Raw genomic sequence first — 67,662 nt, forward strand, 5'->3', positions numbered from 1 at the left:
TCACTAACCTGTGTGACTTTGGGCAAGTTTCTCTGAGCCTCAGTTTCTCTCATCCATATTAGATGGCAAACTACTAGAGGGCAAGGACTAGGTCTTTTTTTCTGTCTCTCTCTCTCTCAGGAAACTTCTCTGCCAGCACATGCTGGTGCTCCTTGTCAAGCAGAGTTGAGAAAACGGAAATTTTCCATACCAGTGGAGGACACCAACCAATTTTTCCAAACATTATGAATGAGGCTTAAAAAAGGTTCCAAGCAGTAGCATGTGACCAAAAAACAGCATGAAAGGGGGGAAAGGACCTCTCTGTGCAAAAGTATTTAGAGCTGTCCTGTTTATTGCAGCAGAAAATAAAACCCCAAGCCGACCAACCAACAAGACCCAACCAGCAACTGGCTCTGCATCTAACAATTGGAGAATGGCAATGGATTATGGTTTATTCATGTGATAGGATGTTATGCAGTGTTTCTGTTGTTCAGTCCTTTCAGTTGTGTCTGACTCACCATGGCCCCATTTGGGGTTTTCTTGGCAAAGGTTCTGGAATGGTTTGCCATTTTCTTCTCCTGTTCATTTGACAGATGAGGAAACGTAGGCAAACAGGGTGAAGTGACTTGCCCAGGGTCATGCAGCTTGTAAGTGTCTGAAGTTGGATTTGAATTTAGGAAGAAGAGTCTCCCCGCCTCCAGGCCCCTGCTGTGTCCACCACATCACCTAGTTGCCCCATGACAAATACTCGAATCCAGGACTTCAATCCCCAGAAATCCTTGCTCCACTTCCCCAGAATGCCCTCTAATCTCACTGAATTCTCACCTGGGCCAAGAGCGAGATGGGGTATTTAAGCCTGGTTGTGAATAGGCTCGGGTTCTTTTTACTTCCACTTTGGAGCACAGGTGGCTCTCCACCTAGCAGGCAAGATGTGAGTGGTTGTGTCTAGGCCTCTCTCTCTCTGGCCTAGACACGTGCTTTTCTTACTTGTATATTCTTAGGTTCTCAATCTTAAATAAACCTCTAAAAAAATAATACTCCTTGCAGAGAGAAACTAATTTCTACCTGCCTCAGTCTCCCCTAAATTTTAATCTTTACACCCATGGTGTGATTAAAAGTCTTTAAATATGAAACATACAAGGAAACAAAATCCTATTGAATATCTATCTAGTATTTTCATTTGCAATGTGTTGTGAAAATACATTATCTCATTTTGTTTCTCACAACCACCCTGAGAGGTAGTTGCTATTATTATCCCCATTTTATAGATGAGAAAACCAAGGTCAACTAAGAATAAGTGACATAGCTGGTAAATATCTGAATCTGGATTTGAACTCAGATCTTCCTGATTCCAGGTAATTTGTGGGGAGTTAAAGGAAGCCGGGTAGGACGATAGTCAGAGCAGAAAATGGAGAATGTTTTAAGCATGGTGGGACAAGTTCCTCGAAGGCAGAAAATGCTTTGCTTTTTGTATTTGTGTACCCAGTGTTAACAGAGTCTGGCATTCTACGTGCCTCATAAATTCTTTTTCATTCATCTGGTCATTCGATGCAAGTATAGAATTTTCTGTCTGTCCCTATTAAATTTAATTACTTAGTTCTGGCCCCATTTTTCTGGCTCCTTACCTTCAGATCCAACAGTAGCTACCCTTCCCAGCTTCGTGCCATCTCCAATTTGGACAAATACAACTTCTCTCTCTTCTTCCAAGTCATTGGTTTTTAAAAAAGGTGGAGCAGCCCAGGCCCAAGGCTCGGCGCTCTCCATTCCACTCCAATTTGCCACTGACCCATTAACGATGGTCTGGGAGCCATGCACCAAGCCCCAAATCCGTGTCATTGTTTGATCATCTGGTCCACACCTCTCCATCTCTAGCTTCCTGACAGAGACTCCATCAAATACTTTGCTGAAATCTGGATTTTTTTTTTTTTATAATGACAACATCCCCTGATCTGCCAGCCTGCTTCCCTGGCCAGAAGGAAATGAGGCAAGCCTGCCATGACTCACCTTGTTCTGGCCCAAATGTGATGATGATTGATGGGATGGGTCAGAGAGGAGACTCGAGGTGGGGGGAGAGAATTTAGCTTCTGGTAGCAGAGAGAAGTGTGTGTTACAGGCGGAGGGGCATTTGAAAAGATTATGTCTTTCTTTTTATCTTTAAACCCTGACCTTCTGTCTTAGAATCAATGCTAAGTATGGGTTCCAAGGCAGAAGGGAATAAGGGCTAGGCAAAGGGGATGTCCAGGTCACATAGCTAAGAAGTGTCTGAGGTCATATTTGAACCCAGGATCTCCTGATTTCAGGCCTGGCTTTCTTCCACTGAGTCACCCAGCTGCCCCTAAAGATCATTTTTTACATGATTTCATCTGACCCTCATGACATCCTGATGAGAGATCTGATCCAGCTTGGTTTGTACCCCAAAGAGATAATAAGGAAAAAGACTTGTACAAGAATATTCATAGCTGCGCTCTTTGTGGTGGCCAAAAATTGGAAAATGTGGGGATTCCCTTCAATTGGGGAAAGGCTGAACAAATTGTGGTATCTGTTGGTGATGGAATACTATTGTGCTAAAAGGAATAATAAAGTGGAGGAGTTCCATGGAGACTGGAACAACCTCCAGGAAGTGATGCAGAGCGAGAGGAGCAGAACCAGGAGAACATTGTACACAGAGACTGATACACTGTGGCACAATTGAATGTAATGGACTTCTCTACTATCAGCAATGCAATGATCCAGGACAATTCTGAGGGACTTATGGGAAAGATGCTCTCCACATCCAGAGAAAGAACTGTGGGAGCAGAAACACAGAAGAAAAACAACTGCTTGATCACATGGATCAATGGGGGCATGGTTGGGGATGTAGACTCTAAATGATCACCTTAGTGCAGATATCAATAATATAGAAATAGGTCTGAATCAATGACACATATAAAACCCAGTGGAATTGCATGGTTGGCTGTGGGAGGGGGATGGGAAGAGGGGAGGGAAAGAGCATGAATCATGTAATCTTGGAAAAATATTCTAAATTAATTAATTAAATTTTAAAAAATTACATCTGAGAGGGCAGGTGGGTAGCTCAGTGGATTGAGAGTCAGGCCCAGAGAGGGGAAGTCCTAGGTTCAAATTTGACTTCAAGACATTTCCTTGCTATGTGACCCTGGCAAGTCACTTGACTCCCATTGCCTAGCCCTTACCTCTCTTCTGCCTTGGAACCAATACACAGTATTGATTCTAAGATGGAAGGTAAGGGTTTAAGAAAAAAAAAAGTTACATCTGAACTCAGGTCTTCCTGGCTCCATGTCCAACATTCTCTAATATGCCAGGCTGTGTCCTCTAAAGCCTGTGAGAGACATGATGAAAGAAGTGACACAGAACCATGGAATGTGGGCAGGTTTAGAGATGAGGACATGTCTGTCACACTTAAATCTCAGAACCTCAGTTTCCTCATCTCTAAAATGAAGGAACTGTGCTCAGTGATCATTCTCCATTTCCTTCTCCAGCTTCTTTTTTTCAGATGAAGAAAATGAGGCAAACAGGGATAAGTGACTTGCCCAGGGTCATACAGCTAAGAAGTGTCTGGGGTCAGATCTGAATTCAGGTCCTCCTAACTCCTTTCCTAGTGCTCTCTCCACTGCCCACCTAGGTGACCCTACCTGGCACCCAGTCAGTGCTCAATAAATGTTTATTTTTGCTGGTGATAATGACGGGCATGAGTGCTGTGGAAAAAAAGAGTTAGCAAGAAAAGTGGCTTATTGCCAGGCTCGAACGAGCCAGTGAACATATAAAGTCATCTACAAATGGGAATACGCCATTCTTGCTGGTCTCACTCAGTTATTATGTGGCATCCTCTGGGAGGTAGATGGTCATGGGCTGGGTGGAAGGGTGGGGGAAGGGGAGCATAATCCTGCACCCTCCCAGGGATCCTGGGAAGGGAAAACTGAATGGTCTCCATGGGAGACTGATCTCTCTCAGGTCACAGTGTCCCCATTTCCTGGTGGGGCTCTCAGAGATGACTTCCCTGATTAGTCTCTGCTTTGCCTGTGGGGCCAAGACTGGGCCAAGGCCCCGGGGAGGTTAATGAGTTGCTAACCAAGTAGGCAATGAAGCCTGTTCCCTTCAATGGCCTGGAACCCACCCACCCCATGTGTGTCTCCCCTTAAGAGGGATCTTGTGGGTGCTGCAAGTACACAGCCTGGTTCCAGGGGCAGGTTGGCAACCCCAGTACTTTCTAGTCTCCAAGCTGCTGCCTCCTCAAGCATTCTTTCATTGTCCCCAGCTAGAAATAACTATTGCCTTCTAGGATTTTTGTTCAGTTGTTTTTTTCAACCATGTCTGACTCTTCTTGACACCATTTGGGGTTTTCTTGGCAAAGATACCACAGTGGTTTGCCATTTCCTTCACCAGTTCATTTTACAGATGAGGAAACTGAGGCAAACAGGATTAATGACCTGCCTAGGATCACACAGCTAGTAAGTGTCTAAGGCTGGCTTTGAACTCAGGAAGGTAAGCCTTCTTGGCTCTAGTCCCAAACACTATCTGCTGTGCCATCTAGCTGCCCCCTTCTAGGATGTCATTCTGTTCAATTGTGCCATGGCAAGAACTCTGCCTCTGGAGTCCAGAGACCTGGATTTCAATCCTGCTGTCATCTGAGAGGATTGGATTAGATCAACTCTGACGTTCCTTTCATCTCTAAATCTGTGGCCCTATGAGCCTTCCTGTCCTCAGTTTCCTTGTCTGTAACATGAGAGTTGGGCCAGAGGAGTTCTGTGGTGCCTTCTGTCTCTGCAAATAGGTTCATGTTCCTTCATTACACTCTACTTTGATTTGGGGGGATGAGAAAGGGGAACCACACCCCATTTTTGTAGCCCTTCAAGATCTCCAAAGGACTCTCCTTTTTGTTTTGTTTTTATGTCTCCAGTATGATACCTGGAATTTTTTTGTTTTAACCAAATTTGCTGTGTCAGGACAGAGGGAACTCCCATTGATGAAACTCCCTCTACCAAGCAGATCAACACATGCCTTACTACTTACTTGTTGAATTGGATCAGTGCCCATTAGGGTCTTATCAGCTGTCCATTTTACAGCATAGGCGTCGCCCTGTATTGCTTCATCCTGGAGCAGGATTACCGTGTTACCTTCTGTCATTTTACAGGTAAAGAAGCAGAAGGCCAGAGAACCAGGAGGCTGGCCCAAGTTTGGTTTAAAGGGAGCACAGTTAGGTCTCAGTGGGCATGAAACAGTGCCACTTGGGAGGTAAGATACTCAGGGGAGGCTAGGTCTAAATCTGAGGGAGATTTCTTTGGAGGGGCATTGGGGTGGGGGAGCATAATCTTGCAATCTCACAGGAATCCTAAGGACAGAAAACTGAATTAGACCTCAGAAACCTTATAGTTTGACTCTCTTATTTTGCAGATGGGGAAATTGAGGCCTAGAGAAGCCACAGGACCCTAGATCTAGGGCTAGAAGGGACTTCAGGGTCTATCTAGTCCAAGCGCATTCTCTTACAATTGGAGAAACTGAGTCTCATTGATATGAAGTAACTTGTCCAAGGTCACACAGGCAGAAGAAGGATTTTAACTCAGGTCCTCTAACTTCAATATAAGTCCTATTTCCAGTGAATCATATTCATAAATCACTTTGTAAAGTAGCCAGTATCTGTGGTATGGTGGAAAGAGCCATGGCACTGCCATCTATTTATGATTTCTCTTGATGTTATTTGTTGACTGGTAGCATGGAGAGGACTGCAGGCCTGTTTCAGGCCCTTCCCCTTATTTAGGGGTGCTTCTCTGCTTGACTGTAATCTGACATTGGGGGCCAGTTCATTTTCTCCTCTATCCTTTCAGTAGCATAGCTCTGGGCACAGACTAGATTCCCTTTTTAAAAAAATTATTTATTTACTTTAGAATATTTTTCCACCGTTCCATGATTCATGTTCTTTTCCTCCCCCACCCTCTTCCATAGCCAAATGAGCAATTCCACTGGGTTTTACTTGTGGCATTGATCAAGACCTATTTCCATATTATTAATATTTGCACTAAATTATCATTTAGAGCTATGTCCCCAATCATATCCTCATCGACCCATGTGATCAAACAGTTGTTTTTCTTCTGTGTTTCTACTCCCACAGTTCTTCCTCTGGATGTGGATAGTGTTCTTTCTCATAAGTCCCTCAGAATTGTCCTGGATTATTGCATTACTACTAATAGAGAAGTCCATGACAATCAATTGTGCCACAGTGTATCAGTCTCACAGACCAGATTCTTACTGAATGTTAATCGAGTGGATTTAAAAAGTCCTGTTGCCCTCTGGATAGTGACATCATGTTTGGTTTAAAGACCTTAAAAATGGGATAATTGCTAGGAGAATGCCTTTAGCAAATCCCAGTGCAGTGCTCACCTAGTCCTCTTCTCCCTGACTCAGCTCCTGCTTGAAAGGGCAGCCTAACTGGGGGTTGTAAGCAGGGCTGTGCAGACACATCAGAATTACATCACTGTAGTGATAATAATAGTTGTAGTGGAAAGAGCACTCAATTTAGGAATCAAAAGGTCTGAGTGTCAATTCCCACCTCCCCTTCCCCTCCCCCCCCTTACTGAGTGATCTTGGGCAAATCCCTTCAGCTCCCTGATCCTCAGTTTCCTCCTCTACAAACTGAGTAGGCTGGACTAGATGAATGAACTCTGAAGTCCCTTCTAGCTCCAGCTCTAGGATCCTATGGTTTTTCTGGGCCTCAGTTTCCCTACCTATAAGGAGGGGAGGACTAGAGGAAGGAGTTGAACTAAATGAACTTTGAGGTCCCTTTTAGCTCTAGCTCTAGGATTTTATGGCTTCTCTGGGGCCTCAGTTTCCTCATATGTAAGAGGAGGAGGTTACACTATATGGACTCTGAGGTTCCTTCCAGTTGTAGATTCATGATCTTATGACAGTGTGCAAGTCTCAGCCCTCCCTCCCCCCAACTTGAGCACTCTGGAATTGGTAATTGTAGTATGATGCTTTGCAATTTATAATGGCTGGTTTTTGTCCATTATCTTGTCTGACGCTCACTATAGATCTGGGAGATGGATAAACAAAGAATGACTAGGTGGAAAGACCTCGAGTCTTGGGCCCTGGTGGCAAGAGTATATGATTGTAGTCCAAGGATCAGCCTTGCTGATTGTATAGAGGCGAGTGCTAGGCTGGCTAACTCTAAGGGGATGAATTGATTTTTCATTTCAGGGACTCTGAGAAACCATCTACTAGTCAGAAAGGAGGTGTACTTTCCTCAAAATGAATCTGACTAGGTCACTCCCCAGCTCTTGAGTCTTCATTGGTTCCCTCTTGCCTCTAGGATAAAGAAGGAATGAAAGAAAAAGTATGTGCTATGCTTGAACTATCTGCTTTTATTGTCAGTTGTCTGCCTCTTTATGACCCTATTTGGGGTTTTCTTGGTAAAGTTACTGGAGTGGTTTGCCATTTCCTTCTCCAGCTCATTTTATAGAATTGAAACTGAATTAAGTGACTTGCCCAGGGTCATACAGCTAGGAAGTGTCTGAGGCCAGACACTCCAGGCCCAGTGCTTTTATCCACTGTGCCACTTAGCTGCTGAGTGCTGGTGGTACAAATACAACAAAGGAAGACAATCTGGACCCTCCTGAACTTCCATTCTAACTGAGGGAGCCAATACACAAATCAGGAGTGAGAGTGGTGGTCAAGGAGAGGTACTAGGGCTCAGAAAGCCCCAGGGACAGCTTAGTGTATTAAAAAAGGCAAACAGGGAGCCTGCTATCAAAGATCCAACCCACCTTTCCAGATTTACTTCACAATATTCCCTTTGGCCACTGGAGGACCAGTATCAAGCTAGCTCCCTCTCATCCTTCCCCTCCCATGTCTGCCGAGTCTATCTCTCCATTCTCCAGTCTGGAAAGTGCTCTGTCCTCAGCTTGGCCTGGTGACAATTTCTTCCCCAAAGATCCAGTTCCCCAAAGGTATCACCTTCTCCAGGAAGCCTTCCTTGGTCCTAACCCAGCTGAAAGTTTCAGGGCTGCTCAACCAGAGAAGCACTTTATCCTCTCTCCTTTATTTCCCACATACTCTGTCTTCTATAGGGTGTCCCAAAAGTTTTAGTGCAGATGGAGTTTTCCCCGAGTCTTTAATGAACTTAAAACATGCTAAGATTTTTAGTATTGTACTAATTCAAGTGGATGTTGTTGCATCCCACACCTAGGCTATGAGCCCCCTTTGTGCACACTATTGCTGGTTTTTCTGGGTAGGCTTTGCACATTGTAAGTACTTAACCAGTGTTTGTCAAGTAGAAAACCATTGAGTCATTATTAGAAGACCGGTTTTTAGAGCTGGAAAGGACCTGAAGGGGTCATCTGGTCCAATTTCTTTATTTTACATTTGGGGAAACTGAGGCCTGGAGAGGCCAAGTGACTGGTCTGCAATCACACAAATGGTTTATGGGCTCCAAACCCATGGCTCTTCTCATTACAAAATCCCATATTTTTTATGTGAGTCTTAAGCTTCCTGCCTGAGGGTGCATTCTCTAGGGGCAAGTATGTGATAGGGCTAGAGGACTAGACTATCTTACAGAAAGGGGGAGGATGGATCCTCTAGGCCGCTCAGTGGATAAAGCACCAGGTCTGGAGAGGGGAGGTCCTGGATTCAAATGTGGCCTCAGACACTCAAACACATCCTAGCTGTGTGACCCTAGTCAAGTCATTTAACTCCAATCGCCTAGCCCTTTCTGCTCTTCTGTCTTAGAACTGAAACTAAGGCAGAACCTAAGGGTTGAAAAAAGAAAAAAAGGGGAGGTGAGGGGGCTTCTTTGGATCTCTATAGAGGATGTTCATGAAACCAGGGAGTAGCTGAGCCCACCCCCCTTCTCTTGGGCAAAAGGACTGAGTGGGAGGGGGTGCAGGAAATTCAGAGGAGGGTTCTGCATTTCTGCTGGGGACACTTAGCAGGATCTAAGGGGTTTGGGGCATTGTAGGGAAGGGAAGTTCCTGCTTGTTTCTAGGAGGAAGGTGGTCCCTTGGCTTTTGGGGAGCGCTCTGCAAGAGAGCTCCCTCCTACTGGCCCCATGGTTTGGGAAAGGGCTGGGAATTGATTGTTTGGGTGACTCCCGGTAGTGGGGTGCCCCGTTGGCAGGGGAAACCCTGAGCACGTGCTCCTGGGGGGGTCCCCAGAAGGCTGGGGGGGGGCAGACTGGCAGAGCCAGAGTGGGGTGATGATTCGTGGAGGGGCCATCTCTTTGGGGCTGGAGGGAGCCCTCTCTGGAGGAGATGAGACTCTGTTTGGGGGGGCAGGCATAGGGGCACCGTGGGGCGGCTATACTCCCCTCAGCTCCTGGCCGTGGTCGTGCCCCGCCCCGCTTAATGAGCCGAGCCTGGCTGGGCGTGTGAGTCAGTGCAGGCTGGGCCGGGCGGGGCGGGCCGGGGCGGGGCGGACCGGACAGGTCTGAGCAGGAACGGGGGAGGGGTCACAGGAGGGGGAGGGACAGGAGGAGGAGGAAGAGGAGGAAGGAGGGGAGGATCCCAATCCGGAGCCGGAGCCCCGCTGCCTGCAGTCCCCAGCTCTGAGCTTGGCCCGAGCCGGGTTGGTCCTACCGGGGAGGGAGGGGCTCGATCGCGCCCCGAGGAGGCGGCCCCGCCCCACCCCGTCGCAGAAGGGACCGAGGAGGAGGAGGCGGCGGGAGCCATGGCCGGGCCTCGGGGCGCCCTGCTGGCCTGGTGCCGCCACCAGTGCCGGGGCTACCCCGGCGTTGAGATCCGGGACCTAAGCGGCTCCTTCCGGGACGGCCTGGCCTTCTGCGCGCTCCTGCACCGGCACCGGCCCGAGCTCCTGTGAGTGCGGACGTGGGGCGCGCGAGGGAGGGGGAGGGAGAGGAGAGGGGCGCCGAGCCCCCAAAGTATTCCGGGCTCACGGAGCCCCGGGGGAGGGAGAGCGCCGAGTCCCCAAAGTATCACGGGGACACAGCCCCCCGGGGAGAAGCCCCCAAAGTATCCGGGCACACGGAGCCCCCGGAGCCCCCAGCCTAGGGCCGAGGGCGAGTCAGAAGCATCTCTGGGAAGGAAGGAGGGAGCGGCTGTGGAGAGAAAGTCATCCGTTTCCCTGAGGCTGGTCCAGTGGGTCCCACTGGCCTCTTTGGGGTCAGAGGTTACAGACCCCAGATGGCCGCCCCTCGCCGGGATCCGCTTCCGCCTGGAGTGCCGGTGACCTCAGGTGTCTCCTCTGTGAAATGGGACCTCCTTTCCCAGCCTTCGCATTGAGAGTGTGCCCGAGAGGCAGACAGAGCCCGGGGAGAGACACCCGCATGAGGGGGACCAGTTCTGTGAGCCGCCCCCAGGGGCGGGGCGCCTCCTCGCGGGGGGGGGGGGGGGGGGGGAGGGGGGGAAGACACCCTCGAGGTCGCGGTGGAAGGGTCTTCGCGATCCTAGCTGACCGCAGCCGCCAGCCCCTCCGGATTGAGAATGTCACCTACTTTCTGTTGTCATTTTTTGGTAACAGTCTGTTTGCTTTGTTCATAGTTACTTTGTTAAATGTCGGGGGCTGTGGGTTTGAGAAGGGGGGCCCAGAAGCTATCCCTTTTTTTTAACCCTTACCTTGTCTTAGAATGGATTTTAGGTGCCAAGACCAAAGGGCAGTAAGAGCTAGGCAGTGGGCGTTAAGTGACTTGCCCAGGGTCACACATCAAGAACTATCTTTGGTCACATTGGAACCCAGGACCTGGCTGCCCCTTGGGGACACTGAGCACCAGGAAGGTCATTGGATTCTGGGCCTGGAGCTGGAGGGGGCCCTCAATGGGTGGCTTGTGGTCACCAAATAGAGGGTCAGAAGCGGTGTTTGAACCCAGGACCTGTCCGAGGGGGTTGGACTGGATGCCTGGGCCGGACGCCCTTTCTAGGACAGGCCCTGATGGTGTTCTCTTGTCTTGAGTGGATGGGATTTCATTTTCCTTACCAGCAAAAATGAGGGGGTTGTGTTGTATTCAGTGGTCCAGGAGGGCCAGGTGGAGACCAGCACCCACTGGGCTGAACTGGGCCTTTGTTCTTGCCATTTGAGGGCCCAGGATCTCGGGATCAGCCAGTCTGGTGGAGTGAAAGAACTCAGATGTTGGGGTCCAGAACTCAGGGCCGTGGCTTGCTGTGGGACCTTGGGCCAGTCACTTCCCTTCCCAGGCCTCTTGTTCTGTTTCTGTAAAATGATGGGCTGCTTTCTATAAAGGTGGCCTGGACTATCTGCAAGGTCTTCTGAGCCTCCGGTTCCGTGATCAGGCCACAAAGTCCGGCTCTTTGACCATCCCCATTCTCCTGGACCCATGAATGAACAAGACCCAGGATTCTGGGAAAACAGGGGACTTGCCGTATTTGGCCTTGGTTTCCTCATCTGTAAAATGAGAGGGTTGGCCTCTGAAAGCCTTTCCAGCTCTATCTACAATCCAAAATGGACACTGCAAAGCCCGGGCTGCCGCTCGTGATCCCTCCGCTCCAAACTCTGTTCCCGGGGACACAAGGTGCCAGGGGTCCTGAAAGGGCCCGAGAAGGCCAGCCAGGTGCCCCCTCCCCACTTTACAGAGAAGGAGCTTGCCCAAGATCACAGGAGGCAAAAGCAAACAGAACTGGAAGCCGGGTCCTCTGAGTCCTCAAAGAACCAGGGCTTCCTCTCCGCTGTCCCACATGCCCCAGATCCCGGGAAGCCTGTGCCAGCCCCCCCTCCCCCCCCCCCCCCCCCCCCCCGCCCTGGTTGTATATCAAATCTGCCAGTATGGATGGTCTCTCAGGTCCCTGCCAGCTCCAGGGTGTGTGTGTGTGTGTGTGTGTGTGTGTGTGTGTGTGTGTGTGTGTGTGTGTGTGTGTGTGAAGCCTGGGAGGTCAGAGGGTACACAACCCAGGGGTCCAGAGCTCCCCTCCCCGCCCAGCCCGGGCATCCCCTGGCGGTGGCCTCCTGTCATCGGAGGCCCTGAGCGGATGGACAGTTGGGGAAGGGAGAGGCTGGCTGGGCCTCTTCTCCTGCAGGAAGTTGTCGGCCGAGTTTGGGAGGGCATCCAGGGCCCCCATCCTGTGCCTGAGGGTGAGGAGGAAATTGTTAGGCCAATATTTGCTTGGAGAGAATAGTAGCGTATTCTTCTAGGGGAGAATTGGGGAGAGACGCCCCAAAGCTCTCATGGGGGCCAGGCTGACCCCTAGCAGAGGGAGGCGGCTCTCGGACCCACACTCTGGGATGCTCATTTCCTTGCTGGACTGTCGCTTCCTGGGGTATAGCTGATAGGGAGAAATCTGTGTTTGGCTGTTGTTAAAAAAACTTTTTTAAACCTTTACTTTCCATCTTAGAATCAGCGCTGTGTAATGGTTCCAAGGCAAAAGAGGGGGGGGCCAAGTGACTTGCCCAGGGTCACCCAGCTGGGAAGGGTCTGAGGCCAGGCAGCTGCCTGCTTGTTGACTGACTGACTGCATTTCAGAGCAGGGATCACTGCTGAGGCCTCCTGCATCCAGATCCCCAACATCCTTTAGCTCCCTTTAGCTTAGGTGTACAGCTTGGGGACAGGTCCCTTGGCACAGCGACTGGGGGGTCGGAGGTTCACATGAGTGAACCTCGTGCTGCCCCTGGAGTTTAGGAATTTATAGTCTAGGACAATCCTTGCAGAGGAGGCATCAATCTGCTCCAGGGAGGGAGCTTCCATACTGGGATGAGTCCCTGCATTGATTGAATTACCGGCCAGCATCCTCCCCCCCCCATCCCCCCCGAAAACCCAAACCCACCAACCTGAAGCTCACCAGTTTGGGAAGCGGCTCTAGGGCTTGGCTCCGCCCTCATGCCTGGCGGCCTGGTCAGGCTTCCAGGCCCCCCACACCAGGCAGGCCCTTACAAGGGCATCCCCTGGTGTGGGGAGGCAGGGCTGCCTGGGCTGGTTTCAGCGGCCCCGGGAACACGCTGGGAAGCCAGGGGGGAGGGAGAAAGAAGAAGTCGGGGTGAGCGAGGTCTCAGCTGGAAAAACAGGCTTGGAAGAGGAGGTGTTATGGGCCCCTCCCAGCACTGACGAAAAACATTCTCAGAATTCTAGATCTGTTAGGACCTGAGGGGCCTTTTGGTGCCAGGCCTTGCCCGGACCATGCGGGGAACCTGAGACTCCCTCGGGGGACTGGCTGGCCCCAGAGGATGGGACCCCCGGGCCTCTGACCCCAGATGCCAGCGCTTGGCCCACTTTGCCTTGATTTCTCCCAGCAACTCCGGGGGGAGAGCAGAGAAGAACAGGCTCCGGGGCTTGGGACTGGGCGAGAGGTCCTCTGGAAAGGTGACAGCCCGGAAGCCCTCCTTGGGCCTCAGTCTCTTTCGCTATAAACAGGGGTGGAAAAGAGGCTCTCTGAGGCCCTTCTCAGCCCTTCCTCGAGGCTCTGCCATCCCCTGGCCGAAGGCCCTCCTTCCTAGAACTTAGATCAGCGTTCTGATGGTTCAGGGCCTGGACTTAAGAACACTCGGGCTCCGGTGCCACCCCAGACCCTAGCGGTGACCCTGAGCTTCTTTGCCCCTCCGTTTCCTCACCTTCCAGGGTCCCTGCCCCATCAGATCTAAGATCCTGGGTGATGAGAGGCGCAGTTAGCAAGAGCTGCCCTCCTGGGTTGTCTGGCTCCATCAGAGGTGCCCACTGGCACTCCCTGCCTAGCTTGATGCCAGGGGAGCCTTTGCCATCCCTGTTGATGTCAGTGCCACAGCCATATTGATGTTCTGGCCAGAGGGAAGGCCAGAAGCCACAGCAGGCTTCCCTGACCCCACAGTGCCTGGTGAGGAGCTCGCCATGCTCCAGCCCTCCGGGTCAGGACCAGGCATGCTGGAGTAGGTGTGCCACCCTGCCCCTCTGCCCCTCTTGGTCAGGTTCTCATTATGGGCAGGGCCTGATGCGCAGAGCGGAGGGGGTTATCACCTCCACGCCTGAGCACAGCTCCTTGCCGTGCCGCCAGGCTAACCCACAGCCTGGGAAAGGAGGATGAGACAACCCATTAGAAGTGATCGAGGCCAGACGGAAGGACCTGATTAAGGAGCCAGGAGCCAGGAGCCTGGGCTGGCATCCTGGCGCAGCACTCTCCTGCCTGGAGGAGCCAGGCCAAGGCACTGATACCTCTCTGGGCCTCCGTTTCCTTCTTTGTAAAATAAGGGGGATCAGCCCAGCTGGCCAGGTCTGTGGTCTCCCTCAGCTCCTGTCTGTTCCTTTGCAAAAGGAGGGGATTGGCCTCCATGGCCCCCGAAGTCTATTCCATCCCTAAGCCTGTGATCCCCAATTACTTCCCCTCCCTGGGTGATGTCTAGCCCCCTTCTCTTCCCTGTCTGGTCTGGGATGTTAGAGTTGAGGCAGGACACCTTTTAAGTGTGCTAATTAGAGATGGAACCATTATCCTTGCTTCCCACGCAACACAGCAGGGCCATCTCTGGACCACTGTGGGCCTCAGTTTCTTCCTCTGTAACTAAGGGGGCTACTCTATGATTGCATGAGCTGGTAACATCCTTTTTTGGCTGCAAATCCACTGAAAACTTTATTCTTTTGAAACCTGGCTCAGATGCCACTTCGTCCTAGAAGCCTTCACTGATTATTGCCCCTATCTCCCCCAGCTCCTCCTCTGGAGCTCTGGTTTGTCCCCGTCACTGCCAGTGTTGTGTAAAGGTTGTCCTAGAGGGGAAACCCCCCCTCCCCCAGTGGGCCTTTTTCAAATCCTCAGATCCAACCCCTTCATTTTACAGAGGAGGAAACAGGCAGAGACGCTGTAGATCCTACAAGCAGAATCATACAGGGTTACAGGGAAGGGAGCAAGTCTGGAAGAGAACAAACCTTTACTTGTTTATTTAAACCCATCTTAGAATCCATACTGTGCATTGATTCTAAGGTAGAAGAGCAGTAAGGGCTAGGCAATGGGGGTTAAGTGACCTGCCCAGGGTCACCCAGCCAGGAAGTATCTGAGGCCACATTTGAACCCAGGACCTCCTGTCTCTAGGCCTAGTTCTCCATCCACTGAGCCATCCAGCTGCCCCTGAGAACAAACATTAATCAATCAATTAATTAATGATATTTTTCCATGCTTACATGATTCATATTCTTTCTCTCCCCTTCTTCCTCCCTCCCGTAACCAATGAGCAATTCCACTGAGTTTTACATATATCATAGAACAAACATTTATTTTTAAAATCAAGTTTATTTAATTAATTTAGAATATTTTTTCCATAGTCACATGATTCAATAGAACAAACATTTATTAAGCAGCTACTATGCTAAACTTTTTGCAGTTGTTTCATTTGATCCTCACAAGAATCCTGGGAAGTAGGTACTGTTATTATCTCTATTTTGCAGTTGAGGAAACTCAGGCAGAGATTAAGTGACTTGCCCAGGGTCACATAGCTAGTAAGCATCTGATTTGAACTCAGGTCTTTCTGATTCTTGACCCAGCACTTTCTCCTTGGATCATAGATAAATTTAGAGCTGAAATGGGTCTGGGAGGCCAAACTCCTTATTTCACAGATGAGAACACTGGGCCCCAAGGAGGGGGTGGAAAGTGACTTGTCCAAAGTCACACAGGTAGTAAGCAATCAGAGGCAGGATTTGAATTCAAGTCATCTTGAATCAATGTGTTTTTCTCTGTTTCAAGCTCCTTAAGAGTAGGGGCTGGACCCTGTTCATCTCAGAATCTCATAAACCCAATCCAGAGCCTTGGCTTACCTTCTGTGTCTAATCGGTGTTTGTTGAAACCTTGGCCCTGTGTGCATGTATGCATGCAAGTAGCAGGAAAAAACAGGATGGAGGGACTCAGGGGTCCTCAGAAGGCCAAGTAGAAGCCACCATCAGCATTTAAAAGGAGACAGGAGAGCAGGTTGGGCAGTGGGCAGAGCCTGGATGCTGGGCTTCCTTTCCTGGGTCTATTCCTGACTCATGCTTGGAGGTTAGACAAGCTCTGGGTTGGTTCGGTGTCTTTTTTTTTTTTTTCCGATCCCCCGCCTTCTCACTTCCCTCTGGGGTGGCTGAGACTATGTATGACTCTGAAACACTAGGATGGTTCCTCAGGCCCCAGTTCTCAGGCCCTTCCTAGCTCTGACATTCCCTGTTCTAAGCTCCCTCCCAGCTCTGATAATTCCCAGTTCTAAGCTCCCTCCCTGCTCTGATATTCCCAGTTCTAAGCTCTCTCCCAGCTCTGACATTCTCTGTTCTAAGCTGTTTCCCAGCTCTGACATTCTCTGTTCTAAGCTCCCTTCTAGCTCTAACATTCCCTGTTCTAAGCTCCCTCCCAGCTCTGACATTCCCTGTTCTAAGCTCTCTCCCAGCTCTGACATTCTCTGTTCTAAGCTCTCTTCCAGCTCTGACATTCTCTGTTCTAAGTTCCCTTCTAGCTCTGACATTCTCTGTTCTAAGCTGTCCCCCAGCTCTGACATTCCCTGTTCTAAGCTCCCTTCCAGCTCTGACATTCTCTGTTCTAAGCTGTTTCCCAGCTCTGACATTCTCTGTTCTAAGCTCCCTTCTAGCTCTAACATTCCCTGTTCTAAGCTCCCTCCCAGCTCTGACATTCCCTGTTCTAAGCCCCCTCCCAGCTCTGACATTCTCTGTTCTAAGCCCCCTCCCAGCTCTGACATTCCCTGTTCTAAGCTCCCTCCCAGTTCTGACATTCCTTTCTCTAAGGTCTTCTATGGATACTTAGGTTCCTTCTCCTAAGCTTTGTGCAAATGGGAAGGGACAGGTTCAGTTAAGTGCCAGACACACTCCCCCCTCCCCTCCCCCCCTTCCCCCCGGGCTGTTGACTGGACCCTGAACCCTCCCCCTCCCTCCTCCTCCCCCAAACCTGCTGAGCCCGTCTGTCTGTCTCGCCCCTTACTCTCTTCTCTCGCCTTTGTCTGTTCTAGAGATTTCAACTCACTCTCCAAGGACAACGTCTATGAAAATAACCGCCTGGTGAGTCCCAGACAGATGGGGCCTAGAACAAAAGTGGGAACAGAAGGTGGGGGTGCCTGGAGTGGGGGAGCGGGGGCCCATCTGATCAGCCCAGCCTTGCGGGATAGGGATGGCAGACAGGGCAGGCCATCTCTGCCTCCAAGATGGTCCAGCGTGCCCGTCAGCCTGGCTCCACTGGCTCTGAGTGGCTCCGGCAAAGCGGCCAGCCCAGGGAGCCCAGTGGTCTCCGGTGGGAATGCCTTTCCCCCCGCCCGGCTCTTCCTTTCTCCCCGGTCCCTCTTGGCCCGGTGCTGTCTGGCGTCCGGGAAACCGGGCCGTCCTGTCCCTCCCAGAGGCCATCATCCTGCGGCTGCCCCCAGCTGCTCCTCAGCGGCCATGAATCTGCCCCTGTGGCCGGAGCTGCCATATTTCATGCCATGTCCTGTGTCCCTCCAGGCCTTTGAGCTGGCGGAGCGGGAGCTGGGCATCCCAGCCCTGCTGGACCCCAACGACATGGTCTCCATGAGCGTGCCTGACTGCCTTAGCATCATGACCTATGTGTCTCAGTATTATAACCATTTTACCAACCCCAGCCAAGGTGAGTCCCCAGAATTCTCCCTTGGCTCCTTGGGTGCCAGCCCCACGGGTGACAGCGCGGTGGGCCGGAGCCCGCCTTCTGCCCCGGAGGGCTGCTGCCCGACTGTGGCGCCCCTCCTGCTTATTGCCTTCCCTTGGTCCCTGCCCCCATTCAGCCTGTGGAGCTGTGTGCTGGGGGAGGGGGCGATTTCCTAGCTCGGTGTCCAGCTGGAGGAGTGGGGGTGGGCAGCAGACGTTCCTGGGCCAAGCCGGGGAAGCACCAAGCAGGTGGCCAGCATCTCCTCTCCCCATCGCTCCCCAGGCAGCGTCTCTCCACCTGGGAAATACCCAGCAGGCCCTTCCTCCCCTGCGGCATCAGCGGCAGCCCCCAAAGCGGACACGGAGGATAGCAAGGTCCAGGTAGGTCAGAGATGGCAGAAAGCGATCCAGGGCATCTGGGCAAGGAGGGTCCCTGGGGATGGGGTAAGGCCAGAAGCGACAGCGGCTTGCAGGCTCGCTTCCTCTATGTTCAATGGGTCTGGGAGCCTGGGATGGGACATCCACAGGGGAATCTCACTTCCTGGACCAGTCAGCTTGGGAAAGGGTCAGTGCCCGAAGTGCCCACATTCTCTTGTCTTGCTGGGCTCAGGGTCATGGTTTTAATACATAAAATCAAATCCTGAGAGCGCAAAAGAAATCATGTTGAAACTGAAGATGGGATTGACTCTCCCCCTGCCTACTTTTAAATTGAAGCAACCAAAAGCACAAACACCCTGTTATTGAAGGGAAGCTGGGTGACTCAGTGAATGGAGAGCCAGGCCAAGAGATGGGAGCGCCTGGGTTCAAATGTGGCCTCAGATCTTCCTAGCTGTGTGACCCTGGGCAAGTCACTTGACCCCCATTGCCTTGGCCTTCCTGCTCTTCTGCCTTGGAACTAGTACTTTGTATTAATTCTAAGGTAGAAGGTGAGGGTTTAAAAGAAATGAAGGGGTTGGACTAGATGGTCTCTGGGGGCCCTTCCAGCACTGGACCTAGGACTCTACCTGTGTGATCTTGGAAAAGTCCCAGAAGAGCTGACTTCCTCTGTCTGGGCCTTAGTTTCCTCTCATGTGAAATAAGAGGGATTAGACTCAGGGCCTCTGAGGGGAGTCTTTGGGCCTGCACTGCCTACAGGCAATTCTCTGTCTCTGAGTTGCCCAGAAGGTGGCAGGCTGCAGGTACAGGGACTCTGCCCCATTGAACGCATAGGTCCAGTCACCCTTGCTTCCTCCCCTTCCTGCCCTCGTCCCCAGAGATGCTCTTAGCCTATAGTCCTGTGAGTAGTTATCTGTCCTGGTGTCTCATCCCCTGGCTAGGCTGTTTACCCAATGGAGACAAGGACAGTGCTCTTGTCTAAGCCTCCCCTAAATGTTTGTTGAATGACTGAAGGAGCACCCGGAATGTGCTGGGCTTGAGGTGGAGGTGAGGGATGGGGCTCTGACTTCAGCCCCGCTGGGCTGAGCGCTCTCTCTCTCCCCTCCAGGATGAGCCGGAGGCTGCCCCTGAGAGTCTGGCTGAGCAGGGCTCCCGTGGCATCCCCAGCAGCACCTGCGCTGCCTGCCACCAGCACGTCCACTTGGTGCAGCGCTACCTGGCAGAGGGCAAGCTGTATCACCGTCAGTGCTTCAGGTGAGGTGGATGAAGGGGAGCAGGCCAGGAGCTGGCCTTCCCCAGGGGCTCAGAAGCTGCATGGGAAGGTTTTTGGGGGTGCAGGGGGACAAGTGGAGCAGCCCTCTAGTTCAAGACCTGACCCTGCCCCGCTGTGCTGTGTGATATTGCCACGTTACTTCTCTGGGCCTCAGTGTCCTTATCTGTAAAAGGAGGAGCTTGGACCGGCTCTCCTGAGGCTCCTTGTAGCTCCTCTAAATGAGGGGATTGGCCGCCGTGATCTTGGAAGGCCTTTGTAAGTCCAGACTTCTGATGCCCGGATTAGGGCCCTGCCTCTCAGCTCCTGGGGCCCAGGCTCTTCCCTGGCGCATGGGTGCCTCTCTCCCACAGATGTAAGGAGTGCTCCAGCACCCTCCTCCCCGGAGCCTACAAGAACGGGCCAGAGGCAGGCACTTTTGTGTGCACTCAGCATCGGGGCAAGCTGGGCCCCCTGGGGCGGACAGAAGGCAGGCCCAAAATGGCCCTACAACCCCCAGAGGGGACGGACGGGACAGAGGCTACTCTGGCTGAGGATGAGGAAGACTCTGCGGTCTCCAGGAGGGGTCAGAGGGAGCCACAGTCCAGCCTGGAGCCCCCGCCTCAGACTCTGTCCAAACCCCCCCTCCCCAACAAGCCTCAGGAGCTGGCTTCTCCGCCAGCACCACCCCGGCCAACTCCTGCCCCAAGGAAAACCTCGGAGACTTCCCCCGGCCCTCAGCCTGTCCCTCGGCCACGTTCCAGTGTACAGGGGGAGAGCCCTGGAGAGCAGGGCGCCTGCCTGGTCAATGGTGAGTACCTGCATCTGTGCAGGACCCAGAATGATGCTCTTAAGGGTCCTTTGGGCAGCACTCAATAGTTTGCAAAGCATTTGGTGAGGATTGCCATCTCCATTTCACTGAGAGAGAAATTGAGGCTCAGCTGAAGGACATGTCCAGAGGGATGGGGGCAGATAGTATGCCCTGTGGCATTGGTTGAGAGTGCTCCAAATTGCTATTTGGACTGAGGAGGACCTTGGGAATAGGAATCCAGGCTCCAGGCTTCTTCCCAGGGCTTCTGGCTTGACTGGGGGCTGGCCCAGGCCACAAGGGAGAAAAAAGAGAATAAAGCCTGCATTTAGAGGTCATTTGGGGATGGGGCACAGAGGGAAGAGTCAAGACCCTTGAGCTCGTTGTTACAAAGCAGTACCTGGAACTGGAACTGGTGTCTTGGAGGGATGAGTAAAGACTGGATTTGGAGCACGGCTTGGACCCACAACTTCTCGACTCCATCCCTGTGGCACTCTCATCTCCCTCGCCATTACCCGCTTCCCCTTTCCCTCCCTCTTTTCCTCTCCTTTCCTCCTCCTGTTCCCTCTATGCTCTTCTGTTTCCATTCCTTTGCTTCCATCCCTGTCTTCCTCTCTTCTCCCTTCTTTTCTCTCCTTCCTTCTTCCTTTCTTCTCCTCTCTGTTCTCTGGCTCTGTCTCCCCTCCTTCCTTCTTCCTCTTGCCTCCTCTTTTTCCTCTCTCTTTCTCTCCTTCCTTCTTCCTCTCTCTTCTTATATCTCTTCCCTTCTGCCTCCTTCATCTCATCTTCTTTTGCCTCCTCTCTTTCCTCCTTCCTTCTCTCCTCTTTCCTTCCTTCTTCTTTCCCTTCCTTCTTTCTTCCTCTCTTTCCTCCTTCCTCCTTCCTCTCTCCTCTCACCTCCTTTTCTCTCTTCTATCCCGTTCTTGCCTTCCTTCTTTGTCTCTTCCATTCTCTCATCCTTCCTTTTCCTTCTCACCTCCTTTTCTCTTTCTTTGCTCTTTTCTCCTCTATCTGGCTTCTTCCCTTCCTTGTTTCTTCATGCCCCCCTTCTCTCTTTCTCTGCATGTAAATACTGAAAAAGGTTTCCAGAGCAGGTTAGAGAATCAAAGGGCTCTCCTGAAGCACCTCTGGGCCAGACTGGCATTCCCAGCTTCTGTTCTTGACCGCTCTTCTGCCTCAGTTGTCTGGGAGTTTTCCAGGCACCCATCCAAAACATCTAGAACTTTGGAGACATGGGCAAAGGCATCATCTTGGCCCAGGGCCATCAGGATAGTCCAGTGTCCTTCATTCAGGATGCTGAGGAGTGGGGCAGCCAGCCCCAGGGAGTAGAAAAGGGCCTTTTGGTGGAAGGCCACCCAGCCCTTTTCCTAATCTCCAGTCTTCCCAGGGTAGAAACACCTTGTGCTTGGTTGGCCCTGTCTGCCAAGGCTTTGCTGTGATAGGAGGCTTTGGCGCCCCCTGATGGGCCCTCAGGAGACAGCTTGTCCATGGCCAACTTGCTTGTGTTCATTTCCTAGTTGGTGTCAAAACTCAGGGGTCACTTGAGTGGACCTTGGCCTAGAGTTGGAAGGAAGCTTTGAGGCCTTCTAGAACCTTTTCACTTAATAGAAGGGGAAACTGAGGCCCAGGAAGGCTCACTATCTTGGACTTAGAGCTAGATGGGGAAATTTAAGTGACTTGCCCAATATCACACACAGGTAGTCAGCATCTGGGGTAGGATTTGAACCCACATTGTCCTTGTTTCATAGTCTTTCCTGATTCCCTCCACGGGGGAAGAAGGAAGGAAGCAAGCATTTCTATAGCACCTTCTGTATGCCAAGCACTGTGGTAAGCACTTAACAAATCTCATCTCATACTTTCGGAGTTTTTTCAGATCTCCATTTTCCAGTTGAGGAAATTGAAGCAGGCAGAGGCTAAGTGGCTTTCCCAGGGTCAACCAGCTGGTATCTGGGGTCAGGCCCACTATTCTATCCACCCAGTCACCCAGCCAAGAAGTTAATTCTTCTCCCTTTCTCCACCCCTAAATTTTCTTGTATCACAGCACATGCCCTGTGTTTATTTCTACGGATACTGGCTGTGTCCCCAATTGTCCACTCCTTGGGGGCTGGGATTGTTTTCCTTGTTTCTGTATTCCCAGAGTCTAGCAGTGGGCCTAGTATGAGCAATGAACAAATCAGCCTCTTCCCACCAGCCCACCCCCATTTTATAGATGACAAAACTGTAGCCCAGTTTGGCTGTGACTTGCCCAGGCAGGATCACAGGCTTGTGTAGACTCTGGGCTGGGAAGGCTGGCTGCCCTCCTAGCTCCTTCCTCAACCAGATGAGGCACTCACTGACAGCATGGGGTGACTTGGGGTCTCCTCTGGAGCTCTCTCCCTCTCCACCATCTCTGCAGAGAGGCTCACACTGACTTTTCTCTTCCTGCTCTTCTCCAGCCCTTCCTCCAGGGCCCAATAGTAGGATCCTGGGCATCCACTGGCATCTTCCAAATTCTCACCAGTGAACCTCTGGTCATGTTACTCCCTGGGCTGGGATTTTGAGGGCTTCTTTCTTCCTTTTCATGCCTTTGGGGTTGCTGGAGCCTAATCTCCTGTTCATGGCTGCCATTTTGAGGGGGAGGAGGGAGATGTGTGATTTCACTGATACGGGGAGATCCTGCTAAGGAAGTTGGCTCTACCTCTGCTGATGGGCATTTGCCCTGCACTGCATAGACTTAGGAAATTGCTTGGAGAATTGAGAGGTTACAAGTGAACTTACAAGGAGTAAAGTGACTTGTCCAGGGCCCCTCAGTCACTGTATCAAGAGGCAGGCCTTTGACCCAGGGCCTACTCTAAAGATCTGGGCTCGGTCCTTTAGGTCCTGACGTCAGTGTGCTAGAAAGGCTGGATTTGTACTAAGAAGACTGAGGCCCTCTCTGCCTCTTTGTCTGTGTGACCTTGGGTCAGCCACCTCCCCTCCTGGGGCTCGGGTGCCTCTCAGTCATCTCCAAAGGGAGAGGGCTGCGGTGGATGCCCTCTGAAGTCTCCATAGCCTCATTTGTCTCAAGGGCTGAGATGATGCCCATGGAGATGGCCATTCTCTTACCAAGTTCCCTGATTTGGGATCACGGAGCTTTTTGCCTTCCCCACTGATGAAATCCAGCCAGTCCCTTCTGGTGGCCAGCTAGCGCCCTCGTCCTCAGAAGCACAGAATAGGGAGAACAGTGCAGGGAGTGAGGCGGGGAGGGGGGGGAGACAGAAGTAACCGCCACCCCTCCCCCCCCCGGGAGCTAAACTAGGACACTGAGTCCCCGGAGTGGGGAGGGGATGGACGGCGAGGACCTGGGACCCAGATTTCATTCTCATTTGAAGTGGAGATGAGGTTTGGAGGTATCCCAGAACCTCCATGTGGCATCTCTTTATCCTGGTGGCCTATCTGTGAATTGGGCTGGGCGGTCCCCATCCTTGGCCATGAAGTTGCTATGGTGATTTGAGCCTGTGACCTCACAGGGCAGAGTCCCCCTCCCCAGGAAACCCAGGCTTCTTGGTCACTTGTGGGGGGGAGGGGGGCACCACTCACTGGTCCCAATGAATGCCTGTCTCTTTCTTACGCCCCATCTAGGAAGGTTGCACGAATCCAGCCCCCCGGTCCCCAAACCAAGAGGGACACCCAAGGCCTCAGATCGGTATGTTCTCTCTCGCATTCCCCCCTGTGGTGTCTGCCCTGACCCTTCAGCCTTTCCAAGCTGGGAGCGTGGGAGCGATGGAGAGCAGCTAACAGAGCGCGCCCCCTCCTCTCACTGGCCTCGAGACCTCCCTAAGTCTCTAGGAGACAGCCGAGGGAAAGGGAGCCTGGCAGCATTTCCCTCTCGTGTCTGCTGAGCTTCGAGAGAGAGGCTCGTTTGGGAGACAAAGAGAAGCAAGCTGGGAAGGAGGGCCGCCGGGCCAGCCTGGGTGCCCCCATTTGAGCCTGCTAATGGGCCTGGCCACTGACCTCTCTATCCGTCACTGGATTCCAGCGGGCAGGCAAGTGTTACAAAATTAGACTTGCGGTTCGGGCCCAGCGACGGACCCTCCTGTGTCTGAGAGAGGCTTGGCCGTCGGGCCTCCATTCTCTGGCCTCGGCTCCTCCTGAAGATACGGAGGGGCTGGGCCCGTGCCCACCCTGATGAAACAAGAGGCTCGGGCTCAGAAAAGTGGTGGGGAGGGAGGCAGCTGTTTATTGGCCTCCTGGAAAGGCTTCCCCAAGTGGGACAGAGTCCTGCAGAGGCCAGCCTAGTGGGGGGCCTGGAGACCGTGAATTTGGAGGATTGGGTAAAGGAACGAGGGGCGTTTGGGCTCAGGAAGGGCTCAGGCCGGCCGCCGTGCAGCATTCTGCCCCAGAGGGGGGAAGCTACCTCAGAGTCAGATTTCCGCTTGATCGCAGAGAATTTCCTGCCAGTTCTCACTTGCAGACTTGCAGAGCAAGCTGCATGGCCGTTAAGATGTCAGGGAGGAGAGGGGGAAAGAGAATGCCTGCTGTGGGTACAAGCCGGACCGGTGCCTTCTGCGAGTGCGAGGAGCACCAGGCCAAGTGCTCATCTCTTCCTTCTTCCTTCCCTTAGCTGACTATTGGTCCTGCTTCTTGTGCCTCCCTTCCTCCCGGATAAGATGGGCATTAAGAGCTCTTCCAGCCTGCCCCCCAAGCTCTTCCTCACTCACACAGTTAGCTCCCACCTCCATGCCTCAGCCTGGCCCCCAGGTGCTGCTTCCTCACCTCCCCCTTGTAGATTCCTTGATTTCCTTCCAGATGCAGCTCAGGGGCTTCCAAGCCCCTCTCCATCACCCAGGCTACTAACTGACCTTCCTTTCCATGTGATCTAGCATTGATTTGTGTCTGTGCTAGGTGGGGATAGGGACTTTGTGGTATCCCAGGTGAGAGAACCCATTGTTCCAAAGCAGGTCAGTGCCTCGTTTATGACTTTAATAGTCTTGGAGAGGTGCCTAGGGCAAGGAGTTAAGTGACTTGCTCAGGGTCACACAGCCTATGTGTGTTAGGTACAGAACTTGAACTCAGTTCTCTGTGGCTCTGAGACCAGACTACACCATGCCATGAGGCCTCTGATATTCGGTGTGTATATAATTATTTATATGTCTCTCACCATAGAAAAGTAAGCTCCATGAGAGCAGGGACCTTACCTCCTCTTTTTATTTTTGTATTCTTAGTGCTTGGTACATAGTAGGTATTTAATAAGTGTTGCTTGATGGATGGGCTGATGTCTGCTTCCTACAGAGCTATAGCTCCCAAGAAGAAGGACCCACCGTGGATCACCCTGGTCCAAGCAGAACCCAAGAAGAAGCCAGCCCCTCAGCCACCTGGCAGCCGGCCCGACACTCCCTCCCGGGCCGCAGAAGAAGAAGAGAACCGAGGAGAGTCAGCCCCGGGGCCGGAGCAGGAGAGCCCACCAGCTGCTCAAGAGCCCAAGCCTTATAACCCCTTCGAGGATGAGGAAGATGAAGAAGAAGCAGCCACTCCGCCTGTGCCTGCCCCAGAGCAGGCCCCCAAGACGCTGCATCCCTGGTACGGCATCACCCCCACCAGCAGCCCCCGGACCAAGAAGCGACCTGCTCCCCGAGCACCTAGTGCCTCCCCCCTTGGTGAGCACCCTCACCCTGCCTGGCCTGCCTTCCTTCTGCCTCCCCTTGGCGGCCGCTCTTTTCTAATCCAAGCTCTTTCTCCAACTCTTTCCTGAAGTGTGAAGGGGTGGGAGAACAACTTGCCAGGGAGAGGGGGACGGGGAGGAATTTTTCTTAATTGATTTTCATTTTAAAAAATCTCTTGATCCACGCTGTGCCCCCCTGTTCTAGACTCTTAAGTATACAGCAAGTAGTATATTGGGAGGTTCCACTGTATCAGGCTGCCCTTCAAAGGTTCTAGGTGTTCTCCCTGAAACCCTAAACTTCTTACCTACTCACCCATCTCTCTTTGTCCCCACAGCTCTGCACCCCACCCGACTCCCTGCCCCTCGACTCTCGCACTCGGAGCCGCCCTCTTCAACCCCGTCACCTGCCCTCAGCGTGGAGAGCCTCTCCTCAGAGGGCTCCGTTCTGGCTCCTGGCGAGCTGGAGCCCCCCGCAGCAGTGCCCAAGAGCTCCTCCGAGCCCACCGTCCATGCCTCTGGCCCCCCCACCAGTCTCTCAGCCGCCTCTTCCCTGTCCTCCTCTGAAGAGCTAGCCCAGCCTGGCCCAGACCCAGCCACCCCCAGCCCGTCTGCTGGCCAGAGCAAGGGAGACCTGGGCCCACAGCCTGCCAAGCCCTGTGCCGGGGCTGCCCCCACCCCGCTCCTGCTGGCCAGAGAGAGGAACCCCCCATCCCCCCAGCTGCAGGTGAAGGTGAGTGACAGCTCTGGCCGCTCGTCCCCTCCCACCACCCTAGCGGCCACTGGCCAGGCGAATGCGGCAACGAGTGAAGACTCGGCCTTGGGTCAGCTCCCGCCCAGACACAGGCTGGCCAGAGCCCTGAGCTGGTCGGGCCATCTCTCTGTGCCCCACGGAGTTTCCTATCCTGGGGAAAATCACAAGTGAACACCAAGAAAAGGCCAGGGGTGCGGAGCGTTGTGGAGGGGCTTGGAGGGGGATCTCCCCCGTCCTGTGTTTACAGAGAAGGAAACCGAGTGCTCAAGGTCAATAGTAACTCCAAGGCCAGCCCGCCATCACCTGTGCCATTCACTGTCTCCTCTCTGCCTCTCTCTCTCTTTTCTTCCCTCTTTGTTTTTCTGTCTCCGTCTCTCTATTTCTTGTCTCCATCTTTCTTCCTCCCTCCCTCCCCCTTTTCATTCTCTTTCCTTCTCTCCTTTCTCTTTCTCCTTCCTCCTCTCTCCTAGTTTTTCTCTGTTGACTCTGTTTCTTTTGGCCTCTATTTTTTTCCTTCCTTCCCTCTCTCCCTCCCTTTCTCCTTTGTCCCTTCCCTTCTCTTTCTTTCTCCTTCCTCCTTTCTGTCTCTGCTACTCCCTTTGTGCCTCCTCTGTCTGTCTGTCTTTCTCTCCGGCTCTCCTTCCCTTCCTCATTCTCCCTCAGGATCGAAGAGGCTGGGCCGGGTTGTGGAGGGCTTTAACGCCCAGCAGAGGATTTTGTATTTGCTCCTAGAGGCCGTAAGGAGCTCCTAGGATTTCCAGAGGAGGGTGACCTAGGAGGTAGTTAGTACAGGTGTCTCCCCCTGGAGTTCCAGAGCAGCTGTGGCCTAGAGAGATGGAGGGACTTGCCCAGGGTCCCAGGCTGTGGAGCTTTGGACAGTGGTGAGAGGCTCTTTTGGGCCACTTGACCTTGAATCTTCTGGCCTTCAACAGACTCTCTGGGGCCATCTCTGGGCCCTTTCCTGGCTCCCCTCTGGGGTCAGTGCAAGATAAACAGCTCCCGGCGGGCAGGGGGTATAACTAGAGCAGGGGGCTCTGCTGGAAGTGGCTCTGGAAGGGGACAGAGGGCCAAGCACTGGAGCCAGATCCCTGGGGCTCCCCTTGTCACGTGGAGATGGGCCTAAATGAGCTCTAGTTGGACCCACACGGTGGACCTGGGGATGGTGAAGGGATGGTGCAGGGATGAGATTTAGCCTTGGGGGGGGGGGAAGAAGAGCAGGATGGCAGCCAGCAACCGCCCCCGCCTGCCCCAAGCCACAGGAGGTCCCAGATCCTCCAGGACAAATGCTGCTTTTGTCCCTCCCTCTTGACCCAGGACACCCCAGCTTCCTCAGCTCATCCTCCCCTGGCGTGTTGTAACCGTGAGCCCTGGCACACTCCCCTCCCCTTCCCTGCGCCAGCGGGGCTCGCTGAGGCTGGATTCCTGTCAAAGACAGGCCCTGAGGGAGCCTGCAGTGAGGTGCTCATTAGGCCTCATCATTGGGCCTTGGTTGACTGGACGTGGAAAGTGGAGAGACAATATTGACACGAGCAGCCCAGCCGCAGCGACGCCTTCCCTTGGCAGTGCCAGTGCTCCCTTGGGCCAGGGGCTCTGATAGCTGCCCAGGGCCACTCCCTGGGTCGCAGGAGCCTGGGCGGGGGGGAAAGAAGGCGGGGCACGAGTCTGGGGGGGGTGAAGGGGGATCTGGTGCCTGAGTCTGAAAACTGTTTGGGGCCTGAGTGTGCAGGGATCAGATTTGGCCCCCGATTTGGCACCTTGCCCTGAGAAATGCATGGTGGGCATTTATCCTTTCCTGCTGTCTTTGTGGGTCAGAGTCACTGTTCTAGAAGTGATCTTGGAGATCAGAGAAGCCTACCTCCTCATTTTACAGAGGGGAAAACTGAGGCCCAGTGAGGACCACCCCCATAGTATTAGTAGGATCCCACTTGGAAGCTTGGAAGGGTATCAGGGTCCATTGGGGATACTCCCTCCTCCATTTACAGTTGGAGAAACTGAGGCCCAGGCTAGGGAGAGACTTGCCCAAAGTCACAGAAGTCCTCTGACTTTTAATTCCTCATTCCTTCCCTTGTTCTAAAGTCCAGGCCCAGATTTTCTATACTCCTGTGTAGGAGGCCTTCTCCTGCCTAGTATTAGGTGGTTCAACCATAACCCATGGCTTTGGGAAGGAAGGAGGGAGAAAAGGAAAGAATAGAGAAGGGGAAGAAGGAATGAAGAGAGGGAAGTAGGAAAGTAAGAGGGATTCATTTAAGTAGCTACTATGTGTTGGGTATTGTGCTAAGAGCTTTACACATATTATTTCATTTGATCCTCAAAGCATCCTTGGGAGGTAGGTATTAGTGTTACTTCATTTTACAGTTGAGGAAACTGAGGCAGAATTTCAGAGGGGCTGGAGGAGCTTGTTGTTTGAACCCAAAGGGCTCCCTCCTCATCTGCATCTCAGAAGAGCTCCATTTGCAGTTCAAAGACCAGATTCCAATTGGGGCTTTCCTGCTTTCTCCTCCTAAAGCCCAGAGTGACTTTGAACAGTGGATCCATGAACATTTATTAAGCTTCTGCTGTATGCCAAGCTCTGTGTTAGTGCTGGGGATAGAAAGACAAAACTAAAGAGTTCCCGCCCTTGAGGGACTGCCATTCTCTCAGGAGACAGGGATGCTTAGAAAGAATACACCCAGTGGACAGATGCATGAATGTTCATCTTGGGGGAAGGTGCTTGCTGGGCTAAGGGGATCAGGAAATGCCTCGGGTTAAAGCTGAGCTTTGGAAAGGAACTAGGGGTTCCGAGAAGCTTAGGGGAAGAGGAGGGAGAGGAGAGCGCTCCAGGGCTGGGGTCAGCCTGAGCAGAAGCAGAGAGGGAAGAGGAGGGAGGGCTTGGAGCAGGTCACAGCAAGCAGGCCAGTCTGGCAAAGGGAAGGAATGTCTGATGAGGGCTAGAAAGATAGGGGAGTCAGATGGAAAAGGGCTTTTAATGGCACACAGAAGAGATGAGAGTTGATCCCAGGGGTAGTAGGGAGCCCTTGCAGGTTACTAAGGAGGGCAGTGACCTGGTCAGATCTGCTCTTTAGAAAAATAACACCAGATCTTTCCCCAAGGGAAATTCCGTCAGTTGTTTATAGTTGTCTCTGCCATGACAACTTCACCTCTTCTCTCCTCTGATTGCTGTAGTCCTCCTGCAAAGAGAACCCCTTTAATCGGAAGGCATCACCCATGGCCTCCCCAACGATGAAGAAAAGCCAGAAGGGATTGAAGCCCGTGCGGCCACCTGCCCCTGGACATGGCTTCCCACTCATCAAACGAAAGGTACCAGTTGGGGTCCCCCTGCAGCCTTTGACTCGTCCCCTGCCTCCCATCCTCTTGGGGTCCTCTGTATACACATTATAGTCATGGGCCTGGAGGTTGGCCTCAGAGTCTGTTTGGGTCAATCTGGACTGAAACAGGAATGAAAGGATGAAAGAGCATTCATTAAGCTCTTACCATGTACCTAGCACTGTGCTGGGCCCTGTGGATATAGTTAAAAAAAATGAGACAGCCAGTCCCTACTCCCAGTTTTCTTGGGGGAGACGAGCCCTGCAGGGTCAGCTGTGGCTTGTGGGTCACACAGGCCCGGTCACCCAGCTGCTAAATGTTCTGGAAGAAAGATTTGAACTCAGACCTTCTGCCTCAGAGGCCAGCTTTCTGTCTCCATCGGCCCAGGCTGCCTCTCACTTTGTTTCTTCTCTCTTCTTCTTCCTCCTTCTTCCCCTTTTCTTGCTCCTCTTCTGTAAGGATGCCCTCAGGTGGCAAGGCTTGCCCTGATCTCGTAGAGAAGCTGCCCTGGGCCCTGGTCCAGGAGGACAGTGACTAGTGTGGGAATTAAAAGAGTTGATGGCCATAAATTGTAATAGTTAAAATGGTTGAAGATATAAATTGTGATAAATATAAGAGTGGGTGAGTAAATTGTGACCACAGGAAATATGTTTTCACCACAGTGTCTTGTTTTAAATCAATTATTTAAGGTGGTCACCAGGGAAATATTCCAAATTATGAATATACCCAAGTCAACTGGATTTTATAGAGATTTTTAATTAATAATACAATGAGGAATCAAAGAAAGAGAGAGAGAGAGAAAAAGGAAATAAATGAGAAAAGAATAGGCCGGCCCAGGCAGCCCTGGCCAACCCAGAACTAAGCCCTAAAAAAAAAGATCAGTCAGTCCTTAATCACTCACCATAAGATCTGTTCAAGCGAGGATTCAGGGGGACAGAGTCTTCCCAGAGGGAGTTCCAGCCAGAGTCAGCCTCCCTTGAAAGACCTCCTTAGAGATTGTCTCTCAAGAGCCTGTATATCTCAAGAGATTCTTCTCAACAGTCTGTCCTTTTTCTTTATATAGCGGGTTTTCTCCTATGTTACCTCCCCTAAGTTCTTCCATCTACCAATCACAGTAGACCTTTTCCAAAGGACAGCCCATTCTGAATTCACACCAGAGTAGACTAATCCTTTTAGTAATCCACACCTGAGTAGGCTAGAATCTCTGAGTAAGTTTTTTCCTTTTTGCTCCTTGTAAGTTCACAAGTTGCCTGACCTTTATAGGTACTTAGCACCCCTTTCTAAAAATAGGCATGGCTTAAGTATGGGTGTAAGTATTTTTCATTGTTCAGCAAGGAGTTTTCTCCCCTAAAGCAGTCTTAAGTACGGGTGGAGTAGAGGTCTTCCCATTTCTGATCTAAGTAGAGTTCTCACTTTCCAAATGGGGAAAGGTCCCAGTAGGGAATTGTTCCAATGGAGAATTCCCCCATGGGGAATTTTTTAACATTCACAAGTTTGAGAAATTTCAAGATTCACACTAGCCAGAGAAGAAGGTCTCCCCTAGAGGCACGCCGGCCCCTGCCCGAGTCCTCACCTAGATGCCTTTTGGACAGGTCCAGGCTGACCAGTACATCCCAGAGGAGGATCTCTATGGGGAAATGGACGTCATTGAACGGCAGCTGGACCAGCTGGAGCATCGAGGAGTGGCCCTGGAGGAGAAACTCCGCAGTGGGGAGAATGGTACCCCGGGACTTCTTGGAGGAGGGGAACCCCTTGGGCCGGCCCTTGGAGTGTGGTCTCCATTCTGCAGGATACAATCCCTTTTCTTAGGCTTGGCCCAGCCTGGCTGGGGCTGGGTGACATGAAAACAGTCAGGCCCCTTAGAGCTCTTTCTGGCTACTCCCTTTCCCTTCCAGCCTCCCTGGGCCCTGAGATGCCCACACCCCGGCCCCTCGAGCTGCTGCTCCCCAGGCCTGGCCCCTTCTCCAGCAGGGAGCCTCCCCGCCTCCCACCATAGCTCAGGCTGGGTTTCTGTTTGCAGATGGCCGTGAGGACGACCTTCTGGTGGACTGGTTCAAGCTCATCCACGAGAAACACATGCTGGTGCGGCGGGAATCGGAACTCATCTACATGTGAGTTCCCCAAAGATGGTGGCTTCTTCCTGCTCCTCGGCTGCCCCCCAAGGCGAGGGCCTTCCAGGCCGGAAATATCTCTATCTGTGCCATCACATTGTTCATTTTTACAATAGGATAGTCTTTTAAAACCAAGACCCCCAATCATATGTCCATATAAACAAGTGATAAGTCATTTGTTTTTCTTCTGGGTTTCTATTCCCACAGTTCTCTCTCAATGTAGATAGCGTTCTTTCTCACAAGTCCCTCAGGATCGTCTTGTAGTAGCAGAGTCGTCTAGTACATTGGACTGTTCCACAGTGTTTCATTTTCTGTGTACGATGTTCTCCTGGTTCTGCTCATTTCACTCTGCATCAGCTCCTGGAGGTTCTTCATGGAACCAGACAATAGCTTGTAGCCACTCTAAGATGCCGAAAGGCTCAGCATGAAGCTCTCAGCTAACTCTTCCACCGCCAATCAGGGAAAGAGCGAGAGAGAGTCTTTTTTTTTTCCCCAAACCCTGACCTTCCGACTTGGAGTCAATACTGTGTATTGGCTCCAAGGTAGAAGAGTGGTAAAGGCTAGGCAATGGGGGTCAAGAGAGCTGTGACTCTCGCTCTTATCTCTGTATATATACGTCTCTGCTATATAAGCCCATATCTGCTCCCAGAAAAAAAATGTTTAATCCTTCTTTTTCATTGTAGAATCAATACTGTGTATCAGCTCCAAGGCAGAAAAGTGTCAGGGCTAGGCCATGGGGAATCTTGAACTGAAGTGACTGGCCCAGGGTCACACAGCTGGGAAGTGTCTGAGGCCAGATTTGAACCTAGGATCTCCCATCTCTAGCCCTGGCTCTCAACCCACCAAGCACTTTTTGGGGGTTCATTTTTATATCATCTTTGCTTGTTTGCCAGGGAGCCAGACCCTAGATAGGGATGGGGACTGGACTTGTGCTATTATTAATGTGGGAAACTCATTCTACTAATGGACGTCACCTTCTCTGCAACTTTAGAGTTCTGCCAAGAGCCCTGGGAGGTTGAGACTTGTTGATAGGTATCAGAGGTGGGACCTGAACCCAGTTCTTTCTGACTGACTCTCCATCTAGTCCATATCCTGTGCCTCTTATGTCTTGTAACAAAGAATAAAGGTGGGGGCAGCTGGGTGGCTCAGTGTATAAGAGTTCCAAGCCTAGAGATGGGAGGTCCTGGGTTCAAATCTGGCCTCAGACACTTCCTAGCTGTGTGACCCCGGGCAAGTCACTAAACCCCCATTGCCTGGCCCTTACTAGTCCTCTGCCTAGGAACTAATACAAAGAATTGATTCTAGGATGGAAGATGAGGATTTTTAAAAGGAAAAAAAAGAAAGGGGTCAGGACAGAGGGAACAAGGAGCCAATTTCAACAGAAGTAGCTAATGCATGTATATCCAGACTGACAATAGCGTATACAGCAGGCCTGTAGTCCCCCACCTCTGCAGAGAATCCTGCTAGATTCTTGCCCCTTGTGGCTTCTGGCCACCCCCTCTAGTTCTTGGTTTCTTCTCTCTGTCCCCGGAAGCTTCAAGCAGCAGAACCTTGAGCAGCGCCAAGCTGATGTGGAGTATGAGCTGAGGTGCCTTCTCAATAAGCCGGGTGAGTGTGCCTGAGATATCACCGGATTTGAACTCCAGGCCACCTAGAGGGAATGGAGAGAAAGGGAGAGGGAGAGAGAAAGGGGAGAGGAGAGGAGAACAGAGACGGAGAAAAGGGAGAGTAGTGAGGGAAAGGAGGGAGCCAGAGGGGAGAGGGAGAGGATTCCTAGGGTTCTGGGATTAAATAAGCAGAGCCGAGATAGGGAAGCCCACCTGCTCCAGAGCTTGGGCAAAGGATGAGTAGAATCATTCCTCCAATAACCTTTGTGGCAGAGACCTGGGTTTAAATCCTGCCTCACAGCACTTGACGTCTGGGCCTCAGTTTGGTCATTGGTGAAACGAGGGGATTGGATGAGATGACCTCTGATGAGCCCTGACATCCAAGGTGTTACAAACCTAGGAGATGGTGTGTAAGTCCAGTGAGCTAGTACATGACCAGGGTCAGAGGCGCTCGTTCCCTTTCCCCGCAGCTCTCTCTCATGGGCAGTGGTCTTTTCCCCCTCCACCATCTGCTTAGTTAGATAGTGAGTCTCTCCACTGATAGACGTCTCCAAGGCAGGCACAGAGAACCCACTGCCCAGACATGTTGTCGGAGGGATCCCTGCATTCCCTCAGTGTGGACTAGACCGGACAGTCCTGAAGATGCTGCTTCTTGCTCCAGGCTTCTGTTACTCTCTTCTCCCTCTGTGTAAACAGATAAGGACTGGACGGATGAAGACCGAGGAAGGGAGAAAGTGCTCATGCAGGAGCTGGTTACCATCATTGAACAACGCAATGCCATAGTCAACTGCTTGGATGAAGACCGACAGAGGTGAGGCAGGCTGTAGGGGAGAGAGAGCCCCCTTAGAGTCTCCTTTCCCAGGGATGATGGGGAAGTGGTGCTGAATGGGCAGAAGGCAGTGAGGTAACCCCTAACTTCCTGGTTCCGAATATGTGCCCCTGTAGCTTGGATCCCCTTGGAGATGACTACTCTAGGTTCAAGGCATGCTCCTAAAACTAGACCTCCTGAGCCCCCACCAATGGATGTACTTTGTCTTTAGTCAGTCAGAGACAACATTAGGCTTAACACAAAGGCAATTACTGAAATAGCATATGCAGAACAGTAACAACAGAGCATCTCCCGGTTACCCTCCTGGTTCCTGGAACTCCTTCCTTATATAGTCAATCTCTTCCTTATATAGTCTGGCCATTTTTTTTTAAACCTTTACTTTTCTGTCTTAGAATCAATACTAGGTATTGGTTTCAAGGGAAAAGAGTGGTAAGGGCTAGGCAATGGGGGTCAAGTGACTTGTGTAAAGATTAGAATTAATATTCAATACTCCAAGTATTATTTTAATACTATTTATTACAAATTTACGTAGAGCAAAAGGGAAAAGTAAAACTAGAGAAAAAAGCTAGCTGTGTCTAGCTCCAGGCTGCTACCACCAGCCAGCACTTAGATGGAGAGAAAGAAAAAAATGGTGCTCAAAACTGAAACTGAATACAAAATTAACCCATGACGCATGATGGGAAAAGGGGATTGTGGAAATGTAGTCTCCAGGGTTCAAGATTCCAAATCAATACATTTCTCCCTGTGATCCTTTGAGAGACTAGTCTCCCCAATGGATCATGAAAACATAACTTATTTATAACTTGAACTAGAGATATATACAAATATTATAGTTTTTAAAGGAAAAGGGGATTGTGGGAAATGTAATCTCTAGGGTTCAAGATTCTAAATCAGTATACTTGTCCACACAGCTAGGAAGTGTCTAAGGACAGATTTGAAGCCAGGACCTCCTGTCTCTAGGCTTGGTTCTCTATCTACTGAGCCACGTAGCTGCCCCATGGCCATGGTTTTTTGAGTACAGTCAATAGCACAGCAAGGGAAAGGGATTTTCCCAATAGGTTTCCTTCTACTCATTACTGAAAAGGAATAAAAGGCTGAGAGCTGGAGACCAGTAAGGCATCCCTGTTCTTTATTGATTCACAGGAACCTCTTGGAATTTTCTTAAAGGCTACCAACTCACTGGTAAAGTACTTCCAGGCAGTCTTGAGACATTAGGACCAGCTAACCCTGACCATGGGCTCTTCACACTGGGCCTGGCATTGTTTCTCAATTTCTTAATTTGTTAAATGAAGGGGTCATACTCATACTTGATCTCTAAGGTTAATGTTGAGTTCTAAATCCTGTGATTTAATAGCTCAAAAGAACACTAAGACTTTTGGGACATTTATATTTGTTGAATTAATTAATAACCTGTGTGACCTTGGTCAAGTCACATCACCTCTATAGGACTCAGTGTCCAACCCTATAAAATGAGGGGGTTAATTAAAATTGGGGGGGGGTCCTTAATCTTTTTAGTGACCTAGAAGTCCTTTGATGAACTGGTGGAATCTATTTTGACCCTTTCTCTGAATCATGTTTTCCAGTGCATTGCAAGAGATTAAAAGGGAAAGCAATTATACTCATTATCAAAGTAAATATGCTTTAAAAACCAAGGTCATAGACCCTAGGCTAAAAGTCCCTGGACAAGGGGCAGCTGGGTGGCTCAGTGAATTGAGAGCCAGGCCTGGAGATGAGAGGTCCTGGGTTCAAATGTGACTTCAGACACTTTCTAGCTCTGTGACCCTGGGCAAGTCACTTAACTCCAATTGCCTAGCCCTTACCACTCTTCTGTCTTAGAACCAATCTATTGATCCTAAAATGGAAGGTAAGGGTTTTAGAAAATTTCCTGAGGGGGCAGCTGGGTAGCTCAGTGGATTGAGAGCTAGGCCTAGAGAAGGGAGGTCCTAGGTTCAAATCTAGTCTCAGACACTTCCCAGCTGGGTGACCCTGGGCAAGTCACTTGACCCCCATTGCCTAGCCCTTACCACTCTTCTGCCTTGGAGCCAATACACATTGGCTCCAAGACAGAAGGTAAGGGTTTAAAAAAAAAATTTCCTGGTCCAGATTATCTTTAAGGACCCTTCCACCTCTAACAATCTTTGATCCACTTATTAGCTGCATGGCTGACACTGGATCTATGAGCCCATTTCCTTCACTATAAAACTACCCAGGAGGACCTGTTTGCCTCTCTCATGAGGCTGTTGGGGAGGCACAGTTGAGGTCTTGTTTCTGATGGCCCTTTCTTGGCCTAGGTGCATGGGAGCAGCATTGTTGGGGTTTATTCTAGTTCCTCTCTGGCTTTCACTCACCCATTCTCACTCTTGTGCATCTCAGGGAGGAAGAGGAAGACAAAATGTTGGAAGCCATGATCAGGAAGAAAGGTGAGTGGGTCTCTGGGAATCCCAGCCTCTGGCTGCGTTCTCCATCTGCTTCTCTCTGTAGGGAGGCTGTGTGTGTGTGTGTGTGTGTGTGTGTGTGTACACACGTACACACATGTGCTTGGAGGGCAGAGCTTTTGATTCAGGAGGTGATGCTCTGAGGAGAAGGCCTCCCTGCGAGGGATGCCCCTATGGACAAAAACATCTATGTGGCTCAGAGGCCAATCCTTAGTACGTCAAAGGTGCGCTCTTCCTGCGGCATCTGAACCCTGAGACATCTCCATCCATTTCCCATTTCTCCCTCATGTGGGAGGCCTTTCTTAGTCCCCAGGCCAATCCTCCATGACTGCCGTCTTCTCCGAAATGAGCTTCCATCTACTCCATGTATCTCTTGTCTATCTTGAGTCTTGCCCGTGCCTCCCACTCCCTTAGACTGAGCTAGAATGTAGGGATGGTGTATTTGCCTCCTTGTGTCCCCAGCGCTTACAAGAGGCCTGGCACATAGTAGAAGTGACAGCAATACTCATTCCCTTCCTTTCCCCAATACAGAGGCACAGAAGCAGATCCCGAGTTAGACAATTATACAAAATATACAGTTGCACAAACATAATACTGTGGGAAGGAGCCACTTGGGCTCTTTGGGTTGCAGCCTTCAAATGAAGGGCTCTTCATCTGGGCTCCTCACCCTCTGATGCCAGCGGAGAAGTCCCCAGAGTCCACACCACCCCTGACAACTGCCCCTGTACCTGCCTTCCCTCCCACAGAGTTTCACAAGGAGACAGAACCTGGGATGAAGAAGAAAGGCAAATTCAAGACCATGAAGATGCTGAAGCTGTTGGGAAACAAGCATGACCCCAAGAGCAAGTCCCCCAAGGACAAAAGCTAAGAGCGTGTGGGGACGGGTGTGCAAGGCTACCTGCTGGCGGTCATTGGCCTTCTGGCTTCCTTCCACCCTGTGGGTTGGAGGCAGGCCCCCAGGCTGGTCTTTCTCCAATGATGGGGAAGGCTTCAGTTCCTTCTTTCCCTAGGGGGATTTCAAGACCAGGCTCCAATGAGAGGACTTCAAGAAGGGAGTTCCCTAAGCAATGCCTTCTCCCTGCAGAGTTGGGCCAAAGAGCTCTCTACCTTCTCCATCTGTGTGTGTGTCAGAGAGTGCTACCGTGGGAAAGGAGACGCTATTTATCCAGTGGTGTTTTTATGGTGGTCATTATTGTGTTGTTATTATTATTCTTGACTAAGCAAGCAGCAAAGGATCCAGGAGAGAGGGAAGTTTGCTCCACCATCCCCCTTTTTTGCTGTTCTCCCTCTACATGGGTCCACTCCCACCCCAGCTCCTCTCCTCCCCACTTCTAGAAAGGATCATTCCTTCCCAAGTTTCTCTTGATGAGGTTGGGTACCCCAATGCCACCATTTCCTTTCTTTCCTGCCTGGTTGGGGCAGCAGAAATGACACCCCTCCCCCCCACATACATGTGTGTGTCCAAGCACATCCTGTAGGAACTATTTATGAAATGATTGGATGGGTTGGAATTCAATCCTGATCTGCAGAGGGGGACTGTGTCAGTTGCTCCTACAGCAGAGGGGTGAGTAGAGGGGATTCCCAGGAGATCCCTTCTCCCAAGCCTGGAAGGCAACAGGAAATGGTCCTTCCTAATCCATAGCAGAAGCCCTCATCTCACTCCCCTACTAACTTCTTAGTTCTTCCTATGCCTCCAGCGAACCCTTGATGGGAAGCTCTTGTGACACCTCTTAATTAAGGACTAATTTCCACCTAGCACAGGAATAGAAGATGGCTCATTCCTTTTCTTTATGGGGTGGGGAGCTCCCTAGATGGGGAATGGTCTCCCGCACTTGCCCTGATCAGCCTCTGGAGCCAGTGTCTTAGCTCCCCACAGGTGGGCTGGCCCAGGAAAAGGGGACTTGTGGCGATGAAGCCCTCTCCAGCTGCAGCACAGTCACCTCTAGGGCCCTGCTGGCTTTGGCCATAGAGTTCAGGGAAAGATCACACCGTAGTATCTCGGGGATGGCCTTTCTCCAAAATAAATGGAACCTGATTACATTTTCCACCCTGCTGAAGCCCCATGCTTTGTCCATCAAGCTGCTTTGACCGCTGGCCTACACATACCGTGGTTGAGGAAATTCAGTGGTGTTCAGTGCATCCCTCCCCCGCAGCTGAGATTGCTTTGCTATGTGCCATTCTTCAGATCTTCCCAGCATGTTCCACTGCCACAGAAACCAGGTGGGCATCCCTCTTGGCTCTGGTTCCCTTTTGCTACCTGAACGCCGATCCTTGTTGAGCTACCAGACCAGACTGGCAGGATTTGAGATAAATGGTGTCAGAGCCACCAATGGACCTCCGAGATCATCCGAGCACCAACTCTTAGGATGTCAGAATTGGAAGGGCATTCCCTGGGCCAATCCAAACCTGCTGGAGGATCCCTTCTCCAGGATCCCTGACCCATCCCCTTTTAGCCCCTGCTTGAAGACCTCTGGTGAGGGGAGCTCACTGCCTTCAAGGACAGCCTATTCGACTCTGGGATAGCCCTCCTTATGAAAAAGCTTCCCGACATCCCACTTTCTGCAATAGTTTTGCTGACTGGTGTCTAATCCCTTCACATAACAGCCCTTTTATCTTTGAAGACAGTGTTTGTTTACCCCACCCCCCAGTACCCCACATCATCCAATCTAAGCCTCCCCAGTCTCTTCAACCAGTCTGACCCCCTCATTTTACAAGAGGGAAAACCGAGCCTTGGAAAGTGATTTGCTCGGGGTTGAACCATCCATACCCAGGATGGCAAACTGAGGTCCTCAGATACCACATCCAGTGCCTGGCCTGGATGGACAACTGTCTTCTCTGGGGCATCCTGGCTGGAGGGGTTACTATGGTAGCCTTTTAGTGGGAAACTCTTGGGATTTCCTTGGCTGGGAATCCCTTACTGGTGGCCTACTGATGGCTGCTTTCCTTTTTGCTTGTCCATGGTACACCGAGGAAGCACCCTCTTAACTTGAACTGGGAAACAGGGCTGGCACCTGCTTCTAGGAACAAAGAGATAGAGATAATATATTTAAAGCAGTTTGTGACTGTAAACTGCTCTAGAAATGTGACCTTTTAATATTTGAAATATAGTCATTAGGGTTTCAAATCCTGCCTCTGAGGCCAAATCCCACTGAGCCTCATTTACAAAGAACCACCATCCCCACTTGACCCCCTCCCTAGGTTATGAGGGTCCAAAGCGGGATCCTCAGGGAGTGGCTTTTTTAGAAAGGAGATAAGCCCAGACAGCATGCTGTGCTCAACAGATGTGCAGAGCCATAGAGCTGAGGGCAGAGAGGTCTGCATCATGGCACCAGGGGAAGGTGGGACTTAAGGGGGAGAAGCATTAAATCTTGTATCTGCTTAGAAACCTGATTTCAGATGGAGCAGATTTGGATTGGGGAGGCCTGATGTCTAAACCTCTTGGGGTTTAAATGGACTGTGACGTCCATGAGTTGGCTTTGTGACATGGCCACTGTAATAACAAAGGGAATAGAAGAGGATTTGACATAGTTTTCCTTTCCACACCACCAAAGAGCCAGATTGATCTTGGACTGCTTGAGAAAAGCCCAGTTTATTGGGATGAGGGGCTGCTGGGCCCTAGTTGGTCTATCTGGGGCACCCTGACTGGAGGATGTGGGAAATTCTGTTGGAGAGGGTTTAGAAGAGGGCAGCTGGGATGGGAAAGGGTCCAGAGCCTGTGCCTTAGGAAGCTCTCTTGAGGAAGCTGGTTAGGCTGAGTGAAGGAAGACAGAGCATGAGAGCTGTCTTGTGGAAGAAGAGTGAGACCTATCCTGTTTGGCTCCAGAGTGCATAGCCAAGAGCAATGGGGCACCCTATCACTTAAAAACCCATCCTAAAGTGGAAGCGGCTGCTTTGTGAAGTGGTGAGCTTCCTATCCTTGGAAAGCTTCAAGTAGAGGCTAGATTTGTTGATTTTTTGATGGTGGGGATCCCTCTCACCTATGGGTTGGACTAACTGGCCTTGATTGTCATTGTCAGGTATGAAAAACGTTTGCCACAGTGGGTCAGTTCTTAATGAACTCCCACCTCCCCAGCAGGTACAGTTCTAAAATTCAAACCCACTAACTCTAACACAAGATTTTCCCTCTTCAAAAACAAAGCTACTGTTTTCCCCAAAATTTGAACCAACAGTTTTATTGGTCTTTCCATCCTTGGGGCTAAAGTAACCCTGGCTCACTGCTGGAAGATGTCAGAGGTGGGGCCCAAAGGAGTTGGTTTTTTCCCAAGCTAACACTGGGAGGAAAGGGCCTGAGGGCTTGGGGTAGGCAATAGGAGTTGTGGAGAGGCCCTCCAAAGCTCTTTGGGAGCCTGGGGCCAAGGGGGTGAGATTGCCCTAATGCCTGGGTCTTATTAAAGTTGGAGGACTTCTTTCAGCACAAGGCCACCCATGGTGGGTCTGGGCAGGGGAATGGATGTCTCATAGGCTCTCTGGCCAGCTGGTCAGCCATTCCTGAAGAAGAGAATCTGTATAGCCCCACCAGCTGCTTGTCTTCCAGGATACCAGGGTCCTGGGCTGCAACGGAAGGGTGACTTTGGTGCTACAAAGAGACGAGTCACCAGTGACCAGCCTCTGGGTCCCTTCCCCTGCCCTGTCACAGTATTTGCTCCTTATGGAGAGGTTTTGGCCAGTGCCTTCTGAAGCTCATCACTTCTCTTTTGGTCAATATCTTCCATCTCCCGCAGTTTCTGCAGAAGGCATTGAAAAAATGATGGTCAAGGAAAATGGAGCCACTTACATCGCCAAATCCCAGGATGGAGAGCTGGCTGCTAGCTGTGCCCACTCCTACCTGTGAGATCTCAGTGAGGATGATCCCTCGGTACTGTTTGCCCTGTCCTAGTGCCTGCATTTCAGCCAGGAACTCCTGCCTCTCTCGAACTTCCTTCACCACTGAAAAGGAGAGAAAATTCATTCCAACAGAATGGGGATGGTTAAGGCCTTTTTCTCCTCTTAAGGGAAGGGATGGAACCAGAGCTCCCAAGACCCAACTCTCCTAACATCTCTGAGGTCCTGCCCTTTTGGAACTCCTGGGGATTGAGTTGAATGAAAATCATAACCCACCTGGGAGAGGAATGGCTGTATTCTTTAGGGCCATTCAATTTCCCAGGCCCTATCATCCCCTTTTGGCCTGTAACATGGCCACGAGTCACAGGCTCACCAAATTTAGACCCGGAAGCCATCTGGCTCAGTGTGCTCACATGATGAGGTGGCCCAGGAGAAAGGCTGGGGTACCCTGACCCCCTTGGGGCCCCGGGCATATTCATAGTGCCTTACATTCTTCAAATCTATCTGGTTCTGGGTCCGAGGATGGAGGCTCAATTTGCCGCACAGACTGCTTTTTTTTCCTCTTCTCAATGGCATCCTTTCCATTGGCAAATATGTCTTGGAGTCTCTCTTTCTCTTTCTCTATATCTTCTGAAAAAGCCCCAAAAGAACCCATGTGTGGGAGGAATGGGAGAACAGGACTATATTGGGCCTCTCTTACTAGAGGATATGCCCTTGGGCACACACCTGGCACACCTGTGCCTGGGCTCCCAGACCCTCAGGGCTCTGTGCTGGACACAGACAGGGCACACAATGGGGTCCAAAAGCCAAGTGATGCTTCGGAGCTGGAGAAAGGAGAAGGCTACTTTGGAGACTGAGCTGAGGTTGGGATAGGAGGTTTGTTCAGGATGAAGTACCAGGAGGAAGGAAGGAAGGAAGGAAGGACAGACAATGGGCTACCCTCTGCCCTAGTTCAGAGAGATGCTGGCCACTGTTGAGATTGGGGGGGGGGGGTGCCACAGTAGCTCCAGCCCCATCCTGTCAGCTCATCACTATTTTCCTCCAATAAATCTTCCCCTGACACAAGTTTGTGTTTTTTCTTTTCCTCTTCTGCCTCTGATGTTGCTTCAGGATAACATCACTGCTCACATTGGATTGGGTAACAGACCTTGGCTAATGTTCCAGTTCATTTTGAGGAGAATCTTGATAAACTTGAGGTAGCTGCCATTTCAATATCTGTCCCAAACTGTGCCTATGGCTGGGCTGAAGGCAACAGTGCCCTCACCTCTTTATTTTGGGGCCACTTTACCCAGGCCCAGGGCTTTATACTTACTACAAGGTCTCGGTTTGAACTGCTCTCGGGTGTAGGCCTCATTGGCCTGACAGAGTTCAGCTGGGCGGAGGTGTGGCCTTGGTGCCAAGATGGGGGGCAGACAGAAACTGCTGATTCTCTTGGATGTTGGCTTCTGGGTAGATATCGGGTTGCACCGAGTAGGTAGTGACTCACCTCCTAGGAAAAGATGAGGAAGGAAAGAGGGCAAAGGTCCAGGTCCCAGGAGTCCACCTTTGACTTGGATACTTCCCACCTCTTCTCCTAAGCCTTGATTTCCCCATCTGTCAAATAGAAGTAATTGGCCTCACAGGTCTCAAGTGAAATCCTGTAGGGGCCTTTCCAAGTCAGTAGAGTAGCAATAATGTTGGGGCTGGGGGAAGGTCCTACAGTTCTTCAATTTGAGTAGCAAGACTGGAGGATGTGAAGAAAGTCCCAGGGATAAGGGGAATAAGTAAACCTAAGGAACTCTTCCTAAGCCCTGGAGGACCAGGGCTTAGGAAGAGTATTGACCTGGAAAGATTCAGGAATGCCTTCCTGCCCCTGGGCCTTTGTTATACCATTAAAATATCAGAATTGTTCTAGACCAAGTCCTTTCTGAACAGGAATACCCTCTGCAACTCCTTCCTGCCCAAGTGATCTACTCTGATGAAGTTTCTCTGGTACCCTTACCTTGAAGGAACTCCCTTCCTTGTATTGCTTTTTTAAAAACCCTTACCTTTTCTTAGAATTTATATTAAGTATCATTTTCAAGATAGAAGAGTGGTAAGGGCTAGGCAATGGGGGTTAAGGGACTTGCCCAGAGTCACACAGTTAGGGAATGTCTGAGGTCAAATTTGAACCCAGGACCTCCTGTCTTAAAGATTTGGCATTCTATCCACTGTGCCACTTAACTGCCCTGCCCCCTGAGTTTTTCATCAAACTGTGCATAACATATTCTGATATCTATTGTGTTTGGATCCCTGTTTATGCCCTCCAATCTTTGCAAACACCACAACCACCTCAATCCTCCAACATTCAACCGGAAACCCATCTCCCACTTTACTGAAAAAGTTAAGGCCAACAGAAGTGTGAGCTCCCTCAAAGTTTCTCTTCTAGGCATGTGACTTCTGTAGAAGGAAAGTGGTAGCTACCTACCCCTCAAATAGTTTATAGTCTGACTGGAAAAATGAATTATACACATATATATTGGTGCTAAACAACCTACCCCAAAGGAATCTCTAGGCAGTAAGGGTAATGTGACCAGTCAACTATACAGACAGTTATTGCTATGCCTCTCTGGTTAAGGGGTGGAGAAGGCAGTGAAAAAGGAAGAGGAGGATCAGGGCTTTAAATTACTTTTCTTTCTTTTTAAACTACCTTCTGTCTTAGGATCAATAATAAGTATCACTTCTAAGGCATTAGAGCAGTAAAGGGCCGGCAACTGGGGATTAAGTGACATGCCCAGAGACATCCAGCTAGGAAGTGTCTGAGGCCATACCAAATTTGAACCCAAGACTTCCCTGACTTTCTATCCAGTGAGCCACTTAGCTTCCCCCTCCCCCAAATTACTTTTCATAGAATCCATGAGTTGTCGCTGCTGGAAGTTGTTGAGTTTGGACTCCTCCATCATCACTGCAAAACAAAGAATTGTAATGAGAGTTGCTGGGCTTCCACCTGCCCTGGGGCTTTTTCCTGACCAGCCTTTCCTTCAGTGTTGCCTCCCACCCCATCCCCCAGCCCCTCCACTGACCTTTCAGCAGCTGACAGGTTTCTGGGGTGTAGTTGGTTTGGGGTGAGTGCCAGAAACCAGTTCCTTTGGCTACTGTGCCTGATTTTCCCTTTGCTGCCATGGCAAAACTCTAGGGGTGGAAAAGAAGGCCTTTTAGGGCTAACTTCCCAGAATGACAAAACTAGAAGAGATCTCTTTTAATTTTTTCATTTTACAGATAGGGAAATGGGCCTAAGGAGATGCTTAAGATGATGCACTGAGAGGCTGAGCCATGAAGAAATCTTGGATCTTCGTAGTTGGGAGCAGTGATGCCTTGGAAGGAGGAAATGCTGGCTGTCCTTAGGTATTAGAAAGGTCTTTATGTGGATGGATGTCTGGTTCTACTCAGCCTCAGAGGCCTTTCTGGCAGAACTGGGGAACGATGGGTCTAATCTTATACTTGATGTCAGAATACTCCCCCCCCACCCCCCAACAACTGGAACTCCTTAAAAGTAGAAGAGATTTCCTCAAACTAGTCTTCCTAGGAGACTAAGGTTGGAGTCGTGGAATTTTAATTGGAAGAAACCAGTTGGACTCTTGCCGAAGACCTCCAAGGGCCGAGAAGCTCACTATGAAGGTATCCCGTCCCACTTTGAAGCGGCTCTCGAACTGGCCTAGAAGCGAGTTGAATGGGTTAGCGGTAGGGAATGGGAGAGGGGGTTGGCTTCGATGTCCTGAGCTCTTTGGCAGCTCTGGGCTTCCGCTGACCCCTAGCAGGTCCGCTTCGGCTCTTCCCGGGCCATGTCTGATAGGAAGCATCGCGGGCTCTCAAGAGATGCCCAGAGCTTGGAACGCGGGCTGCATTACCGGCGACAAGGAAAGAAGATCACTACGGCAGTCCCACTACGGAATAAAGGACCGAACTCCCTGCTTATGGTGTCACAACTATCGTGGTAGGCCGACCCAGTCGGGGCGATGCCACGAGACAAGCCTCCCACACCCACCCTCCCTGGGCTACTACCCCTTTCCCCCAGGGTCGGGCTCCAAATCGCTGGAGTCCCACCACCGGGTCCATGGGCTCAGAGCAGCTGGCGCCTCCAGCTACCAAGGCAACGGTTCAGTGAGGCCCCGCCCCCAGTCCAAGTTTCCAGCGCCTCTGGCTCCGCCTCCGGTACCATGGCAACAGCATGGCCACCACTCTTCCTTTTGACCTCGCCTCTACAGAAACACCCCGGAACCCGCCTCCGATACCATGGCAACGGCCCGGTCCTCTCTCTTCAGGCTCCGTCCTTTCAAGAACACTCTGGGTTCCACCTCTGACACCGCGGTTACGTATCTCCTGGTTCCCTCCCTTCAGTTCCCGTCCCTCCCATCGGCGCTTCCGTATCCGCCCCCTCCAGGCCCGCCTCCCGGTGCCATGGCAACACTGACTCTTCCTCCTCCAGGTTCTCCCTCCGGCTCCCTTTCCCCCAGTAACTCCCGGCTCCGTTTCCACTGCGAAGGACGCGCACCAAGCTGTGCAGCTACACTGGGACAATCTCAGTCCCCGGGGCTTCCCCTGTCCCCAAGCGCTCCCGCCTCTGCCTCCGGCTGCCGAGGGAACCGCCGCTCAGATCGATCCGGCTCCTCTTTGCCATGACAACGGCAATCCCACGCCCCTTCCTAGGTCAGGCTCCGCCCCCTAGTCGCTCACCACCCTTCCTTGCCCTCTGAGCTCGAGGCTCCGCCCCGGAGATTACGTACAAGTTAATTTCACTGCGCAGGCGCTGGGGGCTTCTGGCAGGGCTGACCCGGAAGTGGGTGCTAGAAAACGTGAGTTTGTTCACTAGGTCCTGCTCCGGAGCAGCTCATGAGGCCGATCCTTGAGGCTTGGGATCGTCGGGTTCTGTGAAAAAGGTTCTGTTCGAAGACATCTTTCCCTGGCTAAGACGACCATTCGGTCAGAACCCTAGGATCCACAGTCATGTCTGACAACGAGGACAAGTGAGTGTGGGGAAGGGACTGGTAGAAAGAGTAGAGAAGGGGGAAGGGATGGATATTGAGCAGGGGGAGGGGGTGGAGAGGGGTGAGGAGGAAAGATAGAGGAGAAAGCTGCAAAGGAGGGGGAAAGGGTAAAAGGGAGGGGTAGGGGTGGAGGAATAGAGGAATGGGATGATGTGGGTATCTGGGAGTAGTGGGGAAAGGATAGAGAGGAGAGGCTGGAGAAGCACACGAAATTGTCAGGGGCCAGGATTCGGGGGCCCAGTGTTGGGGAACCGGAGTAAAAACTGGTATAGTCAGAGAGGCCTTTGTGATCCAGGACCAGTAAAACCTGTGCTCACTATCTTGCATCCAATATAGACAAACTGCATGACTTGGGCAAGTTTCTTACTCTCCTTTGGCCTCAGTTTCCTCCTTTGCAAAATGAGGGGGTTGGATTCTGGTTCTGAAAGCTCCCAGAGAACAAAAATTTTTAGTCTCAGTCTCTGGATTCCTAATGCTCAGCATAGCATCCAACACACAGTGGGGGCTCAATAAATGCTGATTAATTGCCAGCTTGGGCTTTGATCCAAAGAGACTGGGTTTGGGACAAAGATCTAGTTCCCTCTAGCACCTGAGGCCAGCCTGGGAACAAAGATACCAAAGTAAGACAGGACTCAGATTACTTCCTCAACTCACTCTTTTTACTTATCAGGGTCACTCAGTGAGTGACCTTGTAAATTTCACACCCAGGTCTTCCATGCCTAATCTAGCATTTTACAGATCTAGTATGGAATTGAGGGGGTGGTGAGGGGAGTGTCTCTTTGTACACACCATTTCACAGGGGGCTGGTGCTTTTTTCCTGTACAGTTATGATGGTGATGACTTTGATGATGTGGAGGAAGATGAGGGCCTAGATGACTTGGAGAACCCCGAGGAGGTCAGTATTTCTCTCATGGACTCTTACTGCCCCAATATATCTAAAGCCAGGGAGGTACAGAGCATTCTAATTCATGGCTCTTCTCACTTGGAACCACAAGGAAGGCTATAGTTATTGAACAGAACCACCCCTGATTGTAGACAATCTAAATGCAGGCTTTTCATCCCACCTTTGGACTGACCTTGACTTCTGAGGCTCTCAGACACATATTCCCAGGTAAAGTATCTCAGAAGGGGCAGGTGTAGGAGACTTCAAGTAACTTTGAAAGTCAAACATCTACCCTGTTCTCCAGCTAGACAGATTGGGGAATGGCAGGGGCTTCACAGCAAGAAGTATATTCCCCATTCCCATCTGACCAGGAATGTGGCTAGTCAGCAGACTTTTGGTCCAACAGGTGAAAGTTTTTCAACTTTGATTCCTCCAGACTGACTCTGCCAGGCACTTATCACTGCTTTTGTGGTCGAGAAGCATGCTCCTAGACCTCTGTTGAGAGGATTTGTAGTTTTCTTTCACCATTATCTCAGGATAAAGTGTCAGGAACCTTTAGGTCTAAACCTTTGACTTTTCTCCCTTTGTTTTATACCCAAAAGGAAATTTCCCACTTTCTACTCTTTTTTCTAGGAGGGCCAGGAGAATGTGGAGATCCTTCCTTCTGGGGAACGGCAGCAAGCAAACCAGAAGAGAATCACTACCCCCTACATGACTAAGTATGAGCGAGCCCGGGTCCTGGGCACCCGGGCCCTACAGATTGCGTAAGTTTGAGTGCCTCTAGTCTCTCCCCATCCTCCCATCAACCTGTCAACCCAGCAGATATTTATTAAGAATCTTCTCTGTAAAATATCTGGGCCTAAAAGGTAAAATGATGAATTTGAGAGTTATTCAGGTAGACCTGCAGTGCAGTCCTGACAGCCCTTGTCCAACCCTGTTGCTCCTAGCAGCATTAGTCTCTCCATGACAACTGCCCAAGACTACTGTGTTCTTGATGGATTGCAATCTGCCTTTGTGAAAAGACTTTCTACACCAAGGAAATCTTGGGAAATTGATACAAAGTTGAAGTCAAAAGATCAGGGCTCCATTTGACTAATAAGCCATTTTGTTCCTCTGGGCTTCAGCTTCCTCATAGGTAAAATGACATTAGACCAGATGACCTCAAAGTTCAAAATCTCTGATCCAGGGACAGGGAAACTTGCCTTCCTATTTCTGGTGCCCAGCACAGTGCTTTCCACCCACTAGGCATTTTAATAAAGGGTTATCAAGTGATGGATTAATGAATGAAAAAAGCCTGTAGTTTCCTTGGGGGCAAGATAACTGCTACAGATGATATTAGAAAGACATCTAGGGAAAGCTCTAGGAGGATCAGTTCATGAGAAAGAGGTAATTCTCAGCTAGAGGGTTTGGTTTGGGCCTGGAAGAAAAGGACTTCCACAGGATTTCCATCCCAAGTGTGAGCAAGGCCCAAAGAGGGCAAGAGGAGAATGGGGCACAAAGAGGAAGAATCCATTTTTGCTATGACCTAAAATAAGTGAAAGAGAATACAACAGTATGATTGAATGGATCAGTGAGTGAAGAAGCATTTATTAAATTCTTCCTTTTTTTTTTTGAGCCCTTACCTTCCGTCTTGGAGTCAATACTGTGTATTGGCTCCAAGGCAGAAGAGTGGTAAGGGCTAGGCAATGGGGGTCAAGTGACTTGCCCAGAGTCACACAGCTGGGAAGTGTCTGAGGCCAGATTTGAACCTAGGACCTCCCCTCTCTAGGCCTGGTTCTCAATCCACTGAGCTACCCAGCTGCCCCCTAAATTCTTCCTTTTACAGTTCACTGTACTAAACACTAGGGATCCAGAGAGAAAAGTTAGATAGTTCCTGCCCTCAAGGAGCTCACATTAGAAAATTGAGGAAATGGCACAAAGGAAGATTTCAGCTTCAAGTCTGATGGAAAGAGGGCCCATGGTCCTTAAGGGTAGGGGCAAAGCAGATGACAAGGCCTCTTTGTTCAGGTTATTAAAATCATCAGTTGCTGTTGTTGGATGATTTGACAGAGCCAAAGACTTCAGTGGCAAGAACTTTGTTTTCTGGGTCTAATGGAAGTGCCCAGGGTGTCTGTTCTGTTATATTCTGTTCAGCTTTTTATCAATGGTTTGGATGTAGGTGTGATTACCAGATGTGAAGGTGATACAAATCTGGGAGGGATAACAGACATATGGGTTGAGTCTAACAAGATGAAATTTAATAGAAATGAATGTTAAGTCCTCTATGTGAGTTCAAAATTGTCAGCTAAAGATGTTCAGACCAAGAAAGGTGTGGCTAGACCAGGGAATGGGGTGTTAGTAATTTCAAGCTCAGTACACAGTTTGGTCTTCGTAATTCTGTTTGGGGTTTTCTTTGGCAAAGATACTGGAGTGGTTTGCTATTTCCTTCTCTGGCTCATTTTATAGATGAGGAAACTGGGGCAAACCAGTTAAGTGATTTGTCCAGGGTCACATATGTGACCGCGAAAATATGGTTTTCAAGACTGTGAATTGCCAAAACTGTGAAGATAATTTTAGTGTCTTGATTTTAATCAAAAACAAGTGGTCGCCATGGGAAAAATTTCCAAATATGAAAATACCTAAGTCAGCTGGGTTTTTATGGAGATTTTAATTAATAAAAATGAAGGAATTAAGGAAAGGGAGAGAAAGAGAAAGAATAAGAGAAAATAGTATGAAGGGCCTAGGCCTGAGCCTTAAGAGAGACTAGTCAGTCTTTAATCACTCACCACAAGATTTGTCCCACCACAGTGAACTCCCAAACTGAACTACGAACTCCAACTAGTCAGAGAGCCAGCTTCAGAGAGCCAGCTCCTCCAAACTCCATCTCCAACTAGGAACTCCAACTAACTCAAATTCAACAAGTCCTTTCCTTTTAAAGAAATTTTCTCTTATGTCACCTCCCCTAAATTTTCACGTCTACCAATCACAGTAGATGCTTTTTCCCAGGACTGCCCATTCTTAGCTCTCACCACTCCTTAGTTCTCAACTTCTCTGGGTAGACTAAAACTTCAGGCCTCTTTTGTTAAGCTTGGCTTTTGTAAGTTGCTTGACCTTTTAGTGATTAATTTAACCTTTATAGGTACTTAGCACCCTTTTGTATTAGATCTAAAAATAGATCTAGCTTAAGGTTTTAGCTTCACTATGAGTTGGGGACTTTTCATTGTTCAGTAAGGAGTTTACAACTTTATCTTCCCCTAAAGCACTGTCTAAGTATGGGTGGAGTAATGTTAAAATTCCCAATACATTCCTGATCAAGTACCTCCTTTTGTTACAATAAGGGAATAGCTTAACCAAATCTTCTGAAGTAGAGTCTGAGCATTTTTAAGATTCACACATAGCTAGTAAGAGTTTGAGGCCAAATTTGAACTCAGAAAGATGAGTCTTCCTGACTCCAGACCTGGTGCTCTATCCACTGTGCCACCTGACTGCTTCAGTACACATTAACAGCATAATGCTATGGCAGCCAGAAGAGCCCACAGGATTTGAGACTCTGTTGAGAGAGACATAGCAACCAGCAGCCTGATAGACAAATAGCCCCTACTCCCTCTGCCCAGGGCCTTTCTGATCTGCAATATAGCAGCTTTTGTTCTGAGGCCATGTTTTAGGAAGGATTTTCACAAGCTTGTGTTTGTTCAAGTGCTGAGTGATCTGGTTGAAGAAACAGGGATGAGGACAACTTGGAGTGTTGGGGAGGTACCTGATATTGTAATGGTAGAAATTTTTAGCTTCTGGGATTGTTATAATATTGAACAATGGCCGCCAAGGAATTTACTTATGAAATTCCTAAAATGAAACACTCAAGTCAGAATGGAGTTTATGGAGGTTTAATCACACTGGGAGTAGGGAAAGGAGAGGGAGAGAAGGAGAGAAGAGAAAAGGGAAAGGGGCTACTCAACCTCTGACCAAGGCAGAGGGAGTTTTAGGCCCAAAGGGCCAAGGTGGAAAGAATCAGTCCTTAACTCATGTGAGTGATCTGAAGGAAAGCTGTCTGCGGGCGTCCTCTCCCTCCAAGCTCCTAACACCAACTGGCCTCTAGCTCTCTCCACAGGAAGTCAGCGAATTCCAGAGGCTGTTCCTTACCTCACTTCCTGTTTCTCACAAGTGCCAATGGTTGGCTCTAGCTTAGCTTAGGACCGCCCAGGTGGGCAGTTAGTTATTTCTGATTTGTCATTGACTAGCACATGCCCGTGTAGTGTGGGTGTGCACAATTTTTGGGTGCTAGACCAAGATGGAGACTTTTAAAATTCACAATCCCCCCTGATGATGATTGGGAGACTAGTCTCCCCAATTGATCACTAAACATAAGCATACTGCACCCCAAAAATTTCTAACTGTAAGTGTATACAAAAATTTTTTACCCACTAAGAGGAAAATTATAATAGTTGTAAATATGGGGAAATAGAGGAGAGAGAAAGACAGCAAACCAATGTTTTGCTGGGCGCATTGACAAAAGCCAAGTAGGGGGCAGTCCCCTTTGGCATAAGAGTGTACATTCAAAAAATGTTCAATCAACCACACCCCAAGGTTCATTCTGGATCTTCCTGTAGTGAAAAGGTTTAGATATCTTTCTGCAAACAGTTCATTCTCTGGATTCAGTTAGTTAGCAAGCTTCTTCTCTGAAGATTTATCTCGAACAAAATTTAAATCTTGGATTTGATGAAATACAATCCCCCCTGAAGAAAGTGTTGAAAAAACACTGAGTCCAGCTGAGGATTCAAGTTTTAGTTGTGGGGGTGTGTGAGTTAATCCAAAAGAAAAACAAAACAAAATGAAAATAAAATAAAAAATCAAAATCAAAAGAAGAAAAAGGGAAAAAATTAAGGGAAAAAATATAAACCCTTTATATATGCATATTTATATTAGAGAAGAATTCAAAATCAGTATCAAAATCAAAAAAATCTATGTATACAAAATTTGAGAAAGCAAGAATAAAAAAAAAATTTTTTTTCACAGGCCCCTGTATTAGGGTCCAGTTAAGTAATTTCTAATCCCACAAGTCTGTAGGACAGAATGCAGCATATTTTACTTCCCCATTTGCAGCCAAGGCTACAGGAAGTTGCCATACTATAGGAGAGAAAAAAGAGGACCAGATTTCTATTTTATATCTAGGGAAGTGTTATTCCCTCGTCTGATTTTACCTTCGTTCTCAGGGATGGATGGAGCCAGGATGGTAGCCAACCTTAGGTACTTGTCTGTAGGTACTTTCACGAAGAGTGTGGATACAGGGAAGGCCTACATCTTAACGTCTGTCAAGTGTCGCAACCCCGAGTCTCACACTAGGTTCAAGTCCTTAGTATTGGCTTAGAAATGCATTAATCCTACCTGGATTGGTCTTTTGATTTTTAGACTTGTGAGCTCTTTTGGCATTATCCAGGTTATCTCTGTGCTCCTTGTTTGATCCCGTTCCTAGAATCAGACACAAACATTAATCATAGTCCCACAGCAATTATCAATAAATGGCAGGTTCCCATAGTCTAAAGCTGTTTGGGTGCGTATTAATAATAACAGCAAGTATATATATTTAAACTAATATTGTAGAATAAAATTAATATTGATCATATGTACCTTAAGTACATAGAAATGAGAAAAAGGGAAAAAATAAAATAATGTAAAAATAATAATAATAATAAAATAAGGAAAAGAGAAAAAAGGAAAAAAGAAAAAAAAATTGCTTGAGTTTCCTTCCATCTCTGTGCTTGGATGAAATGTATGTGAAGGTAGTATTTTAGCAACCCAAAAGGGCCAGACCAAGTCGAGGGCATTAGTATTATTATCAGCCCTTCTTGTAGACTCTTGAGGCTCCTCAAAGTCGAGACTGCCTGTTTTAAGCATCTTTGCCTCCTTTAAAGCATCCGTCAAGGACAGGGCCTTCCACCGAGGGAGTCCACAGGAACAGACTCAATGGTGGCTAAGTTCTTGTCCAAGGATTGATTGAGCTCAGCTTCAACTGCCATTTAACTTCGAGATCGAAATAGGAACTGAAGCATTCCCCATGCATTTCCTCATTAGCCCCTATGAGGTTTAGACAGGAAAAGGTCCAAGCTGGCAGGGCTGGTGGGCAAGGGCGAAGCCAGGGCCAGCCTTGCTCGCCGCCTGGTGGTCACTGCCAGGTATGACAAACCATGTCCTTGTAGCCTGGTGGTGCACCACCTGGTGGTCACTGCCCTGCACTGCAGACACTTCCCTGGTCCTTCTGGGAATGGGACGCCAGAGATCATTTCAGAGTATGTACATCTCCAAGTGCGAGGGCCCTCAGACTCTAAATGAACTTGTATTTCACCAATCACCAGTTCCAGGCCTGTTTGACTAGTCTCCAGATTGTATTGGTGCTTGTTTATAGGATGAAGGGCTGATGTCTGGTCAGAGCGAAAGCTTCATCTCTAGGTCAGTCAGTTTCCGATGAACCGTCATTCATATAAAAGCATCGTCCCCAAGCTCATTGGCCGGATCTAAATAAAAGTCAAAGTGAGGACGGACGGTATGCCTGCATATGAGCGCCTCCACCATAACTCCACTGCCTTCCAAACCAAAGAGCCCTGGATCTTGCCCAGCTTGTTCCTCTGTTGGTGTGGTACCTCACCGGAGGGGCCAGAAGCAGACACTTGGATGCTGGAATGTTAGAGCTAGAAGGGAACTTGCTGGGTGTCTAGCTCAACCCTTTCATTTCACAGAAGAGGAACCTGAGGCCCCAACGGGGAAATGACATTGCAAAGGCCGCACGTTAGTAACAATCGGGATTAAAGGCGAGACCAAATGGAGGAACGTTTTGTAAAGAGCTTCACAAATCATCAATTGCTTGATTACTGTTAGCCATTCTCATTCTCATTACTACTGTCAAACATCATTCTTGCTGCTGGGCCAGGGCAATTAGAAAGAAACAATCTCTAGCCTGATGGGAAATACAGCCAGCAAAGACATGGCATCTTCTTTCCCAAGTGACCCAGAAGCTTTCATCAGTCTCACTTAAGGCAGAAAGCTCTCTTCAGGGCTTGGGTGGCCTCTCCCTCTGTCACCTCTGCTGGGTTCTTGCCTGGCAGAGGGGGTCACTCCCCCCTACCCCCCTTAGTGTCTGAAGGATGGTGGTTCCTTCAGCCTGAGCCATTCTCCTGAGGCCTCAGAGATTATCAGCCTTCTTCACAGATAGGCCTGGAAAGAACCATGGAGAGCATTTAGTGAAATCCCCCTCATTTTACTCAGAAGTGAGACCCAGACTTGGGAAAAGACTTACCTAAGGCCACATGGCCTCTTGGGTTGGGTTAAGCTGAATGTTCTCTGGGGTTCCTTCCAGCTTCGGTTTTCCATGCTCTTGAGCAATCAAAGAAGAGGTAAGGACAGTCACAGAACCCTTCTCCCCCATGAGAGAAGGATCCCTGGAAAATGAATGACGGGCCGCTTTGACAAGGGTTTATTGTGTGGCAGTTGGGTAGGATCCAAGGGAACTGAACTCCCTGGGTGACCACAAGCAGGTGACTTCCTGCCTCCAGTCTAAGCTTCCTCTTTGGTGAAATGAAGAGCTGGGTGAGAGAAATGATGAGGGCCCATAATCCTAATAATAGGAGTTTCGTTTATAAAGCACAGGCCTCAACAACCCAGCCAGAGGGGATGGCCCCAGGATCATTCCCTCTGTTTTATAGATGAGGAAACTGAGGTTCTGGGAGGCAGGCTGCCTACACAGGTCTTGCCTGGCATCAAGACCAGCACTTTTCCGTGATACCCTCTTGCTTTTCTTCTCATTTTTAGTGACATGATTTTTAATATTCAGGCCAAATATCCATTTTGAATTAATTATGGAATGTAATAGAAGTTGTGGATCTGAGGCTGATTTTTCCCCATGTGATTCATGGTGAAAGAGGGAGCCCCAGACTTGGGATCAGGAGTCCTGAGCTCATAGGCTGCCCCGGAGACATAGGAGCTGGGCTATCCTAGGCAGGGCCCTTAACTTTTCAGACCTTGCTTCGTCATCTGTGAAATGGGGAGAAGAAGACTTGTACCCTGACTCCTCTCCCAGAGTGCTTGTGAGGAAAGCACTTTGGGGACCTCAGAGGGCTGCTCTTATCATTATTGCTGAGGCGTGCTCCCAGGATCTCATTGGGAAGATAGGACATGCTCAAGGAAACACTTGTGTCTGGGACACTACTAGGGCCTGGTATTGTGCAGAGAAGGGAGAGGAGATGCATGTTGGGTGGACAGTAGCATTTGGCAAGACGTCCTGGAGGAGGTGGGTAGTGTAGGTGGGCCAGGGTGGACAGCAGCTAGGTATAACCATTTCTGAGGGCTTGGTCAGTAGGGAACAAGAAGTAGTTAATTATATCCTACACATTTCTCTGGGAATACAGAGGACCAGTAGACCTGGGCATTTCTCCTGAGGCAGGGACGGGTGGAGGGAAGCAGGGGATTCATGTGGAAAGGTCATTGCAGGTAGCCTCTTTGTGCAGAGGGAGAAACAGGCCTATGGAGACAAAGGAGGCCTGGAGGGCAGAGGTGGCTATGACCCTGACCAGCCAGGTGACCCTGGGCAAGTCACGCTCCCTTGTTGAGTCTCAGTTTAAAAGGGTCAGACTTGTATCCCACATCTCAGAGTAACTTGCTTTAGAAATAGTAGTTATTGTAGGCCCCATGCCCGGACTGCCCTTTCCAAATCCTGCCCATACTTCAGGGTCCAATGGAAAGATCTTTCCTGGAACTCCTTCATCTGGAACTAAGAGAGAACTGCCAGAGCCAGGAAGGACCTTAGAACTGGGAATTTCTGAGCTGGGAGACCAGACCTTGAGAACTGGAAAGGACCTTAGACCATTCGAGGTCCTGGCTGAGAGAGGCTTTAGAGCCATCATTTAGTGGCTGGGAAAGCTGAGGCTCAGAGGAACTCGTTGGTTCACTCATTGCAGCCCACCAAGGCAGAGACACCAGCTCAGGACTTGGGAGCCTCCGTGGCCAGGGCTGCCTCCTCATGCTTCCTCTTGAAATCTCTCCTTCGTCCTTCCCCCAGCTCCTTCTTCCCTCAAAGGGAGGGCCCAGAGGTATTTGGGACCCGCCTCATGCTGTCCTTGTGCCCCCCACAGGATGTGTGCCCCTGTGATGGTGGAGTTGGAGGGGGAGACGGATCCGCTGCTCATCGCCATGAAAGAACTCAAGTGAGTTTTCCAAAAACTGTTTTCCACCTTCCAGCTGTCCTCCTTAGCCGGGTCCTCAGCTCCCCAGCAGTCCCACACAGGTGCCCCCTGAGGAGGATGACGCTGCCTAGGGAATGGCTTTTCCAGGTCCTTCGCTGAGCGTGGGGCCCTGTCGTGAGGGACGTTCCTCCCATGGTGCCCTTCCGGCCCTGCCTGTATCCCCTCTCCCTTTGCCTGGGGATCTGGAGGGATTACTGTCTCTCAAGCATCTCCTTCCACCCACAGGGCTCGAAAAATCCCCATTATCATCCGCCGCTACCTGCCAGATGGGAGCTATGAAGACTGGGGCGTGGACGAGCTCATCATCACCGACTGAGCCCCGGCCCCCTGCCCACCCTCAACCCCCCGGCAGTTTGTACATTCTGTTTATTTTTCTATATGGATAATAAAGCCTATTCACCCTCTCTTCTTACTCCAGCTGCCTGAGCTGCCATCCATCCTCCCCCCTTGGGTGCCACTGCCCGGCTCCTGGAAACTGGTGCCAGGCTCTGTGCTGGCCCCCAGCCCACCGGTCCTGTCACCCATCAGCTCTCTAAGAACCGCCACAGGCCCCTGGCGCCCCCACCCCCATCCCCAGGCTCCTTCTCCCCCAGCCCAGCTCACAAGAGGCCGAGGCCACAGCGAGGGAGGGAGATACTTCAGCTGCCTCCCCAGCAGACAGACCGGCCTTTGTGCCCGGGGAGCTGGTTACCATGGAAACCTTCAATTTCCTCCGATGGGGACTGACTTCGGGGGCTTCTCAGGAGTATCACAGAGCAGGTCTCATCAAACCACCCATTGTTTCCTGAGGACCTGCCCCAAGCCCCTTATCACCCATCGGGATCCCCTTTCAGGAGCAGAGTCCCTCCAGGAAGCATAGGAGGGGAGGAGGCCTCCCCACCCCACCTGGCCCTGTGGGAACCCCCGGACAAATCAACTGCCCAGGAGAGGGGCTGACACCCACTTTCCCCCCGCAGGACTCCCCCCCCCACTCAGGCCCTGGGCCCTGCCCATACCCCTCGGAGCCCTCCCCTTTCCCTCTGGACCTTCTCTGTGCCAGAGCAGGCAGCAGGTAGAACCCCAGCCCCGGCCTTGCTCCCAAATCAGAAGAGAGCCTCCCTCTAAGCTGCCTCAAATAGGAGGCAGGGCCTCCCTTTTCCACCCCCCAATGCCATGTACACTGTTCTGCCCCTGCCCTTCGGTGTCCCCTTCCCCAGGTAACGAGGTGAAGACCCCACCTCCTCCCCAGATCCCTCTGTCTTTGCTTTACACCCTTCCTGCTGTCCCCACGAGTTCTGCCTTGGCCCAGGAATCAGAAGGACCCCAGCCTGCTCCCACCAGAATGGGGCGGGACGGGATGGGCAGCCCTGGTTGGGGCGAGGGGCGGCGGGATGGCTGTCCAGGTGGGAGAGGGTTAATCTGTGGAGCTGAGCTGTGGCCTTTGTGGCCCTCCCCCCCCATCGCCCACCCTCCACCCCCGCCCCAAGCTCATGGAATCCTTTAATCACATCGGGCGCTGAAATTTCAGTCCTGAAATGCCGCCTTTGTGCAGGCATCCCGGGCCGCCGCCCCGGAGTGCGGGGGTCATTTTCTCGGCCCCATTTCTTTAAATGGCCTCTTTGTTCCCTGCTGGGCCGCTCCGTATCAGATGTGATTAAAGGGAGGTGGGGGTGGGGGGGCACGGTTGGAGAAGAGGGGGGAGGTTAACCCTCAGGGGGCCAGCGGAGAGTTGGACTGGCCTCTGCTGCCCTCCCTGCTCTCAGCTGCCTCTGGTGGCCTGGCTTTGGTCGTGTCCCTCCCCGGGTGACTGTCAGAAATGCTCATCCTTCCCCATCCTCTGTGGTTTGGCCCGTGGTCCCTTCACTCTCTCACCTGGAGCTCCCTCATCTGTGAAGCCGGCGGGAGTCCCTTCTCCACCCTCCTCATCCCCGGGGAGGCTGCTCCTTCCCTGGCGCCCGCCTTCTCCGCCTCCTGGTCCCCTCCGGTCCAGCTCTTTCCCCTTCTTTCAGTGTCCCGTCCAAGGCTGGGCCCCCTGCCCCACTCTCACTGGATGAGACGCCCTTTAGGTGAAATGGGATCCAAGAGCCGGGGTCAGCAGTAGACACTCCCAACAGACACCTGAATAAACCCCCTGGGCCTTACACTGACTCCTCAGATAGCCTCCCTGGAAAGTGGAGCAAGGCCCTGTAGTACCACGTTTAAGGCTGATTAAGACATCTTGGAGGGGCAGCTCGGTGACTCAGTGGAGAGAAAGCCGGGCCTCCAGTTGGGAGGTTCTGGGTTCAAAAGTGGCCTCAGATACTTAGCGGAGTGACCCCAGGCAAGTCCCTTCACCCCGTGGCCCGGCCCTCACCGCTCTTCTCTCTTGGGAATGATAGTATTGATTCTAAGACAGAAAGGAACAGCTTTTTGGTGTTTTTTCAAAATTGGAGGCCCAGAGAGAGGCTAAGACACTCAGGATGGGCAAATATCCTGATTTCCAAGAGGAGGAAAAAGTGGATTCCAGACCAGCAAGCTTAATACCGACCAGTCAGCAAAATTCCAGGTTATGTTAATGAACTGATGGCAGCGATCACCAGGAGCCAGCGTGGCTTCACTAGGAGCATTTTTCCCTTTGGTCCTTGTAATCCTGATCTCTAGGCAAAATGGATCCATGTGGATTGGGTGATAGGAAGTGCCCCAGGTCAGACGCCCAGCAGGTGGGACACTTGAGGGTTCCATCAAAGTATCATAAAGGCCAGGAATGGACAAAGCGATAATTCTTTAGGGTGGCAAGGTCTAATCTGCTTAAGGGAAGGCCAAGGCCTGAATTCATGAATCACACCGAGGCAAGAGCTTGGGGGAAACGGGAGAAGTGGAAGGAGAAATCCAGATCTCCGTCACCAGGAAGGGAAGGGACCCTCTGGTCTTAGGAGAGGCCAAAGCCTGGGCCTTCCTCTCTGCTCTGGCTTTTATAGGGCGGTGGCAGGTTCTCCATCATCATGACCATGTTTGGTATTTCCTGTGGCAATTTAAGGTTCAAAAAGCACCTGTCTATGTATTAATTAGTTTGATCCTCTTTTTACTAGCTGTTTATTGTGATCAGGTGCTATTATTATTGTTTTATAGAAGAGGAAAATGAGGCAGAGCAAATGGAAAATGGAAAGTGACTTGCTCAGTGTTGGATTGTCAGAGGTGGCGGGATGCATACCCAGTTCTTCTGCTACCCAAGTCCATCATTCTATCCATGCCAAGCTGCCTCCCATTCACTTTTTATTTGCTTGCTTGTTTGTTTTTAAACGCTTCCCTTCCATCTTAGAATCAGTACTGTGTATTGGTGCCAAGGCAGAATAGTAAGGGCTAGGCCATGGGGGTTAAGTGACTTGTCCAGGGTCACACAGCTGGGAAGTGTCTTTGAGAACAAATTTGAACCCAGGACCTCCTGACGCCAGTCATTCATATTTGATTGGAAGTCACAGACAGGAAGATACATCCAAAGAGGATGTGCCAGGAGGGACCAGGAAAATTTCTAGAGAAGACAAGAAGCAAGACAGTGCCCAGAGAAAAGGTGGTCTGATTCAAGTGAGACTTACGGGGCTCAGGCTGCTGCCCCCCAAACACGTGTATTTTGGACTATTGTGGGAAGCAGCTGTAGCCTCCCCCTCCCCCCATGACCTCGGTTATTCACATGGACTTCTCTGTGTGCGTTGCTTCCCCTGGGCGACCGTACGCTCCCAAAAGGCAGAGAACGTTTCCTTTTTGTTCTTGTATCTCTGATCCTTGCACAGTGCCTGGCACAGAGTAGGTGTTTGGTGAGCACTTCTTATTAGTTGATAAATTGGCCAGGTTATTTATTCCCAGGGTTCTCCCTGCTTTAAATGTTTGTGGAGCACTGCTAGCCTGAAATGAGCTCTTTACCAGGAAGGAAGGAAAGAAGAGAACACGTTTTTATTAAGTGCTTAACATATGCAAGGCTTCTGGACCTGGGTTCAAATCTGGTCTCAGACACGTACTAGCTGTGTGACCCTGGGCAAGTGACTTAGCCCCTCTTTACCTTAGTTTCCTCTTCTGTAAAATGAGCTGGAGAAGGAAACGACAAATTGTTATCCAGTATCTTTGCCAGGAAAACTCCAGATGGAGTCATGAAGAGTCAGACACAACTGGAGCGACTGGAGGACAAGAAGAATTTGCCACACACTGTGCTAAGGAAGCACTTTCCAAATATTCTCTCGTTTGCTCTTTACCACCACCCTGGGAGGGAGGTGCTATTATTATTCCCGTTTTACTATTGAGGAAACTGAGGCAGCTTGAAGGAAAGTGACTTTCCCAGGGTGCCACAGCTAGTAAGTGTCTGAGGCTGGATTTGAATGATTCAGGTCTTCCTGACTCAAGGGGTCTAGCCACTGGGCCACCAACTACCTTTTCATGCCCTAGGCCCTGCATCATTGGCCAAGTGGATTAAATCCAGAGTAGGGGGATTAGGATGCCAGACCAGGGTCTGAAGAGTCTACACTAGGAAGCAGCACGGGACAGGGGATGAGGAACACACTGGGCCTTCTTGGGTTCGAGTCTAAGTCGGGCAGTCAGGCTGACTGACCTGCTTGGGCCTCAGTTTCCCTCCCTGTAAACTGGAGGTGGCACTATTTGGAGTACTTCTCTCCTGGGGTTTTCGTGAGGAAAGCTTCCAGTAACCTCGAGAGCTCTGCCCATGGGGGTTGCTCTTGCTATGAGAAGCCGCTGGGATGCTTTATCCCAGAGTGGCGAAGGTTGGGAGTGGACGAGAGAGGGTCGCCGGCTCAGCATCTTTGAAGGGCCCTCGTGGAAGGGGGAGTCAAGTTATTATCCTTGAAATTCTCGCCAAGGACTCAGCTGGAAAGCATGGATTGCTGGCTTATCAAATGGGTATTTTCTGGGTTTTCATGTGAAAAATACTTCCCACCTGCTCCTAAAACAACCAGTTGCAAAATAAATTCCAGGGAAAAGTCATTTTGTCAGTTGTTAAAAGCAAGGAAAGACGTGTCCTGTAACTTGGAGTTCGGGCCTGGGTTGTTCAGTTGTTTCCGTTGCATTTGACTCTTTGGGACCCCATCTGGGATTTTCTTGGCAGATACTGGGTGCTTTGCCATTTCCTTGTCTGGCTCATTTTACAGATGAGGAAACGGAGGCAAACAGGGTAAAGTGACTTGCCCAGGGTCACACAGCTAGTGTGGGCACTATCGAATTCAGAATTTTGTCTTAAAGTTGGCGTCGACGTTAAATGATTTGGAAACTGACATGATTTCATTGGAGGGGATGACCCGGAAGAGGAAGCTGAAACCTTCCCTCCCTGTTGTCTCCCCCATTCCAACGTCTTTTCCGTTCCTGTCCTCAGCTTTGTAGCTAATAAGCACTTGATGCTTCCTTCCTTCCTACCCTTGTGTAAGCTGTTCAAAAGTTCCCAGGCTTCCCTGTGCATTAGCTCATATAGCTACTGTGTGTCTGAGGCTGGAATTCTTCCTGGTCATCATTCCTTGGGGCAAAGTCATATTCCATCACACACCCCCTTCCCCAGAATCAATACTGCCCATTAGTTCCAAGGCAGAAGAGTGATACAGGCTAGGATAAAGGGTTATGTGACTTGCCCAGGGTCACCCAGCTGGGACGTAATTTGAACCCAAGACTCCCCGGTCTCAGCCTGGCTCTCCATCCACTGAGCCACCCAGCTGCCCAGATACAAATTGTTACAGTCACAAATAATGCTGATAGGGACATTTTTGTCCCCGTGGGTCTTGACTAGAAGTCAGCAATCTCCTTGGCCTGTGGTCCTGTAGTGGGGTCGAAGGGCACAGCTAATTTAGCCCGCGGTCCTGTATAATTCCAAATTGTTTTCCAGAGCAGTTGCACCAAATTCCCACATATTTATTGAGTGTCCCGATGACCCAAGACTGCAGGAGGGGGGAGGGGGAGCTGAGACATTAAACTCCAGCCTCAGGCTCCCAAAAGGCTTTGCCTCAGCCCACCCCAGCCTTCAGGGCTTGTGTCCAGAGACATTCGCTCACTGTGTCCTCCCATTCTCTCAAGATTCTGCGTACCTCCTAGAGAAACTCAGGCGTCCCTCTGTCCCCCAGACACCACTGAACGGCTTGGGAGGCTCGGCCTGGGGGGCCATAACAGTCGCCTTCCAGCCTTTGAAGGAGCGTCTTGGAGAAGAGGGGTGGAGGGAATCCTGGTTGGCCCCCAAAAGCAGAACTAGGGGCAGTGGTGGGGTGGGGTGGGGGTGGCCCGGACTTAGATGCAGATTGCAGCTTGGCCTGGGGGCAGCTAGCTAGCTATCCATCATGGCGGCCAACAGAGCGGTGAGCGAAGCAGCTCTACCTCTTTCCTCCCTTTCCCTCTCTTCACTGTTACCACTGTGGTGTAATACAGTTTTTAAAGCTACTAGCAGCCTCAAGATTTAATTGAACTGCCTCAGGAGTGAGATCCTCGTCCCTGGAGGCTCTCAAGTTAAATAAGTACCCTCAGGATAAAGTCAAGGCAATCCCTGCATGGGGGGGAGGTTGGACCCGGCATTGGTGCAGCATCTCCTACAGGCCAGGCCCTGGTCCTTACCCTCTACCTTGCAGTCTGACCGAAATGCCAGACCAGCCCCAGAAAGGCAATGGAATCAGGAAGACCTGGGTCCTTTCGAACCCTATGCATTTCTCCCAGCCTCATTTTCCTCATCTGTGAAGGATTCCTTCCTTCCTTCCTTCCTTCCTTCCTTCCTTCCTTCCTTCCTTCCTTCCTTCCTTCCTTCCTTCCTTCCTTCCTTCCTTCCTTCCTTCCTTCCTTCCCTCTTTCCTTCCTTCCTTCCTTCCTTCCTTCCTTCCTTCCTTCCTTCCTTCCTTCCTTCCTTCCTTCCTTCCCTCTTTCCTTCCTTCCTTCCTTTTCCTTCCTTCCTTCCTTCCTTCCTTCCTTCCTTCCTTCCTTCCTTCCTTCCTTCCTTCCTTCCTTCCTTCCTTCCTTCCTTCCTTCCTTCCTTCCTTCCTTCCTTCCTTCCTCCCTCCCTCCCTCCCTCCCTCCCTCCCCTCCCTCCCTCCTCTTTCTTTCTCTTCTCTTTCTTTCTTTCTTCTCTTTCTTTCTTTCTTTCTTTCTTTCTTTCTTTCTTTCTTTCTTTCTTTCTTTCTTTCTTTCTTTCTTTCTTTCTTTCTTTCTTTCTTTCTTTCTTTCTTTCTTTCTTTCTTTCTTTCTTTCTTTCTTTCTTTCTTTCTTTCTTTCTTTCTTTCTTTCCCCTTACCTTCTGGTTTGTAGTCAATACTGTATATTGATTCCAAAGAGAAAGAGTGGTCAGGGCTAGGCAATGGGGGTCAAGTTGACATGGGCACTGTACCCCAGAAATCCAGGCGAACTATTGTCAAGGGAACTCCCTTGTTGTTTTTCCTGACTCTGAGCCTAAAAACACCCAATGCCCCTCTAGGGTCCTGAGATGACTATCTTCCTTTGATCGTCCTCTAGATGGTCAGAAAGATGCACCTTCAGACCACACCTCGATCCTATCGGACATCTGTTTGTCCCCTAAAACTAAGGAATCTTTATGTCCCCAGGCAGACATCACCCCACCTCATGCCTGAGTGACTAACTGTTGTGAAGAATGTATAAAATCCCCAGAACCGATATCATGGGGGAACAGCCTTTCCTTTCATGCTGTCCTCCCAGGGAACTGCTCCTCACCTTGCTGTTCCACCTTGCTATCCTCCTGGCCACTCTCAACATTACTCTCTAAATTAATAAATCTCTTTTGTTTTAAAGCTAAGTTTTGGAGCCATTGCATGCTTGCAAAAGGCATCCTTCCCGAACCCCAAGGGTACCCTTCCAGGCCCATAACAAAGTGACTTGCCCAGGGTCACAGAGCTGGGAAGTGTCTGAGCTCGGATTTTAACCCAGGACCTCCCGCCTCACAGCAGGGATTTCCAAGTCCCTCACAGCTCTCATTTCAGCTCCTATGGATCTAGGCATAGGTGAATGGAGGCCATTCATCCTCCTCCAGCCTTGGGGTAGCTCTCCCATTGCCAATGGGCTTCTGAAAGCTCCGCAGCCCCCGCCGCAGTGAGGATCTCATTCCTAGGGGCCAGGTGGCAGCTCGCTCTGCTGAGCTCTTCCTTCCAGGCTCGGTGAATGGGCTGGGGACTTCCAGATGCTTTTCACCTCAGGCACTCACCTGCCTGGATTCTGTGGGCCGTTCGTGCCTCGGGTCCTGGGAAGCCCTTCCCCCAGCGAGCTGCCCCTCCGCGCCTCTCCTGGGGGGAGGGAGATCGAGCTGCCCCTCTGCGCCTCTCCTGGGGGGAGGAGGATCGAGCTGCCCCTCCGCGCCTCTGGGAGGGGGATCGAGCTGCCCCTCCGCGCCTCTTGGGGGGGGGGGGAGGGAGATCGAGCTGCCCCTCTGCGCCTCTCCTGGGGGGAGGGAGATCGAGCTGCCCCTCTGCGCCTCTGGGGGGGGAGGGGGATCGAGCTGCCCCTCTGCGCCTCTGGGGGGGGAGGGGGATCGAGCTGCCCCTCCGCGCCTCTCCTGGGGGGGAGGGAGATCGAGCTGCCCCTCCGCGCCTCTCCTGGGGGGGAAGGGGGGTCGGGGTTCTTTCCTTCCAGCTCTGAGGCCGTGAGAAGGGCAGGGATGAGCACGTAGGGTGCAGGTGGAGTGTAGACGCGGGGATAGCCCCTGAAGAGCCACCGAAACGTGCGTGGGAGCTCCCCTCTAGCCGCAGGTTGGAAGACAGCTCGACAGTCGCTTCCCCAGTGGTCCGTCCTTGGTCCCCTGCTTCCCTGGATCCGCTGGGAGGAACCTCGGAAGCTCCTTCCTTGCAATCCAGAAGGCTTCGTGGTCCCTCCCGATTCCCAAGAGACAGACGGAGGCCGGGCCGGGAGGCCAGTAACTGAAACCTTTAATTTTATTATTCTGGATTGCTTAATGCAGAGTTAATAGGGGCTAGGCAGGGGTGGGCGAGGGGCTACTGAGATAAATAGGGGGGAGGACGGGCAATAATGCGTTATACGTGGACGGGGGCGGGAGCCGGGAAGGGGACAGACGCAGCTACATATTTTACTCAAACACCGAGGGTCGGGCTGGGGTTGGGGCCGGGGGCTGGGTAGGGCCCGTGGCAGAGCGGAGGAGGACGTACATATCGGTATTTTGGTGTCTTCACGGAGGTCCTGGCTGCCGCCCCGAGCTCTCGCCTTCTCCTGGGATGGGGAGCTAAGCTGGGGCGGGTAGGCCGAGCTCTCCAACCTGGGACTCGGTCGGGGAAGAGGGGAACAGACGGGGGACACGGGCCGGGCAGGCGTCGGGGGAGGGACAGCAGTGGCCGCCGAGCACCCCTTCATTAATTGTCCCCCACCTCCCCGCCAGCGGCTTTCCATTAACAAAGAAGGGGAAGGCAGGAGGCTGGGAGTCTCTGGCCCCTGCGGGGAGGGCCCTCTCTCCTGCCTCCTCCAGGCACGGTCAGTTTGGTGGGGAGAGGGAGGCCTCCAGGAACCGTCCCCCCACCCTTTGCCCCGCACGGCCTCAGAGGGTCAGCCCGGTCAGTTTCTCAGGTCTCTGGGCAGCCCGGGGAGGCGGTGGGACTCTGGACAGGCATCCTCCGTGCCCGGGGAAAGAAGCAAAGTCTGCCGGCCCGCGGGAGGCCCGCCTTCACGGGAGCGGGCTACAGGGCCCTCCCTGGGCCCGTGGCCGGCCAAGATAAGCGTATCCCACCGAGGTCCGGACCGACAGGCCCCGTCTAGGCCAGGAGAGGCGAGTGGGGGCCGAGGCGGAGGGGAGGGGGAGGAGCCTGGGCCCGCAGCCCCTCCCCCTTCGGCGGCCGCGGCGGGGGGCGGCGCCTCCGGGAGGGCCTGCCAGAGGGCTCCCAGCAGCCCTCAGGGCCTGGAGAGTGTTGTGTACACCGGCTGCTCCCAGTGCGTGGGGCTGTGGGACTGAGGCCCGGAGGGGCTGGGGTCGGAGATGGCGGTGTAGAGCGGCCGCTGGGAGGGCCCCATGTAGGAGAAGGCCGAGTAGAGGCCCGAGGCCTGGCCCGAGTGGCCATAGTAGGGTCCCGAGGGCTGGTGGTCGGAGTAGTCGAACTGCGGCCGGGAGATGGAGGGGAAGGCGGAGCCGTAGTGGGGCAGGCTCAGGGAGGTGTAGGCGATCTGGGAGGTGGACGGCTGCTCGGCGTAGTGGGCGGGGCCCGGCGGCCCCGACGCCTCCGTCTTCACCTGGGCCTTGGCATCCACGCCCGGCGGCGAGGCGGCGGGCAGGGCCACGGGCGGCTTGGAGATCCAGGCCGAGTGTCCGCCGGCCACCGCCAGCGCGCTGCCCAGCCCGTAGCCGGCCGTGGCGTAGCCCCCCACGTGCCCGGGGTGGCCGGCGTGTCCATTGGGGGGCAGGTACTGGTCGAACTCGGCCACGTCGAAGGTCTCCATGTTGGACATCACCTCGTGGCTGATCTCGCCAATGTCCATGGTGCCGAAGTCGATGTGCGGCTTCCCGCTCTCCCCCAGCGAGCGCCCGTCCCGCTTGGAGTCGGCCTTGCCCGACTGCAGCTCGGTCTTTGGGGTGGTCGGAGGGGTGGGGGGGCCGTGGCTCTGGCCTGGGGCGGGGAGAAGAGAGCAGAGAGGAACACTGAGTCACACGGCTTGCAGGGAAGGCGGACTCCGCCCTCGCACATCAAAATCCCTTAACGGGGCAGCTGGGTGGATGGAGAGCCAAGCCTAGAGGTCCCGGGTTCAGATCCGACCTTAGACCCTTCCTGGCGGTGAGACCCTGAACACGTCACTTCACCCCCACTTCCTAGCCCTGACTGCCCTTCTGCCTTGGATGCGCAGGATTGATTTTAAGATGGAAGGTGAGGGTTAACAACAAAAATCCCTCAACATCCTGGCCTCAACCTCCCACTTCCCCCCTCCAGGCACACTATGAGCGCCAACTGGCCTTCTTACTATCTCCATCTACCCCCTCCGTGCCTTTGTCCCAGGCTATTCCCTTATGTCTGCAATGGCCTCCCTCCTCATCTAGGCTTCAGAGAATTACCCTCATTCTTTAAGCCAAAGCCCTTCTGCCCGAAGCCTTGTCTGATCCTCCCTCCAGTGTCGCCATGGATGTATTTGGCCTCCATTTTGTATGGAACAACTTCCTCTTCCTTGGCTAGAGAGTCAGATGTCTGATTTTTTTGTCTTAGTATCCCTGGCACCGAGCACAGCGTCCAGCACATAGTAGACCCATAACGATTGATGCGCCATGGCGCTG

The 67,662-nt window shown here is 51.2% G+C and overlaps 4 protein-coding genes across 13 annotated transcripts in view; 2 read left to right on the top strand and 2 right to left on the bottom strand.

Annotated features, from left to right (window-relative positions):
* The first annotated feature begins 9,476 nt into the window (after nt 1-9,476).
* Nucleotides 9,477-42,444, top strand: MICALL1 (MICAL like 1). 3 transcript variants are annotated; one of them, XM_056798924.1, is made up of 16 exons: nt 9,477-9,797; nt 16,828-16,876; nt 17,312-17,453; nt 17,754-17,851; nt 18,954-19,099; nt 19,469-19,905; nt 23,503-23,566; nt 25,153-25,517; nt 25,858-26,252; nt 29,436-29,570; nt 31,169-31,295; nt 31,597-31,687; nt 33,222-33,295; nt 33,991-34,105; nt 36,497-36,543; nt 37,305-38,603. In XM_056798924.1, exons 1-16 carry the CDS (start codon nt 9,652-9,654, stop codon nt 37,424-37,426), a joined length of 2,553 nt encoding a protein of 850 aa, XP_056654902.1. In that variant the 5' UTR covers nt 9,477-9,651; the 3' UTR covers nt 37,427-38,603. The 3 variants fall into 3 exon arrangements, with proteins under 3 accessions (XP_056654902.1, XP_056654903.1, XP_056654904.1); XM_056798925.1 differs by lacking the exon at nt 37,305-38,603 and adding an exon at nt 41,280-42,444 and having other exon boundaries at nt 9,479-9,797; XM_056798926.1 differs by lacking the exon at nt 9,477-9,797 and adding an exon at nt 9,866-10,176.
* Nucleotides 40,715-46,027, bottom strand: C5H22orf23 (chromosome 5 C22orf23 homolog). Of its 6 annotated transcripts, none has more exons than XM_007506219.3 (7): nt 45,890-46,027; nt 44,421-44,529; nt 44,240-44,302; nt 42,692-42,868; nt 41,869-42,009; nt 41,384-41,484; nt 40,715-41,282 (listed from the first exon to the last, which is right to left on the bottom strand). In XM_007506219.3, exons 2-7 carry the CDS (start codon nt 44,518-44,520, stop codon nt 41,205-41,207), a joined length of 660 nt encoding a protein of 219 aa, XP_007506281.1. In that variant the 5' UTR covers nt 44,521-44,529; nt 45,890-46,027; the 3' UTR covers nt 40,715-41,204. The 6 variants fall into 6 exon arrangements, with proteins under 6 accessions (XP_007506281.1, XP_007506280.1, XP_007506279.1 ...); XM_007506218.3 differs by having other exon boundaries at nt 45,810-45,948; XM_007506217.3 differs by lacking the exon at nt 45,890-46,027 and adding an exon at nt 45,630-45,764.
* Nucleotides 45,909-56,886, top strand: POLR2F (RNA polymerase II, I and III subunit F). Of its 3 annotated transcripts, XM_056798933.1 has the most exons (6): nt 45,909-46,044; nt 46,208-46,361; nt 47,208-47,277; nt 47,899-48,029; nt 56,291-56,435; nt 56,700-56,886. In XM_056798933.1, exons 2-6 carry the CDS (start codon nt 46,342-46,344, stop codon nt 56,751-56,753), a joined length of 420 nt encoding a protein of 139 aa, XP_056654911.1. In that variant the 5' UTR covers nt 45,909-46,044; nt 46,208-46,341; the 3' UTR covers nt 56,754-56,886. The 3 variants fall into 3 exon arrangements, with proteins under 3 accessions (XP_056654911.1, XP_001365095.1, XP_007506277.1); XM_001365058.4 differs by having other exon boundaries at nt 46,038-46,361; nt 56,364-56,435; XM_007506215.3 differs by lacking the exon at nt 45,909-46,044 and having other exon boundaries at nt 46,100-46,361.
* An 8,428-nt stretch (nt 56,887-65,314) lies between these two features.
* The window catches only part of SOX10 (SRY-box transcription factor 10), a 14,354-nt gene continuing 12,006 nt past the window's right edge, over nt 65,315-67,662 (bottom strand). Inside the window, exon 4 of the mRNA XM_001381497.4 lies at nt 65,315-67,006. Coding sequence (XP_001381534.3) covers nt 66,297-67,006 — 710 coding nt within the window. The 3' untranslated portion in view covers nt 65,315-66,296. The remainder of the gene's footprint in view (nt 67,007-67,662) is intronic.

Source organism: Monodelphis domestica, chromosome 5, assembly GCF_027887165.1.
Source record: "Monodelphis domestica isolate mMonDom1 chromosome 5, mMonDom1.pri, whole genome shotgun sequence".
NCBI lineage: Eukaryota > Metazoa > Chordata > Mammalia > Didelphimorphia > Didelphidae > Monodelphis > Monodelphis domestica.

Excerpts from the sequence above, each read along its gene's own strand:
- MICALL1 (XM_056798924.1), top strand. The coding sequence starts at position 9,652 with ATGGCCGGGCCTCGGGGCGCCCTGCTGGCCTGGTGCCGCCACCAGTGC. Across the intron at positions 23,567-25,152 it reads ACACCCAAGGCCTCAGATCG|AGCTATAGCTCCCAAGAAGA; the intron begins GTATGTTCTCTC and ends TGCTTCCTACAG. Across the intron at positions 31,688-33,221 it reads GAATCGGAACTCATCTACAT|CTTCAAGCAGCAGAACCTTG; the intron begins GTGAGTTCCCCA and ends TGTCCCCGGAAG.
- C5H22orf23 (XM_007506216.3), bottom strand. The coding sequence starts at position 45,197 with ATGCTTCCTATCAGACATGGCCCGGGAAGAGCCGAAGCGGACCTGCTA. Across the intron at positions 44,303-44,420 it reads AACCTGTCAGCTGCTGAAAG|TGATGATGGAGGAGTCCAAA; the intron begins GTCAGTGGAGGG and ends TTTGTTTTGCAG. Across the intron at positions 42,010-42,691 it reads GTTCAAACCGAGACCTTGTA|AAGATATAGAGAAAGAGAAA; the intron begins GTAAGTATAAAG and ends GGGCTTTTTCAG.
- POLR2F (XM_056798933.1), top strand. The coding sequence starts at position 46,342 with ATGTCTGACAACGAGGACAA. Across the intron at positions 47,278-47,898 it reads ACTTGGAGAACCCCGAGGAG|GAGGGCCAGGAGAATGTGGA; the intron begins GTCAGTATTTCT and ends TCTTTTTTCTAG. Across the intron at positions 56,436-56,699 it reads ATCGCCATGAAAGAACTCAA|GGCTCGAAAAATCCCCATTA; the intron begins GTGAGTTTTCCA and ends TTCCACCCACAG.